Source organism: Notechis scutatus, unplaced genomic scaffold, assembly GCF_049901735.1.
Source record: "Notechis scutatus isolate UNSWTSFEM ecotype Mainland unplaced genomic scaffold, rNotScu1.2 NSCUCTG39, whole genome shotgun sequence".
Classification (NCBI taxonomy): domain Eukaryota; kingdom Metazoa; phylum Chordata; class Lepidosauria; order Squamata; family Elapidae; genus Notechis; species Notechis scutatus.
In genome coordinates, this window is record NW_028263116.1 from 143696 (window position 1) to 215784 (window position 72089).

Here is a 72089-nt window from a genome sequence, read left to right on the forward strand (position 1 = left end):
AAAATGTGATGACAGCTTGACATGGGCATGGCTTATTTTTCCATCAAGGAAGAAATGGAAGGTTTAATACTTGCTGCTCAAGAACAAGCACTACAAACTAATCAGAGGTGGGATTAAAAAAAAATTACTGCCAATTCTGTGGGCATGGCTTGGTGGGAGTAGCTTAGTGGTCATGTGACTGGGTGGGCATGGCTGGGTAGTCATGTGACTGGGGGGGCGTTACTAACTCCACATCACTCATGTCAAGTGGTGCCTTGCCTCGCCCGGCTTGCCTGGCCTCCTGAGCTCTTCTGGTCTTTGTCTATTAATCTGTCTACTACTACAGTGTCTGGTAGATTATCTAATGCCTGCCTTTCCTTCTGAATCTGGAATTCTCACAGATTCTAAGCTCTATTATTCTGTACAATCTTCTGTGGAAACGCCTTGATGACTGGCTAGAGAATTCTGGGAGTTAAAATCCATATATGTTTCAGCTGAGCGACGCTGATCTAGCCCTTGGGTTCCATCTAGTGTGGTAAATCCCTGCTACTGTAGATCTGGTGCTTAGTGCTTGTTCTTGTGCTGTTATGATCAGTGACCAGTGCTGCCTTTTATGCATACACACTTCAGGAATAATTATAAAAATGATGATTTCTCATTCATTTCCTTACTAATAGTAGAAATAAAATAATCAGCCAAAAATGTAACCTAAAGTTGGAACCCAAAATCAGATGTACACTAAATGTAGACTGATTTTTAGCTACATATCTTCCCAGCAAACAGCAAATTTTGAAGCTCCAGGTAAAGAAGATTCATTTTAGGAGGAGCAATCACAGTTTGCATGTTGGAGTTTCCAAAAGGAATGTTGGGAAATTCTGTATTTTAAAGAACATTTGAAGGAGGTGTGCAAAATAGTTCTTCTCTGCCTGAGGCTATAGAGATCTGGCACCAATCAAAATATTGTTTGTGAAGCAACTGATCAACACTGAGGGTAAGACACTAATATATGAAAATAAGAGCAAACTCCACTTCTTTCTAGTACTGATGATGTTACCTAGTTTGGTAATGAAACATCTGCATCTATGGTTCACATTGCTTTAATCACTATTTGTTAAGAAAACCACAACTGATTTATTTAATTGCACCAGACTCTAAATAAATCAGGAATAGAAAATCCTAAGCTATAGTGTAGACTCATGCTTCTCAACTTTGGCAATTTTAAGGTGCATGGATTTCAATTCCCAGAATTCTCAAGGTAGCATGTAGTTCACCCATCTTAAACTTGCCAAGACTGAAAAATGCTGATCTTCAGAGACGGATTTTTCCATTCCTCTTTTACTGGTTCTTACTTACCTAGAAGCAATCATAATGCGAAATCCTCACTTCCATCCCATTCCCTCACTAACCTGATTTCCAGCTCCATTCTCCTCCATGCAGGGCAACCAAAGAAGACTATGTGACTATCAGTTTAAAAAAGGTTCAATCAGACCTTCCAAAAAAGAAGTTGGAGCTTCTTTTTTGGAAGGACTTCATTTTTTGAAATGGGGTGGAAATGAGACTTTGCATTATAATGCCAAATCCTCACTTCTACCCCATCCAAGAGAAAAGATAATGCCATATCCTCATTTCTACCCCATTTCAAAATAATGATAATGCAAAATCCATTCCACAACACACACCAATCGCTCCCTAACTTGCTTTCCAGCACTCTTCCCCTCCATGCAGGGCAACAAAAAAAGACCATGTGACTACCAGTTCAATCAGACTTCTAAGGTCTCCAGGGTATAAAGTTCTAAGTTCTGACTGAATTGACTGATTAGTCTCCCAGCTGCTGGGGCTGCTGGTCCATTTGCAAGGACAAAGTTGAAACCGTTTCACATTTAATATGTAAATGCAGCAAAATTGCACAAACTGATTACAAAGCTAGACACGACTAAGTTGCTAAATTAATCAACTTTTCGTTATGTAAAAAATTTACCTGTATTTGAAAAATCATGGGAACATAAAGTGAAAAAAGTTATTAAAAATGAGAAGGTGAAGATCTTGTGGGACTTTCGAATATAGACAGATCGCCATTTGGAACACAACATGCCAGATATTACAGTTGTCGAAAACTGAAAAGTACAATTTATTGATATTTCAGTACCAGGAGGTGCCAGTGTCCAAGAAAAAGAACTAAAAAATAACATGAAATATCACAACCTGGCCATCGAAACTATGCAAGTATGAATGAAACATGTAACAGTGATACCCATTGTCATTGGGGCACTTGGCACCATGTTCAAGAATTTTACAAAATACATCAAGAAATTCCAGCTTCCTGCAATTTCACCAGCAGAATTGCAAAAAACTGCTATTCAGAACATCGTACATCTTTAAAAGGTATTTAGTTGATACCTGGGATGCTGGCAGCAATCCGTATCAACCATTAGCACCAGTCAACGATATTTGTGATGCATTTTTGAATGTTTAATTGACTGAATTTCATGATTAATGAATAAAGAATATTTATTTCTTTAATTTATTTAATTTATATTGCTGTCTATTCGCCCATGGTGACTCGAAGGAGCTTACACAGTGTAAAACCATATTTAAAATTTAAAAAAAAAACAATAAAATCTAACAAAAAGAATGAAATAAATGAATAAAGTACAATAGAACAAAATCTGGAAAAAAATAAAATAGATAAAAAATCATAATAATAATTGGAATTAAGCTAAAATGTAGGGGAGGCTGGTTTTTTTATATTGATGAGTGTGGCATTTTTTTTACTTCTTAAATATATTGTCTTGTTATAAAAAGCAAATATTCAGTTGTATTACAGCAGCCACATTGGCATCAATCCATTAGTAATTATAAAAAGTTAACCCTGTGATGATTTACATAATTTAAAATTTTAAAGATAAGGGGAAAATAATGTCAATGTGAACTATGGTTTCTGGAATGCTAATGAATAAAGGGTTGTTTAAATTGTACATTTAAAGCTAAATGTGGCTTGGTTGACAATTGCAAAATGGATGAACTTATTTTATAATGCAATAAATGTTTTTATCTTAAGTTCAATCCTTAACACCGAGATCTTCAATGAATTTTTATTTGTTGTTGTTTACAAAAGGCAGAGAGAAAATAAAGAAAAAGAAAAAGAAATTTATTTGTAAAAGTAAATTACTATTTGGTTTGTAATGTCCCCTTTATTTATTTTTCAAATTTTTATAACACAGCTCCTCATGTAGTGATTCTGAGCAGTGTTCATAATACAAGAGACTATATAGGAAGTCCTTGACTATGACCACAATTGAGCCCAAAATCTATGTTGTGAAGAAAGATAGTTTTAAGTGAGATTTGCCTAATTTTACAACCTTTCTTGCCACAACTGTTAAATGAATTGCTGCAGTTGTTAAGTAAGTAACTTCAGTTTTTAAGTGAATTTGGTTTTCCCATTGACTTTGCTTGTCAGAAGGTCCCAAAGATGATCACATGGCCCCAGGACACAGCATCATAAATATGAACCAGCTGCCAAGCATCCAAATTTCAATTGCATGACCATTGGGATTCTGCAATAGTCATAATGTGAAAAAACAGCCATCAGTTACTTTCTTCAGTGCCTTTGCAACTTTGAATAGTTACCAGTTCAAAAGTTACCAATGACTGTAAGTAAGGACTAGCTATATACAGTACAAATAGTTTTCAATGTACAACCACAATTTAGCCCAACAGGTCTAAATATGGAAATGCATGGTTGGATGATTCTAGGAATTGAGTCATTTGCTTGTGTAATCCCAAGCAGCCATGGTGAGCATAATGGTCACATAGGGAACATTTGGTGGAATTTTCATTATCCTTTAGAGTTTCTTTACATATAAGGCATGTGCCGGAGTCTTGTGGTTCATTGGTGGGGATTTCTTTCTCTTTGGGTTGTTGTTTGGCATTGGATTTTTTTCCTGGCATGGAAGGTTTGTTGAGATGGTACATTGATAAAATTGTTCAATCAAACAAGATATTTGGGTAATCAATATAGCCAATATCACACTAATTAATAAAATACAATAATCACGCTAGTCAAATAATTTCACCAAGCAACAATCAGCCTAATCAATTAATTACACTAAGCTATAATCACAATCAGCCTAATCAATTAATTATACTAATCGCTAATCACACTGGTCAATTAAATTCACTAAATCACTAATTTTACTAATCAATTAAATTACATAAATCACTGATCATTTACACTGATCAGTAATCACACTATTTGCACTAAACATTCTAGCCACACTAATCAATCAAACAATAAGTAAATTAATCAATTGATAAATTAATTATTTTAGAGAAATTGTTTTAGAGACATCATTATTTAATCATTGGTATAGGTCATGAGGTAGAAAAGTTATGTTTTGAGGTAATGAAGTAATCAGTGTTTAAGTATTGAAGTAATGAAATAGTATTTATTTATTTATTTAGTTCCAGTGCAAAATCATCCCAGTACAAACCATAGTAGTAATCTCTACTAATTACTCAGTGGGTCATATTATTAAAATGAGGATCAGACACAGTAAAATACAATAAAATTAGAGGAGATGAAACAGTAAAATGAAATGGGATATGGTAAAAAATACTGCAAGATATATAATGAAATGAATCCTAGAGATAAGAAAAAGTAGGCACTTAAGTGAATTAATTACTTTTAAATATAAACTCAATTTGTGGTGTATAAGATATCCTATCAACTTAACAGTTCAAGTGACTAGATATATATTTGGGTCTTGAACAAAATAGAATTATTTTTTGTTTGTTTCTTTGAAAACTAGTATGTCATTTTTGTGAAGCAATATCTCTATGTATTGAGCCCTTGATGAGCTGCCATATAATGGACAAGTGATTAGGACATCTGAAATAGTCAGGTATCTTTAACTACACATAATGACACTCTAGAAATGCTCATAGCTTAATGGAAAGAATCCATTTGTTGCAACAGAGTGAAACTATTTTTAAAATGGCTTGAACATGGTTTTAGGTGAAATCTCCTTAAACTTAAATTTATATTTGCCTCCCTGAAAGAAATTAAACAGGGAGCAGAAAGTCATTCTTTTAGCATAGACTTTCTGCCTAACCAGCTAACTAGTTATGGTAATCCAAGTAAAGGAATATGATTGCACATTAAGCAGAAAAATCACCCTTTCACTGTTGATAGCATTTATGTGCTGTAGGGCAGCGTGTAAATTTAACAAATAATATAAATAAAAATAATTAAAAGGGGGAAGGAGATATTATTTTTATAAGAATTATATAACCTATATGAATAAAAGAGGAAAACAATATGACACAGAACATTGCTTTGTAATTAGATTGCAGGTTTCTAAGAGGGAATTTATTTATAAGTGGCATATTCACAGTTCAACTTAATAATTGCATAGAAACATTTTCCTCAAATTGTTGACTTATGGACAAAAAAAGGGTTAGGGTTAACATTAAGTTAATAAGCATTTTTGTGGCAAGAGTTGAGTGATGGAATTATCAGCAAATCTTTAATGCAAATAATTAAGGAGAAGGTGTGGTTCTAGTCCTTCCAAAACCACAGCTGAATGATTTGGGGCATCTTCTCACTCTAGAAACCTTAATTAATCATCTTAGTTTAAATCATTATATTTGTATCTTTTGTCCATTTTTATCATCCCTTTGTCTCATCCCTTATGAAAAAAAAAAAGAAAATCAGTTTCTCCTGAAATCATTAATCTGAGTATGATGCCTTTCTATCTCCCCCCTAAGTTAATCAAATTAATCTTTAAAATAATATCTAATACCCAATCAGATTGTGCTTGGTACATTCTATCTAACTAATACATCCAACACAATTAAGTGCATAATTAGACAATAAATCCAAATATTAAAAAGAAATACTATAATAAAAATTTTATAATAACATCAATACCATAATTTTATTAAACTCTTTAATTAAAACAATATTCTAAACCTCTCCTATTATTAAGTTTTAAAGCCAATCATTTTTAAACATTTTAACATTTTAATCTCTTATCAACTCTTAAACCATTGCAATACTACCATCTCATCTTATGTACCTTGCAAAATCTTTTTTTAAAAAAAAAAAAATTATACTTTATCCATTATCCATAAAAAATTCCTTTTTTCCATTTAATTTCAAAACATTGTAGCTTTTCTCCACCTTTTCCCTTTTCTTTCTTCTCCCAACAAACCTTTCTACCCCCTTCTTCTAGCCTCTGCCTTACCGGCTTCCCTTCTCTGTCGCATTTCTTTTCCCCTTTGTTTACAATCATCATATTGGTTTTGCACTTTATTTTTCCCTTTCTTAAATGTTTTTTTAGATCTTAAGTCCTTAAGTCCTTTAGTTTTCTTCTTTTCTCTTCTTTTCTTTTCTTTCTCTCTTCCTTTTTTCTGGATCAAATTCTGAGATTCATTAAAGATGGCTCCTTCCTTTCTTTCTTGTTCCTCTGCTGTCTTCATCTGTTGTAATTTTTGTTGATAATTAGTAGCGCCATTTCTAAGAAAAGGAAAGCTTCTTCCACACCATCTTTACCATTTTTTTTGCTTGTTCATATTCTTTTCTTAGTTCCTCAACAGAAAGAGCCATTATAAATCTTTTCTTTTCTTTTCTCCTTCTTTCTTCTTACAACAACCAGAATATTCAAAAGAAAATAAAAAAGATAAAACAGTCCCAAAGTTATCAATCAGTCCAAACCAAGGCAGAGTTCTCACTTTCTCCTTCTGGGGTAATATCAATCAAAGAGAAAGAAAGTCCAAATCTGTTTAAAATCTTATTACAATATATTCTAGTCTTCAAATCCTTAAGGCATCTGCTCCAACAAAATCTTAGCATACAAATATTTTCTTTTTAATCCTCTCTCTTCCCACTCATCGCTTAAAACCAATTTCCACCTAAAAAATAGGTTTCTTAATATCCAGTTATTTATTCCGTAGGAAAAGAGGAAAGCTATCCTTTCAGCACCTTCAAGCAGCCGCTTTTTTTCCTCTTCTGGCAGGTATTATTCAGAAAGTCATACTTTTCAGGAATTTTATTAAATATGTCTTAGAGTCCTAGGAGCCAAGAAAAACTTTCTCCTCTCAATCACTTTCTCCACTTCCTCCTGCGCATTCTTACCCGGCTGCCAGCTTCTTTGTGGCGGCCATTACGGACCGCCGCTGCACCGTCCTGGGAAAAGGGGTTCTGCCGGCCAGGAGGGGGTCTGCAACACCCCCAGTCCCTTCTCCGGATCCCCCTACCTTCAGCTGCCCCTGCAGGTCAGCCTAGCTCCGGCCACCCGGCTGGGTCGGAGCCCCAAAAACGATTAGCGGCAGGGATCGCAGCTTATAAATCCCTGCCGCTCGCATGAAGCCGACAAACCGGAAGTTTTCCTAATTCTGTCTTTGAGACCACCATGGGTGCACTTAGTTACAGCATCTACTATGCAGTCTATGCTGTGGCACATGCTCTGAGGGCCTTGCATGCCTCCCAACTCAACAATGGTCGAAAATTTGATCAGAGGAGGCAGAAGCATTATATTCAATCAACGTGGCAGGTAAAATTTGCTAATGCAAAATAAAGGATGATCAGGTATAAAAGTACTGGCTTTAAAGGACTGGGTAGTAGACTGGAGATAGATGATGTGGTATCCCTCCCCCTCTTTTGAGAGGGAGCTGATCAATTTTGACATAGGGCCTCTTTGATCCATCTTTCAAACCAGCAGTCTTCTCTATCCAAAATGTGGACTTCGTTGTCTTCAAAATTTGTCTTTTAAATGTAGACTGTAGATATCCTCATGGGTTTACTTTCTCATGTTGTGCCATGTTTATTTATTTTATTTTATTTATTTTATTTGGTTTGTCAATTGCTTACAAGATAATAGGTATAAGTAAAAACATAGTTATTGTGATGACCCATAGTCTCTCAAAATAACCTCAAACCCAAAACATACATTAAAGTCCGGTAATGCCTTCAACTTAACTTCACTGTTTTATTAGGCACAGTTTAAAGTCACAAAAGTAAATAATGAGGCAAAAAGAAAACCAAAAAACCCCGCATTGACGAAAGTTCTGAAGCAAGCCAAGATAACTAATCATAAACTCCAGGAAAGTAACCGAGGAGAGTCCATGGGAAGAATGCCAGCAAAGATAAACCTTTTTCAAAGTAAACATTAAACTTTCACTCCAGCAATTCTAACTGTGCAGTTACAAACTTATAAACATATCTCCCTGCTGCAAGGATGGGTATCACTCCCTGCTGCACCCTGGGTATCACTGTTAGATGTTTCATTCATAATCACAACCACTATGGCCAGGTTGTGATATTTCAAGTTTTTTTATAGTTCTTTTTCTTGGATTCTGGCATCTCCTGGTACTGAAATATCAATAAATTGTACTTTTCAGTTTTCGACAACTGTAATATCTGGCATGTTGTGCTCCAAATGGCGATCTGTCTATATTCGAAAGTCCCACAAGATATTCACCTTCTCATTTTTAATAACTTTTTTCACTTTATGTTCCCATGATTTTTCAAATACAGGTAAATTGTATTTTTTACATAACGAAAAGTTGATTAATTTAGCAACTTAGTCACGTCTAGCTTTGTAATCAGTTTGTGCAATTTTGCTGCATTTACATAATAAATGTGAAACGGTTTCAACTTTGTCCTTGCAAATGGACCAGCAGCCCCAGCAGCTGGGAGACTAATCAGTCAGTTCAGTCAGAACTTAGAACTTTATTCCCTGGAGACCTTAGAAGTCTAATTGAACTGGTAGTCACATGGTCTTTTTTTGTTGCCCTAAATGGAGGAGAAGAGTGTTTTAAAGCAAGTTAGTGAGGGATTGGTGTGTGTTCTGGAATGGATTTTGCATTATCATTATTTTGAAATGGGGTAGAAATGAGGATATGGCATTATCTTTTCTCTTGGATGGGGTAGAAGTGAGGATTTTGCATTATAATGCAAAGTCTCATTTCCACCCCATTTCAAAAAATGAAGTTCTTCAAAAAAAGAAGCTCTTGCAAAAAAGAAGCTCCAACTTCTCTTTTGGAAGGTCTGATTGAACCTTTTTTAAACTGATAGTCACATAGTCTTCTTTTGTTGCCCTGCATGGAGGAGAATGGAGCTGGAAATCAGGTTAGTGAGCGAATGGGATGGGAGTGAGGATTTTCTATTATGATTGCTTCTAAGTAAGTAAGAACCAGTAAAAGAGAAATGGAAAAATCCCTCTCTGAAGATCAGCCTTTTTCAGTCTTGACAAGTTTAAGATGGGTGAACTACATGCTAACTTGAGAATTCTGGGGATTGAAGTCCATACACCTTAAAATTGCCAAAGTTGAGAAGCATGAGTTTACATTATACATTAGGATGTTCCATTCCTGATTTATTTAGAGGTTGGTGCAATTAAATAAATCAGTTGTGGTTTCCTTAACAAATAGTGATTAAAGCAATGTGAACCATAGATGCAGATGTTTCATTACCAAACTAGGTAACATCATCAGTAATAGAAGGGAGTGGAGTTTGCTCTTATTTTCAAATATTAGTGGCTTACCCTCAGTGTAAGATCAGTTTCTTCACAAACAATATTTTGATTGGTGCCAGATCTCTATAACCTCAGGCAGAGAAGAACTATTTTGCACACCTCCTTCAAATGTTCTTTAAAATACAGAATTTCCCAACATTCCTTTTGGAAACACCAACATGCAAACTGTGATTACTCCTCCTAAAATGAATCTTCTTTACCTGGAGCTTCAAAATTTGCTGTTTGCTGGGAAGATATGTAGCTAAAAATCAGTGTACTTTTAGTGTACATCTGATTTTGGGTTCCCACTTTAGGTTACATTTTTGGCTGATTATTTTATTTCTACTATTAGTAAGGAAATGAATGAGAAATCATCATTTTTATAATTATTCCTGAAGTTTGTGTGCATAAAAGGCAGCACTGATCACTGATCATAACAGCACAAGAACAGGCACTAAGCACCAGATCTATAGTAGCAGGGATTTACCACACTAGATGGAACCCAAGGGCTAGATCAGTGTCGCTCAGCTGAAAGATGTATGGATTTTAACTCCCAGAATTCTCTAGCCAATCATCAAGGAGTTTCCACAGAAGATTGTGGAGAATAATAGAGCTAAGAATCTGTGAGAGTTCCAGATTCAGAAGCATAGGCAGGCATTAGATAATCTACCAAACACTGTAGTAGTAGACTGATGAATAGACACATACCAGAAGAGCACAGGAGGCCAGGCAAGCCGGGCGAGGCAAGGCGCCTCTTGACATGAGTGATGTGGAATTAGTCACGCCCCCGTCACATGACTACCCAGACATGTCCATCCAGTCACATGACCACTAAGCCATTCCCACCAAGCCCACAGAATTGGCAGTAAATTTTTTTGAATCCCACCACTGATTAGTTTGTAGTGCTTGTTCTTGAGCAGCAAGTATTAAACCTTCCATTTTTTCCTTGATGGAAGAATAAGCCATGCCCATGTCAAGCTGTCATCACATTTTCCTTCAATGTTTTTCAAGTGCTGTCCATACAAAGCTTTGGTTTTCCATCTATTTAATCTATCTTCCAGCTGTATTTCCTTATATTCTGCCTCTGTTTCTGTTGTTTTTATAATGTTCTCTGTTTTCACAGCCTGGAGCAATTTTTCTGTACTTTGGTTCATATAATCATTCTGTTATTATTATTGTTGTTGTTGTTATTTAAACATGAAACTCAGTCAACTGAACATTTAAAAATGTATCACAAATATCACTGACTGGTTCCAATGGTTGATACAGGTTGCTGACAGCATCCTAGGTATCAAAAGAATCTTCTTAAAATGTATGTTGTTTTGAGTAGCACAATCTTTTGCAGCTTGCTGGCATTAGAGCAGGAAGCTGCAAATTCTTGATGTATTTTGCAAAATTCTTGGACATTGTACCAAGTAACCCGATGACAGTGGGTATCACTGTTACATGTTTCATCCAATAATTGCCTAGTTTCGATATCTAGGTTGTGATATTTCATAATTTTTTCCAGTTCTTTTTCATTAGAATTATGATTATACATTTTTGTCATTCTAATAAATGCAACAAAATACTTAGGCCTTCTGAAACATTTTGGGATTTGGCTTCTTGAAATTCATTGAAAGCAAGAAACAAAACACAGATATAAAACCACTATTAGACCAATATCTTTAAGGAAATTTAAGGCAGTTACATGAGGGAAGCTAAGAAGTAATTCTCCATCACAATCTTCTTCCAAACTCTTTATTCAATTCCCACAACAATATAACTGTGGATGCTATCATGCTTCAAGGGGGACTAGTATTGATTGTTTCCCAATTTCTGGACAACCATCTTATCCATAACACCAACATATGGGTCTCAACCATCCAGATTTGGAACAGTAGAAATTAGTGGGTATTTTCCTCTATTTTTTTTTTAAATTATACTTCTGAAGAATATTAGGATGGTTGGCAAGATTTTTTTTACTCAAATATATTATGAGGCTTATGGGTTCCAGGACACAAATTCAATAAGTATGAGACAACTGAATATTGTAATATTAAAAACCAATTTTTAAACTCAATTATCTTCTTGATTAGCTATTCCCATTTATTCTTATTGGAGCTCAGAATAATGATCTAATAGTTCAAAAAGAAAAGATTCATGGAAACTCTCTAGGTCCTAAAGTTAACTTGTAAATATAATCACAGCTAATGCATTGAAAGTCGCCTTCTTGTGTGACTCTACCTCAATACCTATCTACACATCCTGAAAATTATGAAAAAGTAGTTATAGAAGAGAAAAATGTCTGAATGTTAAATGAGAGTTTGCAGTCACACAGGTTCTCTGTATGTTTATTTTTCCAGTACGGTCTAACTTCCTGGTTTGTCTTATTTTCATGGGAATCTTCATGCAAAGGGAGGGTGACATGCTAAATTATCTGTCATAGTTTCACAGAGTGAGTGTAATAGGGATATATATCTGTGTCCCTATATATCAAGTAATATTACACTACTAACCAGAGCATACAAAACATTTGCTAGACCAATACTCGAATACAGTTCATCAGTCTGGAACCCACATTACATATCTGATATTAGCACAATTGAGAAAGTCCAGAAATATTTCACAAGAAGAGTTCTCCACTCCTCTACTCGTTGTAGAATACCTTATGCCACCAGACTTGAAATTCTAGAACTAGAAAACCTTGAATTACGCCGTCTTCGGTCTGATTTAAGCATGGTATATAAAATCATACATTGCAATGTCCTACCTGTCAATGAATACTTCAGCTTCAACCATAACAACACAAGAGCACACAATAGATACAAACTCAAAGTTAACCGCACCAAACTTGATTGCAGGAAATACGACTTCAGCAATAGAGTGGTCAATGTCTGGAATACTCTACCCGACTCTGTAGTTTCTTCCCCAAACCCCAAAAACTTTAACCTTAGACTGTCTACTATTGACCTCACCCCTTTCCTAAGAGGTCTGTAGGGGGCGTGCATAAAGCGCTCAACGTGCCTACCGTCCCTGTCCTATTGTTTCTCTTATTCTTCTTTTATTTTTCTTATATGTACCCATTTCATGTATTCACAACTATGTATACACTTATACTTATTATCTTGTAAACAATTGGCAAATCAAATAAATAAATAAATAAAATAAATAAAATCACCGGTAGCCAGTGTTTGCTACTGGGGGGTGCTGAACTCCTCCCACTCCCCGAACGGCTGGGGCAGTTTCCAAAGGCCAATCATCTGGCCACTCAGCCGTTCGGATGACACTTACATCAGCTCCAGTATCTAAGAGACCCGAGAAGACTTTGTTATGGATTGTAAATTGTAACACAGGCCTGGCTTGTTCTACTGTCTGATGGACAGTAAATGCCCATACATCAGCTGTTTTAACAGGTACTGGAATAGCGGTTGCTACTAATTCTCCCTTGCTAAATTTTATGGGAGTATTTCCAATTACTGCCATGGCTACTGAGGAAAAGTCGTCGGAGTCTCTCAAAAACGGAGAAGCGATGATTCCCCTTGCCATGAGGTCTCGGATGGGATAGATTATGAGGGGTGTCATGGCAGGGGGGATCGTTTTCAGGCATGTGGGGAGAAAATAAACAGTGCCTGGGATGTCAATTTCCATATCTTCGGAGGCAATTAGGTGGAAAGATATGGAGTCAGCCTTTGGAGTGGGGCTGACTGATCGCCCCTCCTCTAGTTTCCCTGTGGCTGAGAATTGTTGCTGCAACACTGATTTGCCCAGTGGTGCCCTTTCTTGCACCTGGGGCATATCGTCTTAGGCTTGGTGTTGTTTTGTGTATTGTCTCTGGTTCTGCATTGTGCCTTAAAATGGCCAGGTTTCCCACAATTGAAGCAGTTTCCGGCTTGCTTGCTGCAAAGCCATAGCCAGATGCTCCATATTGTAGGAGACAGTCCCCACGATTCTGCAAGCCTTTAGATAGTCCGAGAGGGAAACCCCCCCTCGGGCAGATAGAGGCTGCAGAATCCTTTTGCAATCCTCATTAGCATTTTCAACAGCCAGTTTTAACAGAAGCTCTCTACGGGCTTCTTCATTAGAGATTTGCCTATGAATGGCTTTCTGAAGCTCCTCTATGAACTCGGCATAAGGCTGATTTGAGCCTTGAATAATTTTTGAAAAAGATCCTATGATGCCAGAGGTAGGATCATCAACTTTGTCAAGGGCTTTGACCGCTATGATACTGACAAAGGTAAGGGTATGTTGTGGGAGTGTCGCCTGAGCTGCTAAGTCCATAAATTGACCCATACCACAAATTTGATCCGCTCTCGCGACCACACCATGATCGCGGGCAAATTTTTCAGCTTCTGACTCCCAAACAACGTACTGTGGTCCTGTCAGTATCATGCGAAAAAGATCCTTCCAATCTTGGGGTAACATGAAAAAGGAGGTGCTGAAGGTGTTAATGAAGCCTCTGACATATGGTGCCTGGATGCCGTACATGGCCACGGCTTGTTTTAAATCTCTAATTAATTTCATGGATAAAGGTTCAAGTCTAGGCACCATATTTCCGGCTCCATCCCCTACATATTCAACAGGACAGAGAGAGAGCTCCTCTAGAGTAAGAGAGCCTTCTCTGCGTCCCTGCACCATGGCTTGTGCGAATGCTCCCATGGGTGTCTGATCCCTCGCTGGATTTGAGTTAGGAGAACTCATGGGTTTAGGAGCAGTGGGGGGGGAGCTTCTAACGGGAAAGCATCCTTAGTCTTGGTTTCAGTTGTGTAAGGAGGAGGAAGATCCTCCTCAGGGGAGGGGGCCTTGCTCAGCGCTGGATTGTTAATCCAGCGCATGGATTGTTAAGCATTCCATGACTGTCCTCCACGTGGTCAGAATTTTTGGTGGAGCCCTGGGGTTGCTATGAAAATAGTCACCCAAACGTTGCCATGTGGAAACTTTCAAGGACCCTTTATCCGGAGAAGCCGGGCATTGTGTGTAAATGTAAGTCAAAAGGGTAATAAGGTCCTTCTTAGTTGGAATCAGGAGCGTTTTGCCCTGATTCCCAAGAATCACGAATTGAACTCTTCGTTAATTCTCTCTAATTCCTGCAAATGTGCTATCTGCTCTTTGGAGAATTTTCGCCCATACTCACCTGAAGGGAGGATGTCTTCTTTGCTGAAGATTCCTGGGGAGGGATCCGTGACACAGAGGCGGCGTCCATGGGTTGCAACTGGCTCGTCGGCCGGGTAAGATAGGCAGTCGAAGAGAGGACGCACCCGTTTCCTTTAGCGGATCACGTCGGGGTCACCAATTGCGGCTTTACTCCGCATATGGAAGGCTTCTCACTGGGTGGTCAAATGCATCAAGAAAGACACCAACACCAAGTTCTATCTTGGGTGAGCTGCCCGATCAGAGTTAGGGGAACTCTTTTTATTAAGAACATACAAAAGAGGTGAGCTCCATCCAATCATTATGTTACTTGCGTAGGAATGTTAGTGGATGTATAGTATCTTCCAATCACAATGCCATGGTCAATTTAAACTAGCAAACCAACGCCTGCATTTCAGTTAACTGCCCTTGTGACGTGTTAATGGCCTTGTTCCTAGTACCTGCTTTCAGCCTACGTGAGACCTGGCATGTACTGGAACTATTGAGGTTGCTCACGTGAGGCTTGGCACACAATGGAATTGGCCCATTACAGCATGTCCCTTCTATTTTTACCTTACTGTAGCCAAAAGGACATTTCCCATTACAGATGGAAAGAGGAATTGGAATTCTTTCACATGAAGAGCTTACAGGTTGGAAGTGTTTATTTTATCAGGTATATATACCCTAACTTTTCACATCCTCATCAAAACTAAGCGTCCCATTTCCCCATTTTCTTTTGTTTTAAATTTTAAAAAGAGTATACTGGAATATTGCATCCAATTTTGGTTGCCACAATATAAAAAAGATGTGGAGAGTATAGAGAGTGCAGAGAAGTGCAACAAAGATGATTAGGGATTGGAGGCTAAAATATATGAAGAACAGTTGCAAGCAGTCTTCCAATATCTTAGGGCCTTCTACAAAGAAGAGGCATTCAACCTATTCTCCAAAGCACCTGAAGGCAGGATAAGAAGAAAAGGATGGAAACTAATTAAGGAGAGAACCAATTTAGAATTAAGGAGAAATTTCCTGACAGTTACAACAATTAATGGGTGGAATGGCTTGCTCCAGAAATTCTGGATCCTCCAACACGAGACATTTTAAAGAAGAGATTGGACAACCATTTCTCTGAACTGGTGTGGGTTTCCCGAGTAAAGGGGGTTGGACTAGAATACCTCCCAAGTTATTCTGTTATTTCCCCAACCAGCATGCTGAAGTTGGGAGTTGAAATCCACACCTCATAAAACTTGTTGGATAGAAGAAACACTTGTTTAACTGTTCCTTTTTTTCTTGTTTCCATTGAATTGTGGTCAATTCTGAGAATCTGCCTGGAGAGGTTTTCTTGCAAAGTTTTTCAGAAGTGATTTGTTATTTCCTCGTTTCTAGAGTGAGAAGATGCCCAAAATCATTCAGCTGTGGTTTTGGAAGGACTAGAACCATACCTTCTCCTTTACATGTTTTCATTTACACACATAAATGAAAGGGTGATTTTTCTGCTTAATGTGCAATCATATTCCTTTACTTGGATTACCATAACTAGATAGCTGATTAGGCAGAAAGTCTATGCTAAAAGAATGACTTTCTGCTCCCTGTTTAATTTCTTTCAGGGAAGCAAATATAAATTTAAGTTTAAGGAGATTTCACCTAAAACCATGTTCAAGCCATTTTAAAAATAGTTTCACTCTGTTGCAACAAATGGATTCTTTCCATTAAGCTATGAGCATTTCTAGAGTGTCATTATGTGTAGTTAAAGATACCTGACTACCTCAGATGTCCTAATCACTTGTCCATTATATGGCAGCTCATCAAGGGCTCAATATATAGAGATATTGCTTCACAAAAATGACATACTAGTTTTCAAAGAAACAAACAAAAAATAATTCTATTTTGTTCCGGACCCAAATATATATCTAGTCACTTGAACTGTTAAGTTGATAGGATATCTTATACACCACAAATTGAGTTTATATTTAAAAGTAATTAATTCACTTAAGTGCCTACTGTTTCCAATCTCTAGGATTCATTTCGTTATATATCTTGCATTATTTTTTACCATATCCCATTTTATTTTACTGTTTTATCTTCTCTAATTTTATTGTATTTTACTGTGTCTGATCCTCATTTTAATAATATGACCCACTGAGTAATTAGTAGAGATTACTACTATGGTTTGTACTGGGATGATTTTGCACTGGAACTAAATAAATAAATAAACACTATTTCATAACTTCAATACTTAAACACTGATTACTTCATTACCTCAAAACATAACTTTTCTACCTCATGACCTATACCAATGATTAGATAATGATGCCTGTAAAACAATTTCTATAAAATAATTAATTTATCAATTGATTAATTGACTTATTGTTTGATTGATTAGTGTGGCTAGAATGTTTAGTGCAAATCAGTGTAAATGATCAGTGATTTATGTAATTTAATTGATTAGTAAAATTAGTGATTTAGTGAATTTAATTGACCAGTGTGATTAGCAATTAGTATAATTAATTGATTAGGCTGATTGTTGCTTAGTGAAATTATATGACTAGCGTGATTATTGTATTTTATTAATTAGTGTGATATTGGCTATATTGATTACCCAAATATCTTGTTTGATTGAACAATTTTATCAACGTACCATCCCAACAAACCTTTCATGCCAGGAAAAAAATCCAATGCCAAACAACAACCCAAAGAGAAAGAAATCCCCACCAATGAACCACAAGACTTCGGCACATGCCTCATATGTAAAGAAACTCTAAAGGATAATGAAAATTCCACCAAATGTTCCCTATGTGACAATTATGCTCACCATGGCTGCTTGGGATTACCCAAGCAAATGACTCAATTCCTAGAATCATCCAACCATGCATTTCCATATTTAGCCCTGTTGGGCTAAATTGTGGTTGTACATTGAAAACTATTTATTTTATTTGATTTGCCAATTGTTTACAAGATAATAAGTATAAGTGTATACATAGTTGTGAATACATGAAATGGGTACATATAAGAAAAATAAAAGAATAAGAGAAACAATAGGACAGGGACGGTAGGCACGATGGTGCGCTTATACACACCCCTACAGACCTCTTAGGAAAGGGGTGAGGTCAATAGTAGACAGTCTAAGGTTAAAGTTTTTGGGGTTTGGGAAGAGACTATAGAGTCGGGTAGAGTATTCCAGACATTGACCACTCTATTGCTGAAGTCGTATTTCCTGCAATCAAGTTTGGTGCGGTTTACTTTGAGTTTGTATCTATTGTGTGCTCTTGTGTTGTTATGGTTGAAGCTGAAGTATTCATTGACAGGTAGGACATTGCAATGTATGATTTTATATACCATGCTTAAGTCAGACCAAAGATGGCGTAATTCAAGGTTTTCTAGTTTTAGAATTTCAAGTCTGGTGGCATAAGGTATTCTACAACGAGTAGAAGAGTGGAGAACTCTTCTTGTGAAATATTTCTGGACTTTCTCAATTGTGCTAATATCAGATACGTAATGAGGGTTCCAGACTGATGAACTGTATTCAGTATTGGTCTAGCAAATGTTTTGTATGCTCTGGTTAGTAGTGTGATATTACCAGAGAAAAACTTCGTAGGATTAGGTTAACAACTCTTAATGCCTTTTTGGCTATGTAGTTGCAGTGGGCTCTAGCACTTAGATCATTAGAAGTGAGTATTCCATGGTCCTTTACAGAGCTTGGGTCATCAACAAGATCTTGACTATTCAGCTTGTATTTTATTTTCTGATTTTTTTTTGCCAATATGTAAGACAGAGCATTTATTTGTTGAGATTTGAAGTTGCCATTTGTTTGACCATTCAGATACATAGTCAAGATCTTTTTGTAAGGTAGCAGTATTGTCTGTGGTATTGAACAGCTTTACATCATCAGCGAAAAGAACGCAATTGCTCTTAATATGATCACAGAGGTCGTTTATGTAGAGTATGAAGAGAGTTGGTCCTAGAACACTGCCCTGGGGGACACCACTATTGACAGGTACTGGATTTGATAGAACGCTCCCGATTTTGACCATTTGTTGTCTGTTTGACAGGAATGCTTCTATCCAGTTATTCAGTTGTCCAGAGATACCATAGGATTTTATTTTTAGGAGTAGTTTGTCGTGTACCACTGAATCAAAGGCTTTACAGAAGTCTATGTAGATTCGTCAATTGCTTTGCCCTGGTCGAGTTGTATCGTCCATATGTTTTTGCAGTGTAAGAGTTGCAGATTACAGGATAGTTTTTTCTGAAACCAAATTGTTTATTGGAGAGTAGGTTGTTTGACTCTAAGTGGAGGATGATGGATTGGTTAATAATTGATTCCATGACTTTACAGGTGACGCAGCATAAGGAGATTGGCCTGTAATTTTCAACTAGGCTTGGGTCTCCTTTTTGAAGATGGGGATGACTGTGGCTTGTGACCATAGGTTAGGCAAGGAGCTGGTCCTGAAAGATTTTTCAAAGATTATGCTTAGAGGTTTGGCTATGGCAGTGGATAGCTTTCTTAAGAAGTAGGCACATATTCCATCGGTCCAATAGATAGAGATGGTTTTAGATTGTGTAGTGATTTTTTAGACATTGTCTTCTGTGAAATCGATATGTATTAGATCATTGTTGTTATCTGTGGTGCGGCTAGGAAATACTGGGCATGATCCATTGCTGTTTACAAATATTGAGCCGAAGAATGTGTTAAAGATGTTGGCTTTAATGGTGTCATCGTTGCAGTCTTTACCATCAGGTCCTATCAAGGGAGGGATGGACCTTGAGTCTTTAGTTTGTTGTTTACAAAATTGTAAAAAGCTCGGGTGGAATTGGTGCTTAGAAGGTTTTCCTCTTGTTTAATGTGATAATTGGTGCATTCAGTCTTTATCTGGTGGCATAAATTTTTGTATCGGTTTTTGAAATTGGCAACGTGACCAGATTTGTTTTTCCGCCAGAGTGATCTCTTTTTTGGATTGAAGTTTCCTTATTGATATGGGTAATCTGCTTTTTGTTTTGTTTTGGGAGTTGTTGTTGGTACATATTGTTTGATGACTCTTTTGACTTCAAGTAAAAATATGTTGTAATGGTCTTCAACAGTATTGCATCCAGTGAATAGAGTTTGCCAATCAAGGGATGAGAGATCGTTGTCTATAAGATCATAGTTGCCTTTTTTGAAGTTACAATAGGGGATTACATCATTGTGGTGATTTTTTTTGTGGATGTATGTTGAGACAAAAGTCGATCATATTGTGGTCACTACTGGAAAAGGGTTCTTTAGTTTGTATTCCGTAAATTAGGTTCAAACTGTTGCAGAAGATGAGATCGAGGCAGTTTTTTATTCTAGTGTTGTTGATTACTAGTTGTTCCAGTCCCAGATTTGTAATAGCATTGTAGAAGGTTGTGTGTATGATTTCAGTTGTACAATCATTTAGGGTCCAGTACTTGTATTTGTACTGTATTTGTACTGTATATTTGTACAGTATTTGTACTGTATATAGCTAGTCCTTACTTACAATCTTTGGTAACTTTTGAACTGCTAACTATTCAAAGTTACAAAGGCACTGAAGAAAGTAACTGATGGCTGTTTTTCACATTATGACTATTGCAGAATCCCAATGGTCATGCAATTGAAATTTGGATGCTTGGCAGCTGGTTCATATTTATGATGCTGTGTCCTGGGGCCATGTGATCATCTTTGGGACCTTCTGACAAGCAAAGTCAATGGGAAAACCAAATTCACTTAAAAACTGAAGTTACTTACTTAACAACTGCAGCAATTCATTTAACAGTTGTGGCAAGAAAGGTTGTAAAATTAGGCAAATCTCACTTAAAACTATCAGTTTTATTTTTTTATTAATTGCTCCTTCTTATTCAAATCAGGTCTCAGAATAATGATATAGCACTTGGGAGAAAAAATGCAGCCCAGCAATCCAGCTGCTGAAGCCAAAATGGAGAAGATCTCCACAGCAACCACATATTTTACCTTGGTGCTCAGATAGGTGGGAACAAATGACCCCCAGACACTGCAAAAGACCAACATGCTGAAGGTGATGAATTTGGCTTCGTTGAAGCTGTCAGGTAAATTCCTAGCCAAGAAGGCCACTGTGAAAGCCCCATAAAGCCAAGGACAGTATAAAACATTGTGGTTGAACCTTCATTACATTCTAGGACAATTTCTTCAACCATGGAATGCATGTCTGAATCTGGAAATGGGGGAGACATTGCCAACCACACTACACAGATGGTGAACTGAAACGTGAAGACAGATAGGACAAGAGTGTTGGCCATCCTTCTCCCCACCCATTTCCTCATTTTGGAGCCTGGCTTTGTGGCCATGAAAGTAAGAACTACTATGGTTGTTTTACCCAAAATACAAGAAAGAGCTATAGAGAAAGTGATGCCAAACGTAGTTTGTCGCAAGAGACATTTCACTCGATCAGGTTGCCCAATGAAGAGCAGAGTGCAAAGGAAGGAGAGCAGGAGAGCAATGAGAAGTGTGTAAGTGAGGTTCCTGTTGTTGGCTTTGACAATGGGAGTGTCCTGGTGTTTAATAAAGATTCCCAGGACCACAGCTGAGATGACAGAAAAGGAGACTTCAATCATTACCAAAGAAATACACAACAGCTCTTGGAAAGTTAAATAAGTTACAGTTTTTTGAAGGCAATTATCTTGTCCCTTGTTTGGATATTGATCCTCTGGACATGGGAAACAGTCATCTAAGTCTGGGGAAAAAGAATGAATAAAACTGTTTCACAGTACCATTATAGGTTTTAAGTATGCAGAATTAACAGCATACTTTATTTTCTAAGATATTAAGACTTCATTTTTGTTTTTTTGAAAATAATATACAAAATACACAAAAGTATACAACCTATCAGATAAGATTTTAGACACCATATACTTATACTTAATAAATTTATATTTATTAAATTATCCATATATTCAACATATTCCTTTGCTTACCCATTTGGTCAGCTATCTTCCCTTCTGGACACTATCTACAGTCATAGCAGCAGGATAATTTCCCTTCAATTTTTACCTTGCTGGAACCAGAAGGACATTTCTCATTACAGATGGAAAGAGGCATTGTCTGTTATAAATAAAATGAGATTTCTTTCATATGAAGAATGTATGTGTTGGAAGTGTCCATTTCATCAATTATACATACCCAAACTCTTCCCATCCTCATCAATCCTTAGTGTCCAATTTCACCATTTTCTTTTGTTTTAAATTCATTAAAATTCAATTCAATTAATTTGTTCCTCAATCTTCAGCAAGTAGAATTCCCCAGCCAGGATGGTGAAGTTTGGAATTGAAGTCCACACCTCATAAATTTGCTGAGTTTGAGAAACAAGCACATGCTGTTTTTGATCTGAAATATTCATTTTTAATATATATTTGCATTCTATTTTATCATATACCAATTTATCTTATTGCTTTGTTTTAGCTTATCTCAATTTCATTGCATTGAACTCAAAGCTCATACATTGATATGGTCAACTGACTAATCGCAAAATCCAGTACTACAATTACTGAGATGATTTTGCATTGGAGATAATCAAAGGTTATGTGCCTACCGTCCCTGTCCTATTGTTTCTCTTATTCTTCTTTTATTTTTCTTATATGTACCCATTTCATGTATTCACAACTATGTATACACTTATACTTATTATCTTGTAAACAATTGGCAAATCAAATAAATAAATAAATAAATAAATTTCAATTTTAAGTCACCCGTTTATATTTTAGCAGTTTATGTTCACATGACATATAAAAAATATTGAGGCTGCTAAATCCAAAGGTTGTTGTCATGATAGTCATTTAATGATTTATTTCTGAGGATAAATGAATACACGAGTTCTTAAAAACTGGACTCCTTGAAATCATATGGAGAAACCTCAGTTCCTTCTGTTTTGCTTACAGTCAATGGAATGCCATTTTTTTCATCAATCTACACTGTTTTTAACTGAAAAACAAATAAATAAAAAATAATTGAGAACAATTTAAATTTGAAATTTTTTTCATGCTATTGATTGACAAAGTTTTTACATTTGAAACTGTTAAATATACAGGTTGTAGATTAAATAAGATCCTTTACATATTATTTCATACATAAAGTACATATTCAGAGTTTTGTAGCATTAATTCAGCTCCAGAAAAATATATACAGATTGTTAAGCCTGGATTCCCCAACGGGTGTTAAGGAAAACAAACTAAACAGAATGTGCAGCGAAGTCAGATAGGAAGACAGGTAAATGTGTGAGATAAGTTTTTCTTGTTAACACTCAGTAAAAATACAGATACGCTTGTGCTATCAAAAATATTGTTTATTCCATTTAAGAATTATAGCATAGTCATTATAAACAGTCCATTAGTCATATACCAAATTCAGTCAAGTCTTGTCGAGGATACTCTAATTGCAAAGTCCGTGTTGAATAGCCAGTGTCAGTACACATATAATAAATCTGTCCAAAACTTATCTTCTCTCGTTGAGAAATATCTTCAAAGTAATCCAACACTTCTTCTCCTCCCCGATCCAGCAAGAATGCAGTCTTCAATAAGCCAGCCAGTAAGAGCCAGAGAGTGCCTTGCTGCTTATATAGTACTTTTACAGCTGCACCCTTAATTACATTCCTTTAGCTTAAAGTCACATACACTTTATCTGACAAACCATGATTCATCATTTTATTATCTTTACCCAAAACAGTTAGGGTAAAACAATGTTATCCCTAACACAGATGGCTGTGTTTATTTACAGCACTTATAAACATAATAAGTAGGTTTTATAAATCAGTTGTAGATTTTTCCAACATTCAGCAAACTCAGACAGAAACATATTGCAAGTCACTTCAGCAGATAAGCAAATTAGTCTCTCTTTTACTTTAGTTCAGCAGGCAAGCAGAAGAGAGAAGCAGTTCATTTCAATAGACAGATTCAGAACTCAATAGTTTCAGAGCTGCACAGCTTAACATAGAGCCATGCCTAGGCTACTTCTAGTTTCAGTTTCCATCCTAGGCTATTTCTAGTTTCAGTTTCCAAACTGGCTGATTCCCATTGGCTGATTTAGTTACCATGCCTATTCATTGGCTGATCTTGTTACCAAGCTCTATCCCAGTTCATGAATATACAACGTAAGTTATATATTTAAACTTTTTCAATATCTTCATTTTATTTTCAAACTTCATCCAATTTTGCATGCAAGATCTTTTTTATTCAGATCATTCAGATCATATTTGAAAAATAATGATAGGTTTTTTTTTAAAAAAATCTTTTCTTCATATAACAAAGCCAATAATTATATGTAAAAGGATGGACCATGAGGGGAGGTATTTCATAAAAAATATGAAATACAAATAAATAAATATTCTTTCATTTTTTTAACTGTCCAAACAAGAAGGAAATGAGAAAAACAAATCCAGATTACAAACTAAGCAATGTGGTATACACAGTACAATGCCGTGAAATATGTAGAGATTTCTTCATTGGGGAAACAAAACAACTCCTTCATAAAACATGGCACAACATGAGAAAGTAAACCCATGAAGATATCAACAGTCTGCATTTTAAAAACTAATTTTGAAGACAACGAAGTCCACATTTTGGACAATGAAGACTGCTGGTTTGAAAGAGGGATCAAAGAGACCCTATGTCAAAATTGATCAGCTCTCTCTCAACAGAGGGGGAGGGATACCAGATCATCTATCTCCAGTCTACTACACAGTCCTTTAAAGCCAGTACTTTTATACCTGATCATCCTTTATTTTGCATTAGCAAATGTTACCTGCCACGTTGATTGAATGAAATGCTTCTGCCTCCTCTGATCAAATTTTCGACCATCTTTGAGTTGTGAGGCATGCAAGGTGGTACTTGATTTCAGTTTTGTCTATATTTTGCCCAATTTTTTCTAAGAGCAGGAAGTCAGTTCCATTTTTCCACCATAGAATTGTAAAAACTAGAAACGTTTCTCAAACACATCAGAGGGCTTAGTGTTTTAATTTCTGGTTGAGATGAAATGTGAAGAACCTTGGGATTATACTGAGGAGATCTCCAAGTTTTGAATTTTTGAATCTTTTTAGTGTCCTAGAAAGTTGATTTGTCTCAATTTAACCTCCAGTGATTGAACAAGCTGATTTTCTCCCAGTTATGGAATTAAAAATGGCTAACCATGCACACTGGATTAGCATACTGACCACTAGCAACTGAAATATTTCAACAGAAAAATGGAACATAGTGTTCTGTCTCCCCTGTATCCACAGGTGAGAATCCAAAGTTCAAATATTCAAGCAAACAAAACCAGACCCAAAAGAGTTAACTACTTTTGTTTTCACAGTCCATGGCAGTCTTCCTGGAATCCATCTGGCAAGTCTGAACTGTCCATAAATCACGACGCAATAGCCATATGCAATTCTTTCACACCAAAAATACACTTTGCTTCAAGCGGGGGAGAGGCGTTAACACGCTCCTTATATATCCCCTGAAGGGGCGTGTCAGTCTCTTTAATTAATCCTTGGCTTGACGTCTCTTTTCTAATTGAGATTGACATCTCAATCTTCTCCTAGTCCTAGCATCAAGTCAGCATCAGGCAGTTTCATCATTACTTGAAGCCTCTGGCACACTTTCCTGATTAACAGTTAACACCTGCGGTGCAATCGGGGAGGGAGTTCCAGAAGAGGAAGATGCCTCCGAAACTTCCAGCAAATCAGGCTCATCTCTCAGAGCCAACTCCTCCTCCTCCCCCAGACTCCTCTCAACGTCGCTCAATAATGCAGGCTCGAATCTCAATGCCAGATCTTCTTCATCACTCAAGCCTACATCTGCTGACTGACCAGGTTCAAATCTCAGAGGCACAACACTATCCCTCACCACAGGGCCCTTCCCCCGAGTCTGACGAGCCGGATGCGGTTTCGATGGGAAGTGTTCATGGAACCTCCGGATCGGGTCCAGAGCACAAACCGTGGAAGCATCCACCCAAGAGAGAACCTCCGATCCATTCACCAGCCACCCGACAAAGTATTGAAATCTCCCCTTCAGCCAACGAGAATCCTGAATGCTGACAACCGTGTCATCAGCAGCGGTCTCATCACTGGGTACCGATGGAGAAGCTGTACCTTCAGGAGAATGGAGTGTACACGATGGGGAGTCAGGAACCAGAAGGGAACGTGGGAGACAGGATGAATGCGCATGGAGCGCGGCAGGCTGAGTCGATATGCGACGGGATTGATGACCGCCTCAATAGGGAATGGACCAATGAAGCGGTGGTCCTACTTCTTAATCACCCACAGCTAGCGAAGGCGTCGCCCGACGTGAACCATCCGCAAACCGTTTGTAGTCCTCCTTCACCCGTTCCAGTTGTTGTGCCACTAATCGGTGAACCGACTGCAACTCCTCGAGAAATTCTTGCATTTCTGGGACCGGGGAGTCCACAACTGACAACGAGAAAAAATCATGGGTGGTAGCCCACGTTCGCAATAAATGGCGTTACACGAGTAGATGTATGCTGCGAATTGTTAAAGGCAAACTCTGCCAAAGGGAGGTAAGTCACCCAATCGTTCTGTCGATGGTTGACAAAACATCTCAGATATTGGGTGAGGATGCCAATCACTTTTTCAGTCCCGCCATCAGTCCCCGGATGCTGCGCCAATGCCAAACACACCTGCACTTGTAATGCCGTCATGAGGTTCTTCCAAAACTGAGCAGTAAACTGGACACGGCGATCCGAAACCACCCTGTCCGGCAGACCATGTAAGTGGAAAACATGCTGCAGAAATAACTGGGCAGTAGTGCGGGCCAATGGCAACTTCCGACAAGGGATAAAATGAGCCATCTTGGTGAGCATGTCAACCACCACGAGTACCGTCGTATAACCCGACGACGAGGGCAAGTGCTTCAAAAAGTCCATGGAGATCACCCCCATGGTCTACCTGGAGTCGGCAGCGGTTGAAGGAGTCCAGGAGGCACACCTGACGCGACCTTTGCTTGTCGTCACGTAATACAAGAGGCGACATAAGAAAAGACGTCATGTCAGACTCGAGGCCACCAAAACGTCCGTGTGACTAGGTGAAGAGTTTTAAAGAAGCCAAAATGGCCAGCAGCAGGATTGTCATGACATTGAGTCATGATGAGGGCTCTAAGCGTCCTGGTGGGTACGTACAATAGTCCTCGATGCCGTAGCAAGCCCTCCTCTAGAGTCCATGGGGAGTCAGGTCCAATTTCCCCCATTCTTTGCTGTGACCAAGCGTCTACATGCTGCGCCTCTCTTACTCGAGCCCTCAAATCCACCGGGTCCTGAATAACAGCCAAAGATTCCGGTGGCAGGACCGTACGTGGAGGAAGAGGGTCCTCGGGACTATGGTACTGGGGTTAACAAGATAGGGCATCTGCTCTCCGATTTTGTCCACTGGGAATGTATGTGACTGAAAAGTTGAACCTAGCGAAGAACAACGACCACCGGATCTGTCCTTGGTTCAACTTCTTGGCAGTGGACAAATGTTCCAGGTTACGGTGATCCGTCCGAAACTCCACCTTGTGCCGAGCCCCCTCCAGATGATGTCGCCAGGTCTCGAACGCAGCCTTGATGGCCAGCAACTCCTTTACTCAAATGGTATAATTGGGCTCAGAAGTTGTGAGCTTCCTTGAATAATATGCGCACGGGAAAAGAGGTGCGCCATCCATTGGGGCTTGTAGCAACACCGCTCCAATAGCTACGTTGGAGGCATCTGTCTCGACCACAAATGGACAATTCGGATCAGGATGCCTCAATATAGGTTCAGCAACGAAGGCTTTCTTTAGAGCCTCAAAAGCCTGTTGCTTCGAGGCCCCCCACTGGAACGGGACCTTCTTGCGAAGGAGCTGGGTGATGGCATCCGTCAGCTTGGCAAAATCTGGGATGAAGGTCCTGTAGTAATTAGCGAACCCCAAGAGACGTTGCACGTCCTTCACTCAACGAGGGGGTTCCCAACTACACAAGTCCTCTACTTTCCTCGCAATGCCCTCGGGAGAGATGATATGCCCCAAGAACTCTATGGAAGTTTGGAAAAAGAGGCATTTATCCAGCTTCGCATAGAGTTTATGCTCCCGAAGACGTTGTAATACCTGACAGACTTGGTGAAGGTGGCTATCCCTGACCAGGAATAGATCAAAATGTCATTCAGGTACACCACCACGAACCGATCAAGCATGTCCCGTAAAATGTCATTCATTAGATGCTGGAAAACCATGGGGGCATTGGTCAACCCAAACGGCATTATGGTGTATTCAAAATGTCCGTATCGGGTGCCAAACGCCGTCTTCCACTCGTCCCCCTTGCGCATCCACACCAGGTTGTAGGCCCCTCGAAGATCGAGCTTCATGAAAATAGTGGCCTCCCGCAACCGCTCCATCAACTCTGGAATGAGCGGCAAGGGATAACTATTCCACACCGTAATGGCGTTCAACCGGCGGTAGTCACAGCACAAACGCAAATCCCCTGTCTTCTTTTTCACAAAAAGGATGGGAGCAGAAAGAGGAGACGAGGATGGTCTGATCAATCCCCAGGCCAAGTTCTTATCCAGGAAATCTCGGAGAGCAGTCAAATCGGGCTCAGACATGGAATATAGACGACCCTTGGGCAGCGGGGCATCAGGTAGAAGGTCCACGGGACATTCATAGGCTTGACTGAAAACGTCGGAGTAGTCCAAAAGCTCCGGTGGTATGGAAACAGCGGGGACGGCGATGTCCTGGCCAGCACAGATATGTCTGAGATGATCCACGCACTGGAGACTTGGGAAGGAAATGGCGTTCTGTGCCCAAGCCACCAAAGGATCGTGCAATCGTAGCCAGGACACGCCGAGAACCAAAGGGAGATGGAGGTCCGAGGTGATATAGAAGCTAATCGCCTCCTCGTGGTCTCCGATAACCAAATGCAGCGGCTGGGTAGCAAAGCGAATGGGCCCCGACCTAAGCTCACGCCCGTCAACGGTTTTCACCTTGATGGGTGGTTCTATAGCAACCAAAGGGACATCAAAGTGAGTTGCGAAGGCCTGGTCCATAAAACTAGTCGTAGCCCGTGAGTCCACCAACGCAACCACAGGAATCCCCTCCTTTCGGGACTGTAGGAAAACCTGTGTGTCCAAAAATAAATGCCGGGGAGGACCAGAGTTCACCTCAGCCACTTCGGGTGGTGGTGGGATATGTGCCTGACCTAAGGTTTCCCCGAGGTCGGGCCCACCCCGTTTCCCGATGGCCCAGGATTCGATTCTGGCACTGATCTTCGTGTCCCCCTCCGTTTACAAGAACTGGCAAAATGTCCTGGTCCCCCACAATAAAGGCACAAACCTCCCTGGAACCTTCGCGAGCGTTCCTGCGCCGTCAACCATGGGCGGAGTGCACCCAACTCCATCGGCTCCTCGGTCCTGGTCACAGTATTGTGGGATACAAAGGGCACGGGTTGTACTGGAGGTTGCGGCCTTGAGTGAGAGGGCAGGTCCGGAACTGGTTGTTTGCTCTTGCGTTGATGAAGCCGGGCGTCAATACGTAGACATTGTATGACCAACGCATCCAGGGTTAGAGCCCGCTCCGCATGCACCAGCTCATCTTGGATGTCGTCAGCCAAGCCCTCCTGAAAGGCATCCATGTGGGCTGACTCATTCCAAGTAGAGTCCATGCAGAGCAGACGAAACTCCGCAATGAATTCTTGCAAAGGACGTTTCCCCTGACGAATGTCCTTCAATCGTCTGGCCACAGTTTGGCTCTTAATGGGATTCTCAAACATGACACGTAATTGCTGCTGGAAACCCTGGTAGTCATTTAATAAAGGGCTATTTTGTACCAGCAGAGGAGTAGCCCATCTAGCAGCCGGACCTTATAAGAGGCTAATAACAAACCCCACCCTAGCCCGGTTGTCAGGAAAGTCTTCAGGCCGTAAGGACATGAATAATTGGCACTGTCCCATAAACGCCGGGAACATATCAGTCTGTCCCGAGAATTTATCCGGCACAGATACCGGGCATTTCCTAAGGGGGGGAGCTGGGGGAGCCACAGGAGTCTGTAACTGTGCAACATGATTAACCAGTTGAGTTACCTGTTGTTGTAAGACCTGGTTAAGCTGTAAAAGTTGATCAATTTGTTGTTGCTACTGCTCCACCAGTTGCTTAAGTTGTGTTTGGTCCATCTTGGTCATAAGATGGAGTATGGCTTGAAGCAAAAATATTCTGTCTCACCTGTATCCACAGGTGAGAATCCAAAGTTCAAATATTCAAGCAAACAAAACCAGACCCCAAAGAGTTAACTGCTTTTGTTTTCACAGTCCTTGGCAGTCTTCCTGGAATCCATCTGGCAAGTCTGAACTGTCCATAAATCACGACGCCACAGCCATACGCAATTCTTTCACACCAAAAATACACTTTGCTTCAAGCGGGGGAGAGGCGTTAACACGCTCCTTATATATCCCCTGAAGGGGCGTGTCAGTCTCTTTAATTAATCCTTGGCTTGACGTCTCTTTTCTAATAGAGATTGACGTCTCAATCTTCTCCTAGTCCTAGCATCAAGCCAGCATCCGGCAATTTCATCATCGCTTGAAGCCTCTGGCACACTTTCCTGATTAACAGTTAACACCTGCGGTGCAATCGGGGAGGGAGTTCCAGAAGAGGAAGACGCCTCCGAAACTTCCAGCAAATCAGGCTCATCTCTCAGAGCCAACTCCTCCTCCTTCCCCAGACTCCTCTCAACATTGCTCAATAATGCAGGCTCGAATCTCAATGCCAGATCTTCTTCATCACTCGAGCCTACATCTGCTGACTGACCAGGTTCAAACCTCGGAGGCACAACACATAGATAATACAGTATAGGTAGAAATAAGGAAAATAAGGTCTCAAAATTATAAAATGACAATGTCAACAGCATATAAGGAAAATTTGTATAAGATGTTTTACAGGTGGCACTTTCCCCCGACAAGAATAGCAAGAATGTTCAAGAACAAATCTGAAAAATGCTGGAAATGTCATCAGATACCTGGCTCATATTACCATATGTGGTGGACTTGTGAGGACGCTAAAAAATATTGGACTAAAATTCGCATGTGGTTGGAAAAAATGACAAAGAAACGTATAGATTTGAAACCGGAGTTCTTTTTATTGGGAATCTTACCAGATACATATAGTAAAGATTTGAAATATCTGATTGTAAATGTGTTAACAGCGGCTAGGATTGTATTTGCTAAAAACTGGAAGAATGAGAAAATACCATCACAGGAAGAAATTATTAAGAAAATATTGGAATGTGCTGAGATGAGTAGATTGACATTTGAAATTAGAGAGCAAGAGGATAAACAATTTTATGAAATTTGGGATCTTTTTTATGAGTGGCTAGATGACAAAATACGATAATAGAATAGTTAGAAAGTTAGATAGCAAGGAATACCTTTATTTTTTCTTTTGCCTATGTTATTTGACATTATATCTATAAAGTGATTTTAGGATAGATTTGGTATGATTATATGATTTGTAATAGAATAAACTGTTTAAAGTATTGTTATCTCATCAAGCATGAATGATTAAAAGTATAGTCAAATGATTTATTAATAGCGATATCAGGATATATAAGTTTGGATTGACAATATGAGTTGTTATGTAACATAACTGTAATTGAGACTATGAAATGAATGCACAAAACTGATGAACCAACCGACACACTGTACGTACATCAGAGAGTTGATGTTTTAATGTTTTGTTTGTTTTGTTTGTTTGTAGAAAATCAATAAAATTGTTTTAAAAAAAAATAAGAAGAGGAGGTGGAGGAGTAGTAACAGGGTGATACTTACATGTACTGATCAAGTATTTCATGAGAAGGAAGGCTTTGGAAAGTGATCTCATTTGAAAGAAAGAAGACTTGAAAAATAATTGCAGCAATGATTAAGTCTCCAGACTGATAATACTTGTGAATGACTGGAAGAGGACTACTGAGCTTGCAATTGTAAATAGGAGAAATTAACAGGGTAGGAAAAAAAGATAAAACTATGGTCCTGCTCATAACCAACTCAGTGTAATATATAGTCATTATAGACATTAAAGAGCAACTCCTATGTTACCATTCAACCAAAGCCATGGATTGTGTTAGATCTGGAGGAGTGGGCGCAATAACGGAGACAAGGCATCGGGTAGTGACTCAACTCTTTAATGATGACTTCAGAACAGAGCAAAACACTTGGGCAGCAGCAGCTCTTTTATAGAGCTGGCTGCTGCCGCAATAACCAATGGGAACGAGTTTAACCGCACTTAGTCTTTCAATTAGGGATGGCCGCTGTCAGCCGAAGGTTAGCCGAAGGCAGCCAATCATGATCGCTTACTTGTGGACCAATCAGAACTGCAGGATTACGAGCCTGCAGTTGGAGCGAAGCTCGAAGAGTTTTTAATAATGAGTTTATTTAGTTAGTTCGTAACACCCCTCCCCCCTAGGTTCCGTCTGAGGGTGGGGTGACGTATTCTCGCAAATAGGCAGGCCGTTTCACCTGCCTGTTCGATTTCCGCTGTTCTACCGGTTTCCATTCAGGTTCCGGTGGATCATTTGTAGAACCGGGTGGTGACGACGGTTCCACTGTCTCGCTGGGTGAATCAAGGCTGTTTTCTTGGTTTTCTGGGTTCTCTGGGCTTGCTTCTGGGCTTGCTTCCCTGACTGGGCTGCTATGTGGTGAGGCCATCCCCCGGCTCAGGCTTCCGTCGGGTGGTGAGTATCCCCCGGCTGGTTGTACAGTCTGCTGGGCTTCACTGATTGGGTCCTCTGTTATTTCTATTTCGGCCCCCTCGTCTTCCCTTTCCCCCAGTTGGAAAATCAGGGGTGAGAGAGAGTTAGGCGCCAAACGGGAACGAAGTTGGTCTATATGGCGCTTCCATAGTTTGCCATCATTAGTCTGCAAACGGTATGATCTGGGGCCTGTTAGCTGCGTGATGGTAGCGGGGACCCACAATGGGTCAGCCGAGAAGTTTTTCGCAAAAACTAAATTGCCTACCTTGAACGCACGACACTTGCTGCTGGAACCGCAAGGTTTTTCTGGCGTGTAGGTTGGATGTAGGCGATCGAGGTGTGAGCGAAGTTTCTGGCCCATCAAGAGTTCGGCCGGGGTTCTGTTCGTGGTGCTGTGCGGCATGATGTGTTGAAGAAGAAGCATCCTGTTTATCTTGTCGTCAATATCGCCATGTTCCATTTTGTGCAATGTTTTTTTAATGAATTGTACCATACGCTTGGCCCTGCCATTGGCCGCAGGGTGAGCTGGCGAAGTTAAGGCATGGCGGATGCCCCGGTCCGCTAGGTATTGCTCGAATGCAAGGGCAGTGAACTGGGGGCCATTATCCGAGACTAAAACATCCGGCAGTCCGTGCGTAGCAAATAGTCTATTTAACTTTTTAACGACGGCTTCTGTTGTGGTGCTTTTCCTTTTGTGGACTTCGAGCCAGTTTGAATAGGCATCCACCATTATTAGAAAGGTGTGTCCCTTGGTGGGTCCCGCAAAATCAATGTGGATGCAGGACCAGGGGCCACAAGGTGGATCCCATTCAGTTGGAGGTGCCTTCGGTGGGGCAGTGCGGATTTCCTGGCACTTGTTGCATGTGGCCACCCAGGCTTCTATTTGTTTATCGATACCTGGCCACCACGTGTAACTTCTCGCTAACGCCTTCATCCGCACGATGCCTGGATGACCGTCGTGCAATAGTTTTAGGACACTGTGTTGTAATTTTTCAGGAATGATGACTCTGTCTCCCCACAAAACGCTGTTCTATGAGAACAGCTCCGTCTGTCGGTTTTTAAATGGTGTGAAGATGTTGTCGGGTTCGTTGTCAGGCCAGCCTCGTTCCACCCAGCTGAGGACCCAAGCCAATGTGGGGTCCTTCTTTGTTTCCGCTGCGATGTCTCGTGCAGTCAGGGGTGGCGAAGGGAGAGTTTCGATCTGGAGCGCAGTAAGGGTTGGAGCTGGATCGTCTATGGCTTCCGGCAGCGGAGAACGGCTCAAAGCGTCAGCGTGGGGAATGGCTTTCCCCGGGCAATGTAGCAGTTGATAACCGTATGCGGCTAGAAACTCTGACCAATGGGTCATCCTTGGTGATAAGATGTGGGGAGTATGCTTGTCCCCCGCTAATATGCCAAGCAATGGCTTGTGGTCGGTTATTATAGTAAACGGCCGTCCATAGACATATTCATGAAAACGTTTAATAGCGGCTACAATAGCAAGAGCCTCTTTATCGAGTTGGCTATAGTTCCTTTCAGTCTTTGATAATGTTCAGGAAAAGAAAGCAATAGGTGCCTCATTACCGTTTGGTAGAACATGGCTTAAAATGGCTCCCACCCCGAACGGCGAGGCGTCACATGTGACAGTTAAAGGCAAAGTCTCGTTATATTGCATTAATACAGCGTCGGAGGTCAAGAGATCTTTTACTTGCTGGAACGCTCGTTCTTCCCGTTGTCCCCAGACCCAGGAAGCTTTCTTGTCTAGCAGACGATGTAGGGGCTCAGCTACAGTCACCTTCTGGGGCAAGAAGATATTATAAAAGTTAATGAGTCCCAGGAAGGCTTGGAGGTCTGTTTTATTCCTAGGTCTGGGGGCATTTTTTATGGCTGTTACTTTTTTTTCGGTAGGATGAATTCCCTTTTTATCAAGGAGGTACCCCAGGAATTCAACCCTCTCAGTACAAAGTTGACACTTGTCTTTCTTTACCTTTAACCCGGCATTTTTGAATTTTTGGAGAACTGCTCTGAGTCGGGTCTCCAACACGTCTCTAGTGGGGGCAGCTATCAAGACATCATCGAAATAAGGCACGACCCCTTTTTTGCCTTGCAGCAATCGCTCCATCAGGCTTTGAAAGATGCCTGGTGCTACACTCACGCTGAAGTGGAGCCTATTACATTTAAACGCACCTCTGTGCGTGACGATAGTCTGGGCCTCAGCAGTCTCTGCATCTACGAGTAGTTGCTGGTATGCCTGGGCTAGGTCCAATTTTGCAAAGATCTTTCCGCCGCCCAGGGAGTGAAGAAGATGTTGAACCACCGGTACAGGATAAGCGCTTTGCTGAAGCGCGTGGTTTAGGGTGGCTCAGTAATCCCCACAAATTCTTATCGATCCATCTGGTTTTATGGGCGTTACAATCGGGGTTTCCCAACGGGCATGATCGATTGGTTCTAACACCCCTTGGGCTATCAATTTGTCCAATTGTTCATCAATCTTTGGCTTGAGTGCGAAAGGCACTCGACGAGGCTTAAGGCATATGGGCGCAACATCGGGGCTGAGGCTAAACGATATGGGGGACCCCTTGTACTTGCCCAGCTTCTCTGTGAATACGTCCTGGAACTCCTGGACGAGGGCAGCTTCCCAGTCACTGCTCCCGGTCTGGTGAATGCCGGCTAGTTCAATCGCCAATGGAGCGAACCACTGTAAGCCCAACAAACTGGGCCGGTCTTGATCGACGATGGTAAGAGGCAGAGTTGCGGTGTGGTCTTTAAAGGAGACCTGGATGTGGTGGGACCCGGCAACGGGAATTCAGTTTCCATGGTAGTCCCTTAATATGACTTTCTGGGTGCTGAGGTCTTGACGACGGATGTCAGGGATCAGCTGTTTGAAAGTCCTCCACGAGACCATTGATAGGGATGAACCCGAGTCTACTTCCATTACGCATGGACGATTCTCAATGGCGACCCTCACTCGGATCTTCCTTGCATCCAAGGATGAGGCATGACCGATGGTGATGGTTTGATGCATCTCCTCTCATCTGGCTGACGCAGCAGGCGCTCGATTTCGGTAGTGATAGTGGTTCCATTGGTGATTCAGGTGATCCCGGTTCACGGGCGGACTGCCCGTAGCTTGGCGGGAGTTGTTCTCTCTACGGATTGGACTTGACCCCCGCTTGCTCCTGCAGACCTTGGCGATATGGCCCCTCTTTCCACAGGAGCGGCAGAGTGCGTCGAGGAATTTGCAATCAGCTCGCGGGTGATTTGCCCCACAACTGGCGCATTGACGCGAAGGTTTTTGGCTTCGCTGGTCTCGATGGTCGCACTCTGACCGGAGTCGGTTGACCTCTTCTTCCTCATTATCCGATGGGAATTCGAGGTCTTCATGGTGCGCCGTTGTTGAGTGCTTTCCTGGGAAAGGCGAAGTATCATTGGCGAGTTGACGGAGCGGTGCGTTGGTGCAGCGCATTCGAGCGGCCGACTTCCTGGTTGCCTCTGCTGCAGTATCATCAGCGATGACATCTGCAAGATCGATGTCCCCTTTGGCCATGATCTTGCTCTGTGCCGTATGGTCATCTAATCCCAGAACTATGCGGTCTCGCATAGCTTCTTCGAGGTTTGAAAAACCACAGAGTCCACTCAGGTTCCGGAGGTCAGTGATGAAGTCTCCAATGCTCTCGCCTTTCCGTTGGTCCCTCTGGTAAAATTCGTGTCTTTTGATGAGGGTTGGCACCGCGGGTGCATAATGGGCCCGAAAAATAGGAGCGAGGTTATCCCAATCCATTGAATTAACCTCTGCAGGCTTTGCAAGTGCCTTAGCCATTTTAAAAACGGCAGGCCCGCAATGGGTCAGGAAGATCGCTCGTTTCTTGCCAGGCGAAGTGTCCTTCAGGTCGTTGGTCTCCAAAAACATCTGGAACCTGTCCATATACGAGTCCCAGTCTTCGTTAGCTGGGTCAAATGGAGCGGGTGGTATGGCGCCGCTGGCCATCTTGCCGTTGTTGATGCCCTTTCAGCCACGTGCTCTGTTCAGTGCACAGCGAGTGCTCAGTTGGCTCTATTGTCTCCGAATCCCATCCTCGTCGCCAGTGTTAGATCTGGAGGAGTGGGCGCAATACGGAAACAAGGCATCGGGTAGTGACTCAACTCTTTAATAGTGACTACAGAACAGAGCAAAACACTTGGGCAGCAGCAGCTCTTTTATAGAGCTGGCTGCTGCCGCAATAACCAATGGGAACGAGCTTAACCACACTTAGTCTTTCAATTAGGGATGGCCGCTGTCAGCCAATCAGGTTAGCCGAAGGCAGCCAATCATGATCGCTTACTTGTGGACCAATCAGAACTGCAGGATTACGAGCCTGCAGTTGGAGCGAAGCTCGAAGAGTTTTTAATAATGAGTTTATTTAGTTAGTTCGTAACAGATTGGGCACTCATTTACTTTACTAAAGATAATACAATGAAGGTTATCTGGAATTAAGACAAGGATGCATCACAGAACAAACACAAATCCTTCTTTTTCTCCATGCAGGCAGTTTTTTATATTTCCGAGCAGATGTGAATGCTATGTAATGTCTTAATCTTAGGGACATAATTTTGTCAGTGTCTACTGAAATTCCCTTGAGAGATAGAGTAGAAGGGATACTGACTATACTTAATTAGTAATCAGTACTATTATTTTTTCCAAAAGTACTGTCTTTGAAGAATATCAGAAGGAAGCATGTTTACCACATCTCAGTACTCACTGCAACACTGCTATGAACCTTTGAAACTAATACACAAAGTAGAAAATGGTGCAGTGGGAGGTTATATCCATGAAGAAGAAAGCAAAATACAATTAGAAAGAAAAAGAAACATGTCTGTTGAGGTCATAGTGTTTTCTCCTTTGTTAAATACACGATCTACCTTATAAAGTGGTACTGTAACAATTACTTAAGCTTTTGAAGGATTTACTGATCCCATAATCCATAAGCCTGTGCATTTTGTTAGGTGGGACCTAGCAGGAAAGCACTTTCTGCCCTGGCGTTATCTTGGAGATCATTCTTTCTCTCAAGATGTGGCTGGCCCCAATCAAGTCATCCTTCTGGAAGGCCCTTAAAAGACCAGAAAGTCAAATGTCCTGGGGATCATATCTTAGAGGGGATCCTACTACATCATGTTATATGACAGAAAATGGTCTGTCTTGACATGACACAATATGATATTTAATTGAAGTGCACTGTCTGTTATCCTATTTTGCCATTTAGTTTCTATCTTTGTAATTTAGTATGGAATAAATCAACAAATGGAAGTTAAAATCAAATACTAATCTACTTTTACAAACAACTGCTATTTTTATCCTTTGTTCTTTTTTGTTCTTTTTTCTTTATTTTTCTTCTACCATTTGTAAAAAACAATAAGTAGCAATCTAATGGAGATTTCACTTTTTAGTATGTAGCTCAAGAAAGAAACATTTATTACACCACAAAACAATTCCATCCATTTTACAGTTATTTATTAAGGATTAGATAGCTCAAGATTTTCAGTCACCATAATACCAATTAAAAATTCAACCCCATTTATATTATTAAATCATCCATATGTTCAATGTATTCCTTTCCTTACCCATTTGGTCTGCTATTTTCCCTTCTGGACACCGTCTACAGTCATAGCAGTAGGATAATGTCCCTTCTATTTTTATCTTACTTTAGCCAAAAGGACATTTCCCATTACAGATGGAAAGAGGAATTGGAATTCTTTCACATGAAGAGCTTACAGGTTGGAAGTGTTTATTTTATCAGGTATATATACCCTAACTTTTCACATCCTCATCAAAACTAAGTGTCCCGTTTCCCCATTTTCTTTTGTTTTAAATTTTAAAAAGAGTATACTCGGAATATTGCATCCAATTTTTGTTGCCACAATATAAAAAGATGTGGAGAGTATAGAGAGAGTGCAGAGAAGTGCAACAAAGATGATTAGGGATTGGAGGCTAAAATATATGAAGAACAGTTGCAAGCAGTCTTCCAATATTTTAGGGCCTTCTCCAAAGAAGAGGCATTCAACCTATTCTCCAAAACACCTGATAATTTGCTGATAATTCCCTCACTCAACTGTTGCCAGAAAAATGCTTATTAACTTAATGTTAGCCCTAACCCTTTTTTTGTCCATAAGTCAACAATTTGGGGAAAATGTTTCGATGCAATTATTAAGTTGAACTGTGCATGATGCCACTTATAAATAAATTCCCACTTAGAAACCTGCAATCTAATCACAAAGCAGTTTTCTGTGGTCAAAATTGGGAGCGTCCTATCAAATTCTGTACCTGTCAATAGTGGTGTCCCCCAAGGCAGTGGGGGACCAACTCTCTTCATACTCTACATAAATGACCTCTGTGATCATATTAAGAGCAATTGCGTTCTTTTCGCTGATGATGTAAAGCTGTTCAATACCACAGACAATACTGCTACCCTACAAAAAGATCTTGACTATGTATCAGAATGGTCAAACAAACGGCAACTTCAAATCTCAACAAATAAATGCTCTGTCTTACATATTGGCAAAAAAAATCAGAAAATAAAATACAAGCTGAATAGTCAAGATCTTGTTGATGACCCAAGCTCTGTAAAGGGCCTTGGAATACTCACCTCTAATGATCTAAGTGCTAGAGCCCACTGCAACTACATAGCCAAAAAGGCATTAAGAGTTGTTAACCTAATCCTACGTAGCTTTTTCTCTGGTAATATCACACTACTAACCAGAGCATACAAAACATTTGCTAGACCAATACTCGAATACAGTTCATCAGTCTGGAACCCACATTACGTATCTGATATTAGCACAATTGAGAAAGTCCAGAAATATTTCACAAGAAGAGTTCTCCACTCCTCTACTTGTTGTAGAATACCTTATGCCACCAGACTTGAAATTCTAGAACTAGAAAACCTTGAATTACGCCATCTTCGGTCTGATTTAAGCATGGTATATAAAATCATACATTGCAATGTCCTACCTGTCAATGAATACTTCAGCTTCAACCATAACAACACAAGAGCACGCAATAGATACAAACTCAAAGATAACCGCACCAAACTTGATTGCAGGAAATACGACTTCAGCAATAGAGTGGTCAATGTCTGGAATACTCTACCCGACTCTGTAGTTTCTTCCCCAAACCCCAAAAACTTTAAACTTAGACTGTCTACTATTGACCTCACCCCTTTCCTAAGAGGTCTATAGGGGGCGTGCATAAGCGCACCAACGTGCCTACCGTCCCTGTCCTATTGTTTCTCTTATTCTTCTTTTATTTTTCTTATATGTACCCATTTCATGTATTCACAACTATGTATACACTTATACTTATTATCTTGTAAACAATTGGCAAATCAAATAAATAAAATAAAAATAAATATTGTTTTCCTCTTTTATTCATATAGGTTATATAATTTTTATAAAAATAATATCTCCTTCCCCCTTTTAATTATTTTTATTTATTTTATTTGTTAAATTTACACGCTGCCCTACAGCACATAAATGCTATCAACAGTGAAAGCGTGATTTTTCTGCTTAATGTGCAATCATATTCCTTTACTTGGATTACCATAACTAGTTAGCTGGTTAGGCAGAAAGTCTATGCTAAAAGATTGACTTTCTGCTCCCTGTTTAATTTCTTTCAGGGAGGCAAATATAAATTTAAGTTTAAGGAGATTTCACCAAAAACCATGTTCAAGCCATTTTAAAAATAGTTTCACTCTGTTGCAACAAATGGATTCTTTCCATTAAGCTATGAGCATTTCTAGAGTGTCATTATGTGTAGTTAAAGATACCTGACTATTTCAGATGTCCTAATCACTTGTCCATTATATCGCAGCTCATCAAGGGCTCAATACATAGAGATATTGCTTCACAAAAATGACATACTATTTTTCAAAGAAAAAAATAAAAAATAATTCTATTTTGTACAGGAGCCAAATATATATCTAGTCACTTGAACTGTTAAGTTGATAGGATATCTTATACACCACAAATTGAGTTTATATTTAAAAGTAATTAATTCACTTAAGTGCCTACTGTTTCCTATCTCTAGGATTCATTTCATTATATATCTTGCATTATTTTTTACCATATCCCATTTTATTTTACTGTTTTATCTTCTCTCATTTTATTGTATTTTACGGTGTCTGATCCTCATTTTAATAATATGACCCACTGAGTAATTAGTAGAGATTACTACTATGGTTTGTACTGGGATGATTTTGCACTGGAACTAAATAAATAAATAAATAAATACTATTTCATTACTTCAATACTTAAACACTGATTACTTCATTACCTCAAAACATAACTTTTCTACCTCATGACATATAGATAATGATGTCTCTAAAACAATTTCTATAAAATAATTAATTTATCAATTGATTAATTGACTTATTGTTTGATTGATTAGTGTGGCTAGAATGTTTAGTGCAAATCAGTGTAAATGATCAGTGATTTATGTAATTTAATTGATTAGTAAAATTAGTGATTTAGTGAATTTAATTGACCAGTGTGATTAGCGATTAGTATAATTAATTGATTAGGCTGATTGTGATTAGAGCTTAGTGTAATTGTGATTGGGCTGATTGTTCCTTAGTGAAATTATTTGACTAGCGTGATTATTGTATTTTATTAGTTAGTGTGATATTGGCTATATTGATTACCCAAATATCTTCTTTGATTGAAAAATTTTATCAATGTACCATCTCAACAAACCTTCCATGCCAGGAAAAAAATCCAATGCCAAACAACAATCCAAAGAGAAAGAAATCCCCACCAATGAACCACAAGACTCCGGCACATGCCTCATGTGTAAAGAAACTCTAAAGGATAATGAAAATTCCACCAAATGTTCCCTATGTGACAATTATGCTCACCATGGCTGCTTGGAATTACCCAAGCAAATGACTCAATTCCTAGAATCATCCAACCATGCATTTTCACATTTAGACCTGTTGGGCTAAATTGTGGTTGTGCATTGAAAACTATTTGTACTGTATATAGCTAGTCCTTACTTAAAGTCATTGGTAACTTTTGAATTTGAAACTATTCAAAGTTACAAAGGCACTGAAGAAAGTAACATGGCTGTTTTTCACATTATGACTATTGCAGAATCCCAATGGTCATGCAATTGAAATTTGGATGCTTGGCAGCTGGTTCATATTTATGATGCTGTGTCCTGGGGCCATGTGATCATCTTTGGGACCTTCTGACAAGCAAAGTCAATGGGAAAACCAAATTCACTTAAAAACTGAAGTTACTTACTTAACAACTGCAGCAATTCATTTAACAGTTGTGGCAAGAAAGTTTGTAAAATTAGGCAAATCTCACTTAAAACTATCTTGCTTCACAACGTAGATTTTGGGCTCAATTGTGGTCATAGTCAAGGACTTCCTATATAGTCTCTTGTATTATGAACACTGCTCAGAATCACTACATGAGGAGGTGTGTTATAAAAATATGATAAATAAATAAAGGGGACATTACAAACCAAATAGTAATTTACTTTTACAAATAAATTTCTTTTTCTTTTTCTTCCTTTTTCTTTATTTTCTCTCTGCCATTTGTAAACAACAATAAATAAAAATTCATTGAAGATCTCGGTGTTAAGGATTGAACTTAAGATAAAAAACATTTATTGCATTATAAAATAAGTTCATCCATTTTGCAATTGTCAACCAAGCCACATTTAGCTTTAAATGTACAATTTAAACAACCCTTTGTTCGTTAGCATTCCAAAAACCATACTTCATATTGACATTATTTTCCCCTTATCTTTAAAATTTTAAATTATGTAAATCATCCTAGGGTTAACTTTTTATAATTACTACTGGATTGATGCCAATGTGGCTGCTATAATACAACTGAATATTTGCTTTTTATAACAAGACAATATACTTAAGAAGTAAAAAAAATGCCACACTCATCAATATAAAAAAACCAGCCTCCCCTACATTTTAGCTTAATTCCACTTATGATTATGATTTTTTATCTATTTTATTTTTTTCCAGATTTTGTTCTATTGTACTTTATTAATTTATTTGATTCTTTTTGTTAGATTTTATTGTTTTTTTTTTATTTTAAATATGGTTTTACACTGTGTAAGCTGCTTCGAGTCACCATGGGTGAACAGACAGCAATATAAAATAGATAAATTAAATAAATAAACTTACTTCATTAATTAACCATGAAATTCAGTCAATTAAACATTCAAAAATGCATCACAAATACCATTGACTGTTGCTAAAGGTTGATACGGGTTGCTGCCAGCATCCCAAGTATCAACTAAGTACCTTTTAAAGACGTACGATGTTCTGAGTAGCAGTTTTTTGCAATTCCGCTGGTGATATTGCAGGAAGCTGGAATTTCTTGATGTATTTTGTAAAATTCTTGAACATGGTGCCAAGTGCCCCAATGACAATGGGTATCACTGTTACATGTTTCATTCATAATTGCATAGTTTCGATGGCCAGGTTGTGATATTTCATGTTTTTTTTTAGTTCTTTTTCTTGGACTCTGGCATCTCCTAGTACTGAAATATCAATGAATTGTACTTTTCAGTTTTCAACAACTGTAATATCTGGCATGTTGTGTTCCAAATGGCGATCTGTCTATATTCCAAAGTCCCACAAGATCTTCACCTTCTCATTTTTAATAACTTTTTTCACTTTATGTTCCCATGATTTTTCAAATACAGGCAAGTCGTATTTTTTAATAATGAAAAGTTGATTAATTTAGCAACTTAGTCGTGTCTAGCTTTGTAATCAGTTTGTGCAATTTTGCTGCATTTACATATTAAATGTGAAACGGTTTCAACTTTGTCCTTGCAAATGGACCATTAGCCCCAGCAGCTGGGAGACTAATCAGTTAGTTCAGTCAGAACTTAGGACTTTATTCCCTGGAGACGTTAGAAGTCTGATTGAACTGGTAGTCACACGATCTTTTTTTGTTCCCCTGCATGGAGGAGAAGAGTGCTGGAAAGCAAGTTAGTGAGGGATTGGTGTGTGTTCTGGAATGGATTTTGCATTATCATTATTTTTAAATGGGGTAGAAATGAGGATATGGCATTACCTTTTCTCTTGGATGGGGTAGAAGTGAAGATTTTGCATTATAATGCAAAGTCTCATTTCCACCCCATTTCAAAAAATGAAGTTCTTCAGAAAAAGAAGGTCTTCCAAAAAAGAAGCTCCAACTACTTTTTTGGAAGGTCTGATTGAACCTTTTTTAAACTGATAGTCACATAGTCTTCTTTGGTTGCCCTGCATGGAGGAGAATGGAGCTGGAAATCAGGTTAGTGAGGGAATGGGATGGAAGTGAGGATTTTGCATTATTATTGCTTATAAGTAAGTAAGAACCAGTAAAAGAGGAATGGAAAAATCCCTCTGAAGATCAGCATTTTTCAGCCTTGGCAAGTTTAAGATGGGTGAACTACATGCTACTTTGAGAATTCTGGGAATTGAAGTCCATGCACCTTAAAATTGCCAAAGTTAAGAAGCATGAGTCTACACTATAGCTTAGGATTTTCCATTCCTGATTTATTTAGAGTTTGGTGCAATGAAATAAATCAGTTGTGGTTTTCTTAACAAATAGTGATTAAAGCAATATGAACCATAGATGCAGATATTTCATTACCAAACTAGGTAACATCATCAGTACTAGAAGGGAGTGGAGTTTGCTCTTATTTTCATATATTAGTGGCTTACCCTCAGTGTTGATCAGTTGCTTCACAAACAATATTTTGATTGGTGCCAGATCGCTATAGCCTCAGGCAGAGAAGAACTATTTTGCACACCTCCTTCAAATGTTCTTTAAAATACAGAATTTCCCAACATTCCTTTTGGAAACTCCAACATGCAAACTGTGATTACTCCTCCTAAAATGAATCTTCTTTACCTGGAGCTTCAAAATTTGCTGTTTGCTGGGAAGATATGTAGCTAAAAATCAGCCTAAATTTAGTGTAATCTGATTTTGGGTTCCAACTTTAGGTTACATTTTTGGCTGATTATTTTATTTCTACTATTAGTAAGGAAATGAATGAGAAATCATTATTTTTATAATTATTCCTGAAGTGTGTGTGCATAAAAGGCAGCACTGATCACTGATCATAACAGGACAAGAACAGGCACTAAGCACCAGATCTATAGTAGCAGGGCTTTACCACACTCGATGGAACCCAAGGGCTAGATCAGTGTCGCTCAGCTGAAACATGTATGGATTTTAACTCCCAGAATTCTCTAGCCAGTCATCAAGGAGTTTCCAAAGAAGATTGTGGAGAATAATAGAGCTAAGAATCTGTGAGAGTTCCAGATTCAGAAGGACGGGCAGGCATTAGATAAACTACCAGACACTGTAGTAGTAGACAGATTAATAGAAAAAGACCAGAAGAGCTCAGGAGGCCAGGCAAGCCGGGCGAGGCAAGGCACCCCTTGAGATGAATGATGTGGAGTTAGTCACGTTCCCCCAGTCACATGACTACCCAGCCATGCCCACCCAGTCGCAATTTTTCTGTACTTTGGTTCACAAAATCATTCTGGTTGCTGTTGCTGTTGCTGTTGTAGTTGTTGCTTTTATTGTTGCTGTTATTGTTGCTGTTATTGTAATTGTTTTGTTATTGCTATTGTTTTGTTGCTGTTGCTGTTATTACTGTTACTATTGTTATTATTATTATTGTTATTATTGTTATTATTATTATTATTATTACATGAAACTCAGTCAACTGAACATTTTAAAATGTATCACAAACATCACTGATTGGCTCCAATGGTTGATACGGGTTGCTGACAGCATCCTAGGTATCAACAAGAATCTTCTTAAAATGTATGTTGTTTTGAGTAGCACAATCTTTTGCAGCTTGCTGGCATTATAGCAGGAAGCTGCAAATTCTTTTTTTTGGTAAAAGTTTTATTGATTTTAACAACAAATAAAAACACATAAAACATAACATAAGAACATCATCATTCTTCATAAATTTACAGACAGTTTATCGGTTGGTTTACCACTCCTTTTTGTGCATCCATTTCATAGTCATCATAATAATTATGTTACATAATAACTCATATTATCAATCAACAATTATATATCCTAATATCATTATTAAAAAATCATTTGACTATAATTTTACTAATTCATACTTAAGCGAGATAACTATAATTTAGTTAATTTATTTTATAACAGATCGTAAAATCATACCAAATCTATCTTAATAAAATATTCTAAAAATGTTATCAAAACCAAAAAAAATGTATATTCATTATTTCCTAGGTTTCTAAATATTCTATTATTATATTGTATTATCTAACCATTGATAAAAAAGATCCCAAACTTCATAAAATTGTTTATCTGCTTGTTCTCTAATTTCAAATGTCAATCTACTCATTTCAGCACATTCCAGTATTTTCTTAATAATTTCTTCCTCTAATGGTATTTTCTCACTCTTCCAATTTTTAGCAAATACAATCCTAGCCACTGTTAACACATTTACAATCAAATACTTTAAGTTTTTATTAAATGTATCAGGTAAGATTCCCAATAGAAAAATCTCTGGTTTCAAATCTATATGTTCTATTGTCAGCTGCAAATTCTTGATGTACTTTGCAAAATTCTACCAAAATTCTCTTGGTACCAAGTATCACTGTTACATGTTTCATCCAATAATTGTGTAGTTTCGATATCCTGGTCGTGATGTTTCATAATTTTTCCCAGTTCTTTTTCATTAGAATTATGATTATACATTTTTGTCATTCTAATAAATGCAGCAAAATACTTAGGCCTTCTGAAACATTTTGGGATGTGGCTTCTTGTAATTCATTGAAAGCAAGAAACAAAACACAGATATAAAACCACTATTAGACCAATATCTTTAAGGAAAATTTAAGGTAGTTACATGAGGGAAGCTAAGAAGTAATTCTCCATCACAATCTTCTTCCAAACACTTTATTCAATTCCCACAACAACATAACTGTGGATGCTATCATGCTTCAAGGGGGACTAGTATTGATTGTTTCCCAATTTCTGGACAACCATCTTATCCATAACACCAACATCTGGGTCTCAACCATCCAGATTTGGAACAGTAGAAATTAGTGGGTATTTTCCACTTTTTTTAAAAAAATAAAACATACTTCTGAAGAATATTAGGATGGTTGGCAAGATATTTTTACTCAAATATATTATGAGGCTTATGGGTTCCAGGACACAAATTCAATAAGTATGAGACAACTGAACATTGTAATATTAAAAACCAATTTTTAAACACAATTATCTTCTTTATTAGCTATTCCCATTTATTCTTATTGGAGCTCAGAATAATGATCTAATAGTTCAAAAAGAAAAGATTTAAAAGATAACTCTTTAGGTCCTAAAGTTAACTTGGAAATATAATCACAGCTCATGCTTTGAAAGTTGACTTCTTGTGTCACTCTTTCTCAATACCTATTACACATCCTGAAAATTATGAAAAAGTTGTTATAGAAGAGAAAAATGTCTGAATGTTAAATGAGAGTTTGCAGTCACACAGGTTCTCTGTATGTTTATTTTTCCAGTATTGTCTAACTTCCTGGTTTGTCTTATTTTCATGGGAATCTTCATGCAAAGCAAAGGTGGCATGCTAAATTATCTGTCATAGTTACACAGAGTGAGTGTAATAGGGATACATATCTATCTATCTATCTATCTATCTATCTATCTATCTATCTATCTATCTATCTATCTATCTATCCATATATCTATATCTATATCTATATCTATATATCTATATATCTATATATCTATATATCTATATATCTATCTATATCTATATCTATATCTATATCTATATCTATATCTATATCTATATCTATATCTATATCATCTATATACTTCTAAAGAATATTAGGATGGTTGGTTGGCAAGATTTTTTTTAATAAAATATTTTATGAGGCTTATGGGTTCCACAACACAAATTCAATAATTATGAGACAACTGAACATTGTAATATTAAAAACCAATTTTTAAATACAATTATCTTCTTGATTAACTATTCCCATTTATTCTTATTGGAGCTCAGAATAATGATGTAATAGTTCAAAAAGAAAAGATTCATGGAAACTCTCTAGGTCCTAAAGTTAACTTGTAAATATAATCACAGCTAATGCATTGAAAGTCGCCTTCTTGTGTGACTCTACCTCAATACCTATCTACACATCCTGAAAATTATGAAAAAGTTGTTATAGAAGAGAAAAATGTCTGAATGTTAAATGAGAGTTTGCAGTCACACAGGTTCTCTGTATGTTTATTTTTCCAGTACTGTCCAACTTCCTGGTTTGTCTTATTTTCATGGGAATCTTCATGCAAAGCAAGAGTGACATGCTAAATTATCTGTCATAGTTTTACAGAGTGAGTGTAATAGGGATATATATCTGTGTCCCTATATATCAAGGTATTGTCTTATATGTCACATTGATATGCTGATATGAGGGAATAACAGAGAATCCCCAAAGAACCCCCCCAAACCCAAACCCTTTCTATTATATGGAAAATAACCAATTTATCTTCATTCAAGATATAAATATCAGTTTTATTTTTTTATTAATTGCTCCTTTTTATTCAAATTAGGTCTCAGAATAATGATATAGCACGTGGGAGAAAAAATGCAGCCCAGCAATCCAGCTGCTGAAGCCAAAATGGAGAAGATCTCCACAGCAACCACGTATTTTCCCTTGGTGCTCAAATAGGTGGGAACAAATGACACCCAGACACTGCAAAAGACCAACATGCTGAAGGTGATGAATTTGGCTTCGTTGAAGCTGTCAGGTAAATTCCTAGCCAAGAAGGCCACTGTGAAAGTGACAGCAGTCAAGAGCCCCATAATGCCAAGGACAGTATAAAACATTGTGGTTCAACCTTCGTTACATTCCAGGACAATTTCTTCAACTGTGGAGTGCATGTCTGAATCTGGAAATGGGGGAGACATTGCCAACCACACTACACAGATGGTGAACTGAACCTTGAAGACAGATAGGACAATAGTGTTGGCCATCCTTCTCCCCACCCATTTCCTCATTTTGGAGCCTGGCTTTGTGGCCATGAAAGCAAGAACTACTATGGTTGTTTTATCCAAAATACAAGAAAGAGCTATAGAGAAAGTGATGCCAAACATAGTTTGTCGCAGGAGACATTTCACTTGATCAGGTTGCCCAATGAAGAGCAGAGTGCAAAGGAAAGAGAGCAGGAGAGTGTATAGGTGAGGTTCCTGTTGTTGGTTTTGACAATGGGACTGTCCTGGTGTTTAATGAAGATTCCCAGGACCGCAGCTGAGATGACAGAAAATGAGACTGAAATCATTACCAAAGAAATACCCAACAGCTCTTGGAAAATTAAATAAGTTACAGTTTTTTGAAGGCAATGATCTTGACCCTTTTTGGATATTGATCCTCTGGACATGGGAAACAGTCATCTAAGTCTGGGGGAAAAGAACAAATAAAACTGTTTCAGAAAACCATGATAGGTTTTAAGCATGAAGAATTAATAGCATACTTTATTTACTAAGATATCATGACTTCATATTATTTTTTTTGAAAAAAATATACAAAATGCACTAAAGTATACAACCTATCAGATAAGATTTTCAGACACCATAGTACTTATACTTAATACATTTATATTTATTAAATTATCCATATATTCAACATATTCCTTTGCTTACCCATTTGGTCTGCTATTTTCCCTTCTGGACACTGTCTACAGTCATAGTAGCAGGATAATTTCCCTTCAATTTTTACCTTGCTGGAGCCAGAAGGACATTTCTCATTACGGATGGAAAGAGGCATTGTCTGTTATAAATAAAATGAGATTTCTTTCATATGAAGAATGTATGTGTTGGAGTGTCCATTTCATCAATTATACATTCCCAAACTCTTCCCATCCTCATCAATCCTTAGTGTCCAATTTCACCATTTTCTTTTGTTTTAAATTCATTAAAATTCAATTCAATTAATTTGTACCTCAATCTTCAGCAAGTAGAAGAGGTGTGAACTTCAACTGCCAGAATTCCCCAGCCAGTATGTTGAAGTTTGGAATTGAAGTCCACACCTCATAAATTTGCTTCCAATTTGGACTCTTAAAAAAAAACTTGTTTGGAAATGTGACCCAACTGAAAACATCACACCCAGTTTCAAATTCTCCATTGGGGCCAAAAACCTGTTCTCCAGCACTGTTGTTAAAAGAGACTTGCTGCAAAAAATGGTGGAGCTGAAAGAAAAATCAAAGTAATATAAATATTAACTGGATTCCTTGAAATCATATGGAGAAACCTCAGTTCCTTCTGTTTTGCTTACAGTCAATGGAATGCCATTTTTTTTCATCAATCTACACTGTTTTTAATTGAAAAACAAATAAAAAATAATTGAGATCCATTTAAATTTGAAATTTTCTTCATGCTATTGATTGACAAAGTTTTTACATTTGAAACTGTTAAATATACAGGTTGTAGATTACATAAGTTCCTTTACATATTATTTCATACATAAAGTACATATTCAGAGTTTTGCAGCATTAATTCAGCTCCAGAAAAATAAACACAGATGTCTGTGTATATTTACAGCACTTATAAACATAATATGTAGATTTTATAAACCAGTTGTAGATTTTTCCAACATGCAGCAAACTCAGACAGAAACATATTCCAAGTAACTTCAGCAGACAAGCAAATTAGTTTCTCTTTTACTTTAGTTCAGCAGGCAAGCAGAAGAGAGAAGCAGTTCATTTCAATAGACAGATTCAGAACTCAATGGCTTCAGAGCTGCACAGCTTAACATAGAGCCATGCCTAGGCTACTTCTAGTTTCATATATTTATATATTTAAACTTTTTCAATATCTTCATTTTATTTTCAAACTTCATCCAATTTTGCATGCAAGATCTTTGTTATTCAGATCATATTTGAAAAATAATGATAGGTTTTTTTTAAAAAAAATCTTTTCTTCATATAACAAAGCCAATAATTATATGGAAAAGGATGGACCATGAGGGTAGGTATTTCATAAAAAATATGAAATACAAATAAATAAATATTCTTTCATTTTTTAACTGTCCAAACAAGAAGGAAATGAGAAAAAAAATCCAGATTACAAACTAAGCAATGTGGTATATGCAGTACAATGCCGTGAAATATGTGGAGATTTCTTCATTGGAGAAACAAAACAACTCCTTCATAAAACATTACAACATGTTTTTACTTGAAGTCAAAAGAGTCATCCAACTATATGTACCAATAACAACTCCAAAAATCAGAAAAAACAGATTACCCACAACAATAACAATAAGGAAGCTTCGATCCAAAAAGAGATAACTTTGGCGGAAAAACAAATCTGGTCATGTTTCCAACTTAAAAAGCCAATACAAAAATTGATGCCACCAAGTAAAGACTGAATGTACCAATTATTACATTAAACAAGAGGAAAACCTTCTATGCACCAATTCCACCCATACTTTCTACAATTTTGTAAACAACAAACTAAAAGACTCAAGGTCCATCCCACCCCTGAAAGGACCTAATGGTAAAGACTGCAATGATGACACTATTAAAGCGAACCTCTTTAACACATTGTTTGGCTCAGTATTTGTAAACAGCAATGGATCATGCCCAGTATTTCCCAGTCGAACTACAGATAACTACAATGATCTAATACATATTGATTTTACAGAAGACAATGTTGAAAAAGCACTGCGCAATCTAAAACCATCCCTATCTATTGGACCAGACGGAATAAGTGCCTACTTCTTAAAAAAGCTATCTACTGCCATAGCCGAACCTCTAAGCATAATCTTTGAAAAATCTTTCAGGATGAGCTCCTTGCCAAAACAGGAAATTACATAAGAAAATAATTGAACTGGATTATGCTAATATCTGTCTGATGGGAGATTTTAATGGAATAATAAATGACAAATGGGACTATAAAACACAAAAAACAGCAAAGAAAGCTAGAAAGACATTGCCAAAATCCTTCTTTCGAATGGTAGATGAGATAAACTTAAAAGATGCATGGAGAGAGAGAAATGTGGAAAATAAACAATATACCTTTTATTCAAATAGACATGCATCATGGTCTAGAATAGATATGATATGGATGTCAACAGAATTGCTTTCTAACACACAAGACATTGAAATAGAAGCAAGTACCTGGGCAGATCACAATCCAATAACACTTGTATGGAAATTACAAAAAAGGAGATCTAGATGGATTTTAAATAATACGATATTAAAGGAAAAAGACTTTAAACAGAAAATTGAGAGAGAATTGACTTTTTTCTTTAAAGAAAACACAAAAGAGGATACATCATTACAGAACTTCTGGGACACGATGAAGGCTTTTACAAGAGGCTTGATAATGGATGATACAAGAAAAAGAAATATAAAACAGAAAAAAACCTTTAAAATATTGGAAGATGACTACAAGAAGTTGGAAAAAGAACTACAGAAATTTCCACAAAAAAGGACATTAAAATTAAAATGGACATAACTAAACATAAAATGGGGCTAATGGAAAAAGAAAAAATAGCACAAAAAATTAAAAATGCTAAGCAGAACTATTTTGAAGATGCAAACAAACTAGGCAGATGGCTAGCATATAAATTGAGAAAGGAAAGAGACTCAAGAAGGACAAATCAACTGTTAAATGAATAAGGATATGTATGCTATGGAAATGCAGAGAAGAAAAAACATTATTCAAGATTATTATGGAAAACTCTACCATCAAGAGAATGTTCAGGAAGAAAGAATTCAAAAATATTTACAGGAAGCAAATTTGCCTCAGATACCTAAAGATATTGAAATAACGTTAGAAAGTAACATAACAATGATGGAATTAACAGAAGCTTTAAAAAAGCAAAACATTGGGAAAGCACCAGGTCCGGACAGTTTGCCAGATGACCTGGTATTTATATTAGAGGATCCATTGGAGTCAGCACCTAAACTGATAGAAAACATAGAAGAGTATGGGAAAGTAGCAGGAAAATAAATAAAGATAAAACAAAGATTTTAGCAAAGAACGTGTTAGTAAGACGAAAGAAAGAATTGGAGGATGTTTTGGGGATCCAGGTCACAAATAAGGTTAAGTATTTAGGGATACACATAACACCAAGATGTAGCACACGTAAGGAGGATAATTATCTTAAACTTAAACAACAGATTGTGACAGACTGGATAAAATGGGAAAATTTACAATTATCACTGATTGGGAGAATATCTACAATTAAGATGAATGTATTGCCTAGAATCTTATATTTATTCCAGACAATTCCAATCAGATTAGGAAAGAAATTTTTGAAGATTTAAAGAAAATAGTGCTAAAATACATTTGGCAGGGAAGAAAATGAGAATAAAACTTAAATTGCTACAAGATGCAAGAATAAGAGGGACTTCCGGTTTGTCGGCTTCACGAGTGGCAGGAATTCGCGATACTGCGCGATCCCTGCTGCGCTAGCCGTTTTTGGTGCTCCGATCCGGATGGGTTCGGAGCTAAGGCTACCCTGCAGGGGTAGCTGAAGATAGGGGGGATCTGGAGAGGGGTTTGGGGGTGTTGCAGACCCCCTCCCCAGCCGGCAGAACCCCCTTTTCCCAAGACGGTGCAGCGGCGGTCTGCAATGGCTGCCACAAAGAAGCCGGCAACTGGGTAAGAATGCGCAGGAGGAAGAGGAGAAAGCCTTTGAGAGTGAAAGTTTTCTTGGTTGTCCCAGGACTCTAAGACACATTTAATACAATTCCTGGAAATTACGGCTTTTTGAATGATTCTTTCCACAAGAGAAAATAAGCGGCAATTTTGAGGTGCTGAAAGGAAAGTTTACTCTCCTTCCCTACGGAATCAATAAGTGGATACTGAGAAACCTGTCTTTTTCAGGCAAAAACTAGCTTTATGTGATAAGTGGGAAGAGAGAGGACAAAAAAAAATATTTATATGTTAAGATTTGTTGGAGGAGATGCCTTAAGGATTTGAAGACTGAAATATAATTCCAATAAGGCTTTAAGATACAGATTTGGACTTTCTTTTTTTTTTGATTGATACTACCCCAGGAAGAGAAAGGGAGAACTTTGTCTTGGTTTGGATTGATTGAGGACTTTGGGATTGTTCTATTTTTTAAAAAAAATATCTTGGTTGGTGCAAGAAGAAAGAGGGGAAAAGAAAAAAGAAAAGAAAAGATTTATAATGGCTTTTTGTGCTGAGGAACTGAGAAAAGAATATGAGCAAACAAAAACAGATGGCAAAGATGGTGTGGAGGAAGCCTTCCTTTTTTTAGAAATGGCGCTTGCTAACTATCAACAATCACTACAACAGATGGAGGCAGCAGAAGAGAAAGAGGAAGAAGAAGAGGCCATCTTTAATGAATTTCAAAGTTTAACTAAGAAAGAAGGAAGGAAGAAAGGAAGGAAAATGAAGGACTTAAGATTTAAAAAAACACTCAAGAAAGAGAAAAATAAGGTGCAAAATCAATATAATGATAGTAAACAAAGGAAAAAAGGAATACAACAGAGAAGGGAAGTCAGCAAGGCAGAGGCTAGGAGAAGGGGGGATAGGAAGGTCTGTGGGGGAAGAAAGAAAGGGAAAAGGTGGAGAAAAGCCACAAAGTTTTGAAATCAGATGGGAAAAGAGGAATCTTTTTTAGGGATAAAGGGTAAAGTACAATTTCTTTAAAAAAGATTTTGCAAGGTACATAAGATGGTATTGTAGCATTTGTATTAGAAATAGAAAATTAGAATGGTTTAAGAGTTAATAAGAGATTAAAATGTTGAAATGTTTAGTAATGATTGATTTTAAAATTTAATAAAATATTAAAGGGAATGTTTAGAATATTGAATTTTAAATAAAGAGTTTAATATGACTATGGTATTGATGTTATAATAAAATTATTATAGTAGCATTTGTTTTTGGAAAAGGCAATGGGAATGTTATAAGATTCAATGTTTAGATTTACTATTTAACTATGTATTTAATCATTTTGGATTTATTATTTTTCTTTTATTAAAAAAATTAGTAGATAGAATGTACCAAGCAGAATCAGATTGGGCATTAGGTGTTGTTTTAAATGTTAATCTAATTAATTCAGGGGGAAGATAGAAAGGCATCATACTCTGATTAGTGATTTCAGGAGAAATTCTTTCTTTTTATTATAAGGAATGAGATAGAGGGATATGGACAAAAGATACAAATATAATGACTCAAATTAAGATGGATTAAATAAGATAGAATTAAGAAGAGTGAAATGTGTGGAGAAGCTAATATGGAAGATATAGAATCGTAAATAAAATAGGTAATGATATGTAAGATGAGCATGAATATAATTGGAGTCCATGTAGAGAGAGGTACCTGGGGCCAAGTTACTTTCCTAAAAGATTTTTTATATGTTTGTGTGTTGTGTGTTTATGTTTCTGGGAGAATTAATGAAACCTTGCAGAAATACAGAATGAGAATAATGGTAACCAAGTCAGAAAGAAATAGATGAAATAATAATAGTGAAATTGAATGAGAATAAAGAGAAGTAAAGAGAAATTGGATAAGAGGTATTTGTATGCTCATATGGAAATGGTTTAAAATAGAATTATATTGTATAAAATAAGGTTTTATTTGACTTGTAAAATTTATAATGGAAAAAGGTTTAAGTATGTAATGGTTAATGATGATTTGTTTGTCTTTAAAACTAATAAAATTTGTTTTAAAAAAAAGATGCAAGAATAAGAGGAGGATTCGCTTTGCCCAATTGGGAATTATACTACCAAGCGACGAGTTTGATGTGGGTAAAGGAGTGGATAACACTAAAGAATACCAGACGTTTGAATTTAGAAGGACATGACTTGCTGTTAGTGGGGCATACCTTCCTCTGGTATAAGGGAACTAAAACACAGGGGTATTTTAGAACCCATTATATTTGAAAAGCATTGTTTCTAAACTGGGAGAAGATATTAATATTATTATAAAAATATTAATATTATTTAAAAATTCCACTATGGATATCTGCTATTGAAGCTTTTTTCCTATCCAATAATTTATAAAAAGGAACAAACAGTTAGATATGGTGAAATATTGAATGAAAAGGGTGAACTTAAATCTATGCAAGCATTGGAAGAACAAGGTGTAAAAATGAATTGGTTTTCATATTTGCAAATACAATCTAGATTTGATAAAGATGTTAAAACAGAAGGTATCTATGATAAGTTGACTGATTTAGATAAAATTTTGACAGGTATTGATGAAAAAGTAATCAAAAAACTCTATGGACATTTGCTAGAGTTTAAATTAGAGGAAGAACAAGTAAAAGTAACAATGATTGTGTGGGGAAAAAAATTTGGATATGGGATTGACTTAGATAAATGGCAAAAATTGTGGTCTCAAAATTATAAAATGACAATGTCAACTGCATATAAAGAAAATTTGTATAAGATGTTTTACAGGTGGCACTTACCCCCGACAAGAATTGCGAGGATGTTCAAGAATAAATTGGATAAATGTTGTAAATGTCATTAGATACTTGGTTCATATTACCATATATGGTGGACATGCTCGGATAGAAAAAAATATTGGACTATATCCACACATGGTTGGAAAAAATGACAAAACAACACATAGATTTTAAACCTGAGATATTTTTATTGGGAATTATACCGGAAATATATTGTAAAGAATTGAAATATTTGATTGTAAATGTTTTAAAAGTAGCTAGAATTGTATTTTCTAAGAATTGGAAAAATGAAAAAAATACCTATGCAGGAGGAAATTACTAAGAAAATCATGGACTGTGCCAAAATGAGTAAATTGACATTTGAAATTAGAGAACAAGGGGATAAACAATTTTATATGATATGGGATTTATTTTATCAATGGTTAGATAAAAAGACATGATAAAGAAATAGATTAGTAAGCCTTACAATAAAAGTTAATAGATTGATATAGAATACAATATAAAATATATAACAATTGGATGAACGTATGATTAAATCATAATTAAAATTAGAATATCTCGTATAAAATGATGGAAAAATAGCTTAGTCAAATGAATGTTTAATAATTGATATTACATAAGCACAAGCTAGATTGATAAGGTGAGAATTTGTATAACTTGTGAGTAATGGTAAGAAAAGGATAGCACAAAAGATTGTACCCAAATGACACACTGTATGTATATAATTGAAAGAGGGTTTTATGTATTTTTTTTGTATGTTTGTTGTAAAAAATAAAAACTTTTTTTTAAAAAAATGATCTAATACATATTGATTTTACAGTAGACAATATTGAAAAAGCACTACGCAATCTAAAACCATCTCTGTCTATTGGACCGGAAGGAATATGTGCCTACTTCTTAATAAAGCTATCCACTGACATAGCCGAACCTCTAAGCATAATCTTTGAAAAATCTTTAAGGACCAGCTCCTTGCCAAATCTATGGTCACAAGCCACAGTCATCCTCATCTTCAAAAAGGGAGACCCCAGCCTAGTTGAAAATTACAGACCAATCTCTTTATGCTGCGTCACCTGTAAAGTCATGGAATCAATTACTAACTAATACATTATCTTCCACTTAGAGGCAAACAACCTACTCTCTAATAAACAATTTGGTTTAAATAAAAAACTATCCTGTAATCTGCAACTATTACACTGCAAAAACATATGGACTACACAACTCAGATCAAAGCAATAGATGTAATCTACATGGACTTCTGTAAAGCCGTTGATTCAGTGGTACATGACAAACTACTCCTCAAACTAAAATCTTATGGTATCTCTGGACACCTGCATAACTGGATAGAAGCATTCCTGTCAAACAGACAACAAATGGTCAAAATTGGTAGCGTCCTATCAAATTCTGTACCTGTCAACAGTGGTGTCCCCCAAGGCAGTGTTCTAGGACCAACTCTCTTCATACTTTACATAAATGACCTCTGTGATCATATTAAGAGTAACTGTGTTCTCTTTGCTGATGATGTAAAGCAATTGAGCACCACAGACAATACTGCTACCCTTCAAAAAGATCTTGACTATGTTAGGATGGTGAATCAAATGGCAACTTCAAATCTCAACAAATAAATGCTCTGTCTTACATATTGGCGAAAACAACAACAACCAGAAAATTAAATACACGCTGAATAGCCAAGACCTTGTTGATCATCCAAACTCTGTCAAGGATTTTGGAGTACTCATCTCTATCATCTCTAATGATACCCAAAAAGGCATTAAGAGTTGTTAACCTAATCTTACATAGCTTTTTCTCTGGTAATATCACACTACTAACTAGAGCATACAAAACATTCGCTAGACCAATACTCGAATACAGCTCATCAGTCCGGAAAACACATAACATATTTGATATTAGCACAGTTGAGAAAGTCCAGAAATATTTCACAAGAAGAGTTCTCCACTCCTCTACTCATTGCAGAATACCTTATGCCACCAGACTTGAAATTCTAGACCTAGTCAACCTAGAACTACGTTGCCTTCAGTCTGATCAAAGTATAGTACATAAAATTATATATTGTAATGTCCTACCAGCTTCAACCATAACAATACAAGAGCACACAACAGATACAAACTCAAGGTAAAACGCACCAAACTTGATTGCAGGAAATACGACTTCAGCAACAGAGTAGTCAATGTCTGGAATACTCTACCTGACTCTGTGGTTTCTTCCCCAAACCCCAAAAACTTTAATCTTAGACTTTCTACAATTGACCTCACTCCTTTCCTAAGAGGTCTGTAGGGGGCGTGCATAAGCGCACCAACATGCCTACCGTCCCTGTCCTATTGTTTCTTTTATTTTTCTTATATGTTTCCATGTTTTCATAACTGTCATGCCCCTGGTGGAGACTGACTCTGAGGAAGAGGAGGAACAGCCAACAGGGAGTGGGAGTGTGGCTCCAGAGGTGGTGGAGGAGGTTGGGGAAGGGCAGAGGCCGGCTGAACAGTCAGAGGAGGATGCAGGCCCATCCCCTATCCATCCTAGGTCATGCAGGGAGGAGAGGATCAGGGAAAAGCGAGGTCTAGTCAGGAGGCGATTACCATGATCCTCCTCGTGGCTTGCCGCTGGGAGCTATATTTATAAGTTTGTAATTGCACAGTTAGAATTGCTGGAGTGAAAGTTTAATGTTCACCTTGAAAGAGGTTTATCTTTGCTGGCATTCTTCCCATGGACTCTCCTCGGTTACTTTCCTGGAGTTTATGATTAGTTATCTTGGCTTGCTTCATAACTTTCATCAATGCGGGGATTTTTGGTTTTCCTTTTGCCTCATTATTTACTTTTGTGACTTTAAACCATGCCTAATAAAACAGTGAAGTTAAGTTGAAGGCATTACCGGACTTTAATGTATGTTTTGGGTTTGGGTTATTTTGAGAGACTACAGGTCATCACATTTTGATTCCAGCCACCCCTTCAACTTATTTTTGCTTTTTCTGGGGTGACCATGGATCAGCTCAGAGCAGAGATTGCCCAGTTAAGCCAGCAAGTGGCTCTTTTGAGTGCACAGGTGGCACAAATGCAAGTGGCCTGGCCACACCGAAAATGCCCAGTGGTAGTGCTAGATAAATTTGATGGTTCGCTGGCCCAATTTCCAGCATTTTTTGGACAGTGCCAGCTGTACATGAGCCTTCAGCCTGAGGACTTTCCCACTGTCCAGGATAAGGTTGGGTTTTTGATTAGTTTGTTGTCAGTCTCTGCAGCATTTTGGGCGATGCCTCTGCTGACCCAGCCCAACCAGGTGTTGGACAATTACGCCGAGTTTTGCCGTCAGTTTCAGGCCATGTTTGAGGACCCTGTTCGAAGCCAAACAGCAAACAGACATTTGAGAGAGTTGAAGCAGGGACGTGGCTCACTCATGGGTTATATTGCTAGTTTTCGGGTGGTTGCTCAGGGTGTACAATGGAATGAGGCAGCACTATTAGAGCAGTTCCAAGAGGGTTTTTCGTTGGAGCTCCTGGATGAGTTGGCGTGCACTGAATGCCCTCGCACCCTTCAGGAGCTCATGCATCTGTGTCTTCGTATCGATGTTAGACTTCAACAGCGACGGGTGTGATGATGGACAGAGACCGTATCTGTTTCCAGCAAGACGGCACCCTTGGTGGAAGTGCCTTTGAAAGAACCCATGCAGTTGGGGCTGGCCGCCCTCGCCTGACTCAAGTATAAAAGGAGAGACATTGTCGTGATGGTTTATGCCTCTATTGTGGCAATCGAGTGCCATTTTGCGGTCAAGTGTCCTCTTAAGACATCCACAGCAGCGACACCTGTGGTGGCGGGAAACAAGCATCGCTCGGCCTATGGGGTTCTGTAGGTCAGGGTGTAAAGTCCTTAAGCCTGCCATCTTCACCAACCTTGCCATTTTCGCCACCTTTGACATCTCCACCACAATTGTTAATGGTGAAGCATCTTGTGCTGAAAGCAAGTATGCTCCTGCCTGGTGTGGGAGCAGTGGAGATCCATGCCTTGGTCAACTCAGGGGCCACAGCCAATTTCATGGAATGCTCATTTTGTAGAGCAGTGGTTCATTCCTCAACAACAGGTGTCCCCGCCAGGAATGGTAGAGCCGATTGAGAGTTGGCCTTTTTGTTCAGGACCTGTGGTTGCTGCAACAAAACCCCTTTGCATGAGTATTGGGCAGCATGTGGAGGAAACCATGTTCTATGTTACCGCAGTGCCACATTTTCCAGCGATGCTGGGTTTGAAGTGGTTACAGGCCCATGATCCACAGATTGTCGGGTCATCTGGAGCTGTGCAGTTCCTTCATAGGAAGTGCACCAACTATTGCTTGTGCTCCTGTGCAGGAAGTGTGGCTACGCCTGTGGACCTGGATCTACCTGCGGAGTTTTGCTGATGTGATTGGGGAGAAGGAGGCGGATCAATTGCCTCTGCATCGGGCATATGACTGTCCAATCGACTTGCTGCCCGATGCAAAATTGCCGATGGGTCGGATATATTCCCTGTTGGAACCGGAGTTGGCTGCATTGTGGGATTTTATTGAGAAGAACCTCCAGAAAGGGTTTATCCGGCCTTCTACCTCTCCATTGGCTGCACCGATGCTTTTTGTAAAAAAGAAATCAGGGGAGCTACGTTTGTGTTGTGATTACCACAAGTTGATTGCAATAACAGTGACAAATCGGTACCTCCTTCCCCTCATTCCTGAACTGATTGAGCGGCTTCATCAAGCTAACATCTTTTCGAAGTTGGACTTGCGTGGGGCCTACAATCTGGATCACATTCGTGCAGGGGACAAGTGGAAAATGGTTTTCCGGATGAGGTATGTTCAAAATGAGGATATGGCATTATCTTTTCTCTTGGATGGGGTAGAAGTGAGGATTTTGCATTATAATGCAAAGTCTCATTTCCACCCCATTTCGAAAAATGAAGTTCTTCAAAAAAAGAAGCTCCAAATTTTTTGGAAGGTCTGATTGAACCTTTTTTAAACTGATAGTCACATAGTCTTCTTTGGTTGCCCTGCATGGAGGAGAATGGAGCTGGAAATCAGGTTAGTGAGAGAATGGGTTGGAAGTGAGGATTTTGCATTATGATTGCTTATAAGTAAGTAAGAACCAGTAAAAGAGGAATGGAAAAATCCCTCTCTGAAGATCAGTATTTTTCTGTCTTGGAAAGTTTAAGATGGGTGAACTACATGCTACCTTGAGAATTCTGGGAATTGAAGTCCATGCACCTTAAAATTGCCAAAGTTGAGAAGCATGAGTTGTGGTTTCCTTAACAAATAGTGATTAAAGCAATATGAAGCATAAATGCAGATGTGTCATTACGAAACTAGGTAACATCATCAATACTAGAAGGGAGTGGAGTTTGCTCTTATTTTCACATATTAGTGGCTTACCCTCAGTGCTGATAAGTTGCTTCACAAACAATATTTTGATTGGTGCCAGATCTCTATAGCCTCAGGCAGAGAAGAACTATTTTGCACACCTCCTTCAAATTTTCTTTAAAATACAGAATTTCCCAATATTCCTTTTGGAAACTCCAACATGCAAACTGTGATTACTCCTCCTAAAATGAATCTTCTTTACCCGTAGCTTCAAAATTTGCTGTTTGTTGGGAAGATATGTACCTAAAAATCAGTCTACATTTAGTGTACATCTGATTTTGGGTTCCAACTTTAGGTTAATTTTTGGCTGATTATTTTATTTCTACTATTAGTAAGGAAATGAATGAGAAATCATCATTTTTATAATTATTCCTGAAGTGTGTGTGCATAAAAGGCAGCACTGATCACTGATCATAACAGCACAAGAAGAGTCACTAAGCACCAGATCTATAGTAGCAGGGATTTACCACACAAGATGGAACCCAAGGGCTAGAACAGTGTTGTTCAGCTGAAAGATGTATGGATTTTAACTCCCAGAATTCTCTAGCCAGTCGTCAAGGAGTTTCCACAGAAGAATGTGGAGAATAATAGAGCTAAGAATCTGTGAGAGTTCCAGATTCAGAAGGACAGGCAGGCATCAGATAATCTACCAGACACTGTAGTAGTAGGCAGATTAATAGACAAAGACCAGAAGAGCTCAGGAGGCCAGGCAAGCCGGGAGAGGCAAGGCACCCCTTGACATGAGTGATGTGGAGTTAGTCACACCCCCTAGTCACATGACTACCCAGCCATGCCCACCCAGTCACATGACCACTAAGCCACGCCCACCAAGTCATGCCCACAGAATTGGCAGTAAATTTTTTTGAATCCCACCACTGATTAGTTTGTAGTGCTTGTTCTTGAGCAGCAAGTATTAAACCTTCCATTTCTTCCTTGATGGAAGAATAAGCCATGCCATTGTCAAGCTGTCATCACATTTTCCTTCAATGTTTTTCAAGTGCTGTCCATGCAAAGCTTTGGTTTTCCATCTATTTAATCTATCTTCCAGCTGTGTTTCCTTATATTCTACCTTTGTTTCTGTTGTTTTTATAATGTTCTCTGTTTTCACAGCCTGGAGCAATTTTTCTGTACTTTGGTTCACATAATCATTCTGTAATTGTTGTTGTTATTGTTATTTATACATGAAACTCAGTCAACTGAACATTTAAAAATGTATCACAAATATCACTGACTGGCTCCAATGGTTGATACAGGTTGCTGACAGTGTCCTAGGTATCAACAAGAATTCTCTTAAAATGTATGTTGTTTTGAGTAGCACAATCTTTTGCAGCTTGCTGGCATTAGAGCAGGAAGCTGCAAATTCTTGATGTATTTTACAAAATTCTTGGACATTGTACCAAGTACCCTGATGACAATGGGTATCACTGTTACATGTTTTATCCAATAATTACATAGTTTCGATATCCAGGTCGTGATATTTCATAATTTTTCCCAGTTCTTTTTCATTAGAATTATGATTATACATTTTTGTCATTCTAATAAATGCAGCAAAATACTTTGGCCTTCTGAAACATTTTGGGATTTGTCTTCTTGAAATTCATTGAAAGCAAGAAACAAAACACAGTTATAAAACCACTATTAGACCAATATCTTTAAGGAAAATTTAAGGCAGTTACATGAGGGAAGCTAAGAAGTAATTCTCCATCACAATCTTCTTCCAAACTCTTTATTCAATTCCCACAACAACATAACTGTGGATGCTATCATGCTTCAAGGGGGACTGTGGTAATATAATCTATTGATCATTTTATCATTTTCTGTAAGGCCTTTGAAATACTAGCAGTAAGTCTAGGGAGATGTGGGCATTCTTGGTGGGGGTAGGAGTACCTTCGCTCATGAGTGTCTCATCCTGTTTGATTCTGCAAGTTTAGAAGGAATAGGAAAATGGGTGAAAGTTCAAGGTACACAGTTGTGCTTTCTCATGGGACTTTCCAAACTTTCCCATGAGACTTTCCGTGGCTGTATGATCTCATCCTAGCAAGGTAACATCTGGGACTTTCCAAGATTGTGTGTTCTCATGCTGGTGAAGTAATCTCCTGTTGAGGTCATTGTTTTCTGAATATGCAGACTGTATTTTTGCTTGTGTTTTTTCTCAATAAATACTGCTACCTGAGTTCACTCAGGGCTGGCATTTTCTCAGACATTTCCCTGTGTCTCATTTCGAATGTCAGTCCAGCATAAATGGTGACCCCGACGTGATAGCTTGGAAGGCTATACGTTTCCCGCATCCTATACTCATCGTCGCGGACGCCGACTGGGCCCTCATCTTCTTCGCTGGACAAAGATAGATTCTTTTCGTGAGTATGGGGGAGATCTCTCGAAGGCTCAGAAAGAGCACATCAGGGAATTGAGAGGGATCATTGGGAATAGTTTTGGGTTTGGAATTGGCAGTAGGGGTTGTGCTGTAGGAAAGAAAGAAATTGAGGACTTACTACAGTATGTTTGGAAAAATATTAAGTCATATCCGGAGGGAGGTAGTATTAAAGTAGAGTCCTGGAAAAAGATAGGGAAATTTTTGCACGAGGAACCTCGTGCCCCTTCTTCAATTTTGTTAACCTGGAGGGTGATTATGGATGCGTTAGCTACTTATGAACAACCGCTCCTAGCACCCCCTGAAGAAGGTTTGCCACTTTACCATGCGGTACGTTTGTTGCCGCCGACGGCACCTCCAGATAAATCTGGGGGACTGTCTGGCGCTAGAAATACTTTGTCAGAGGATAAGAGTTTACCTTTAAGGGTTCAGGTGGATGCAGTTACTGCAGCTATTCAAGAAGCAAAGAATAGAGGGGAACTATCAGGAGATGATTTGGTGGAGTTTGGAGTAGAAGTTCAACTTAATCCAGTGGAAATTGTCATGGATGCTGCGTTGAATCCGCAGCGGGAGTGGAAGCCTTTACCTCTCAGGATTTTGAGGGAAGTTAAGCAAGCAGCAAAAGAATATGGTGTTAGATCGCCATATACTCAGGCATTGTTAGAAGCAGTTGGTTATGGAAATAAAATGATTCCGGCTGACTGGAAAGCTCTGTTGAATATGATTTTAACTCCAGCTCAATATTTGGTGTTAGATCAGAAATGGAGACAGCTGGCAGTCCAGAGGGGAACAGCAAATGTTACCCCAGATCAGCTTTACGGAGCTGGTAATTTTACAACAGTGGAACAACAGAGAGATGGTATGCCTGAGGAAGGGTTCGTTCTTCTCCCACAATTAATTTTTCAAGCCATAGGGCTCTCCCTGATGGCGAAGGTGGTGAAAAGACCTTTACTAACATCAAACAAGGGAACAATGAATCCTATGAAAATTTCATTAGCAGACTGAAATTGGCTATTGAAAGACAAATTGATAATCAATTCGCCCAGAAAGAGTTGCTTTTAAAGTTAGCAGTAGAACAAGCTAACACAGATTGCAGAAAGATTTTAAATCCACTTGTAGCAAGTGGAGAGCGAGAAATCGCGGATTTGATTAATGCATGTAGGAAGGTTGGGAGTCAGTCTTTTAACATGGAAACTTTAGCTTTGGCTTTACAAACAGGACATGCTCAAAAGGGGAATTGTTTCAATTGTGGGAAGCCTGGACATTTTAAAGCGCAATGTCGGGCTCCTGGAGGGGGTCAAAGTCAGCAGAATAAGAGATCAATGGGACAGGGTGTTCGTCCTAAATCAGTGTGCCCAAAATGTAAGAAAGGATACCATTGGGCATATCAGATGCTCCTACAGTTTTTACTGATGGAGGGAAAGTTTTTGGTGCTTGTGTTTGGAAAGATAAATCTGGAATTTGGCATACAAAAGTGACTTCAGAGCAGAAGTCTGCCCAGCAGGCAGAACTTGCTGCTGTAGTTTTGGCTTTTCAAAATTTTCACAATCAGGATTTTAATTTAATAGTGGATTCATTGTATGTGTATAATTTGTTACCCTTTGTAGCAGGTTCTTATTTGTCTCCTGGAATATCACCTGATATTTTAAGATTGCTTTTGCTGTTACAAGGATGTTTGGAGCAGCGTGTGAATGTGTGTATGCCACGCTCAAGACCATGTTGACTAAATTAAATAAAAAAGGAGGGAAGCTCCTGGGGCTTCCGGCGATTCAAGATCAATTAAATCTAGCTTTATATACTTTAAATTTTTTAAATTTGTCTGGTAACCCCCCTGCGAGCGCGGCCAGCAGGCATTTTTCTTCTCCTTCTACAGATGCGGTGAGACCTCGGGTGTTGGTGCGGTTCCTTCCGGATCCGGCATGGGTTCCTGCTGAGCTGATAACGTGGGGACGTGGTTATGCAGCAGTTGAACATCTTGGTCAAATTCGTTGGGTTCCTGGTCGGTGTGTTCGACCTGATCATTCGCAGGCACCCGTGAAGGAAGTTTCGGAGGAGCAGGATGGCGTATCTGTGGTTCCTGATCCTGCTGATTCTGCCTAATCTGTCCTGGGCTGCTCGGGTGCGGAGAGAGCAGCGACAGAATGTTCAGCGTGCCGGAGATTTGGGCGATGATTTGTGGACAGATAATAATTACATTAAAGATTTGCGCAACTGCCAAAAACTTGAACATCACCAATTGTTGGTTGTGTATGCACCTTCCTGGGAGAGTGGGAGAAGGACTAACATTGCATGGAGTGCCTTTTGAGGAAAAAGATTTAATAAAGAATGCAACCTGGAGAAAACAGTTGTCTTGTGCTACAACAGAGCAATTCCAGATGTTCAAAAAGAAAAAATGCACACATTATAATCGGAATGTGACGGCTAAGGTCAAGGTGTCTTTAAAGGGAAGGGCGTATGTATGCTTCACCCGAAATGACTCTGGAGGAACTTTCCTAGGGAATTGGTCCAGGTGTAATGTCACTTTTCAAATGCCAACCATCTGTTATAATAGCAGTGTGCAGAATTATACCTGTCTCCCTCAGTTCAATTCTCCTCAGTGCTATATGTGTCAATATCTTGAGAAGATGAAGAATGGTTCTGAGGTAGCCCGGGGGGAGCCTTGGGCTATGGGGAATGATGTGTGGTTCCTATGTGGGGAGTATGGGTATCGGGAGGTTCCTGGGAATTGGTCTGGGATATGCACATTGGGGTATGTCATACCTGTAATTTATAAACTGGATCAGTTGCCGGAAGGCAGAATCCGCAACAAGCGTGAGCTGGAATCAGGTCTAACCAGGGGAGGTAATCTATGGACACAAATTTCTCGAGGTCTTATCCCACCTTTGGGAATTGCTATGAACTATAGGGATATTCATATTTTAAATAATTTTACTGTTGCTATGTTTAATGATACTATAAAGAATATTAAGATGATTAATGTAGAAATGTCTGAAATTCGTAAAGTTACTTTGCAAAATCGATATGCTTTAGATATTATGTTAGCTGCCCAAGGAGGAGTTTGTGCTTTAATTCATTCGCATTGCTGTGTTTTTATACATAATTATGAGCCAAACATTACAAAGACTGTTCAGGACATGGAAGATCGTATTGCTCAGCATCAATCTGGAGCCGATGGGTTTAATGCATCATTCTGGGACAGTCTGTGGTCCTGGCTTCCTGATGGATCATGGTTTCGCTCCTTATTGCAAGGGGTTGTTATTATTATTGCTATATGTATCTTATTATGTTGTTTTATTCAATGTATTCCTAATCTATTACAAATGTGTACCTCAGTCTTCCGGCATGTGGGATCAGGTCATGAGGGAACTGTGTACTATGCCACTAAAACACCCCCTATCTTTGAATAAATAAAAAAGGAGGGAATGTGGTAATATAATCTATTGATCATTTTATCATTTTCTGTAAGGCCTTTGAAATACTAGCAGTAAGTCTAGGGAGATGTGGGCATTCTTGGTGGGGGTAGGAGTACCTTCGCTCATGAGTGTCTCATCCTGTTTGATTCTGCAAGTTTAGAAGGAATAGGAAAATGGGTGAAAGTTCAAGGTACACAGTTGTGCTTTCTCATGGGACTTTCCAAACTTTCCCATGAGACTTTCCGTGGCTGTATGATCTCATCCTAGCAAGGTAACATCTGGGACTTTCCAAGATTGTGTGTTCTCATGCTGGTGAAGTAATCTCCTGTTGAGGTCATTGTTTTCTGAATATGCAGACTGTATTTTTGCTTGTGTTTTTTCTCAATAAATACTGCTACCTGAGTTCACTCAGGGCTGGCATTTTCTCAGACATTTCCCTGTGTCTCATTTCGAATGTCAGTCCACCATAGGGGACTAGTATTGATTGTTTCCCAATTTCAGGACAACCATCTTATCCATAACACCAACATCTGGGTCTCAACCATCCAGATTTGGAACAGTAGAAATTAGTGGGTATTTTCCTCTATTTTTTTTTTTAAAAAACATACTTCTGAGGAATATTAGGATGGTTGGCAAGACTTTTTTTTACTCAAATATATTATGAGGCTTATGGGTTCCAGGACACAAATTCAATAAGTATGAGACAACTGAACATTGTAATATTAAAAACCAATTTTTAAACACAATTATCTTCTTGATTAGCTATTCCCATTTATTCTTATTGGAGCTCAGAATAATGATCTAATAGTTCAAAAAGAAAAGATTCATGTGAACTCTTTAGGTCCTAAAGTTAACTTGGAAATATAATCACAGCTCATGCTTTGAAAGTCGACTTCTTGTGTGACTCTACACATCCTGAAAATTATGAAAAAGTTGTTATAGAAGAGAAAAATGTCTGAATGTTAAATGAGAGTTTGCAGTCACACAGGTTCCCTGTATGTTTATTTTCCCAGTACTGTCTAACTTCCTGGTTTGTCTTATTTTCATGGGAATCTTCATGCAAAGCAAAGGTGACATCCTAAATTATCTGTCATAGTTTCACGGAGTGAGTGTAATAGGGATATATATCAGTGTCCCTATATATCAAGGTATTGTCTTATATGTCACATTGATGTTTTACCCAAAATACAAGAAAGAGCTATAGAGAAAGTGATGCCAAACGTAGTTTGTCGCAAGAGACATTTCACTTGATCAGATTGCCCAATGAAGAGCAGAGTGCAAAGGAAGGAGAGCAGGAGAGCAATGAGAAGTGTGTAGGTGAGGCTCCTGTTGTTGGTTTTGACAATGGGAGTGTTCTGGTGTTTAATGAAGATTCCCAGGACCGCAGCTGAGATGACAGAAAAGGAGACTGCAATCATTACCAAAGAAATACCCAACAGCTCTTGGAAAGTTAAGTAAGTTACAGTTTTTTGAAGGCAATTATCTTGACCCTTCTTTGGATATTGATCCTCTGGACATGGGAAACAGTCATCTAAATCTGGGGAAAAAGAACGAATAAAACTGTTTCAGAGAACCATGATAGTTTTTAAGCATGAAGAATTAATAGCATACTTTATTTACTAAGATATCATGACTTCATATAATTTTTTTTGAAAATAATATACAAAATGCACTAAAGTATACAACCTATCAGATAAGATTTTCAGACACCATAATACATACTTAATACATTTATATTTATTACATTATCCATATATTCAATATATTCCTTTGCTTACCCATTTGGTCAGCTATCTTCCCTTTTGGACACTGTCTACAGTCATAGCAGCAGGATAATTTCCCTTCAATTTTTACCTTGCTGGAGCCAGAAGGACATTTCTCATTACAGATGGAAAGAGGCATTGTCTGTTATAAATAAAATGAGATTTCTTTCATATGAAGAATGTATGTGTTGGGAGTGTCCATTTCATCAATTATACATACCCAAACTCTTCCCATCCTCATCATTCCTTAGTGTCCAATTTCACCATTTTCTTTTGTTTTAAATTCATTAAAATTCAATTCAATTCAATTATTGAGCATTTCTTGGTTCTGTCTAGGATTTATAAAAAATGGTTGTCTTTTATATTTTATTATTTCCTTTTTTGTTTATTCTTTATATTTTTCTATTCTGTTTATTTTCAATATTCTTGCTGAAAAAAAACCATAAAAAGGTAAAAGAAAAAGAGATTTGGGTTTGGGTTAATGGGATTAAAACATTACTTATTATTGGGGGGAGGAGCTGACGTCGCGATGATACGGCATGCAATCTCGGATGTCTGAGATTGCAGCCGATATCTTTGCCTCTGGACGGTCCCAACGGACCTAAACCATCCCAAAGAGATGGTGATAGTGAAGGGCACATCCTGTAGATCCCAGGGATACCGCAAAGTCCCTGGTTGATCCAGGAGAAGCCCTTCTTGCCGGCGGCAGAGAAGCAGCCATTAAAGCTGCTGAAGTTGGGACAGCTCCGATCGGAAGAGACTGGAAAGAGAAAGTGTGTCGGTTTGGTGAGAAATTGTTTTTAACCATTATTCTAAGACTTAAAGGGACACCCTAAGGAAAATAAAAAATCTGTAAAAGTGTTGACAGAACGGAATAAGCGGCGGTTTTTAAACGGAAATGTCAAAGTAAGGCTTGGCTTTTTATTTTTATTATTTTATTACTGGACTTCTATTGCGATTTAGCATTCGCTAACTAGACTGGCTTTTTTTTATTTACATTTATTTTTTCTTCTCTTTTTTGACTTTGCAACATTTTAGGCTAGAGGCTCCCTTTAGTTACTTTTCTTTTTATATATATACTTTTGCTTTTTTTTTTTTTAACTTCTATTATGTTTTGTCTGGGAAAGGAGGGGGAAAGTGAGAGTGAAATAACTTTGTAACACTGCCAACTAGAAGCTTGAAAATATCTTAGATGAAGCTGGGAAAGCTGAGAAAGAAAGACCAGAGACTCCCTTTAAAGGACATTGCAACATGATAAGATAGAGGGAAGAGCATGAGAGAGTGTTATTGCAGGTGTTCTTCTGGATTTCTATCAACAATTGAAGCTTGGTTTTGAAGTCTGTGGAGAAGAGAGTTATAATAAGAGCCTTGGATGATTAAATAAAGTGCAGTGTTTTTTTTTGGTTTTTTTTTAAGTTGTGCTACCCCTCCTTACCAGCTTTACTGTACTCTTTAAAAAAAAAAAACTTTATTTTTGTAATATTTCCATTTTTGCTTTTTATTTTAAAGGGAAAGCCTCAAAAAAATTTTTTTTCTTTTTTACCCCTTCTTCTCTGGGATTTTTTGCTTTTTCCATCCATACTTTTGGTTCTTTTTTTTTCATTTTTTTTATTTTTGAGACCTTTTAATTGGATTAAGGTGGTGAAGAACCTGGAGAATTTTTTTTATTTTCTCTCTCTTTTTCTTTTTCTTTTTTTTTAAAAAATTGTTTCTTCCTTTCCTTTTTACTTAACTATTGATTGGATTAAGGCTCAGAAGAACCTGAAGAAATTTTCTCTCCTTTTTTTTTTTTATTACTATTGGGCTTTTTTCCTTCTACCATTTTTATTTTTCATCTTGGATTATAATTGGCTACTTCATAATTGGATTAAGGTTCAGAAGAACCTGAAGATCTTCAATTGTTTAAAATGAGTAGGAAATTTATAGCTTCTGGCTCCTCAACTTCTACTTCCGCCTCCCCACTTGGAGGACAACGTTCAATCCAGACAATGTTAAAGCAAGACAAAGAACAAGAAAAAGTGACCTTACAGATGATTATGCAAGGAATCCAAGAACTTAAAACAAAATCAGACACTATTGAAAAGAGAATAGAGAAAACTGATGAAAAAGTGGAGAATATTCAGCAAATGATGGTGAAGTATGATGAGAGATTCCAAAAAATCGAAGAAGATAAACAAAGAGACAAAAAGATTGGAGACATTGATACCAATCTTCAACAAGATAAAAGTGGGATGCTGAGATGGGAGATGGGCAGATCAGAATTTTATCTCAGATTTCAAAACATAGAGGAAGAAAAAGGACAAAATCTAGCTGAGATAATGATAGAAATATTGGCTGAAGCTTTGGAAATAACAGAAGAGAAGATGATGGATGGAGTAGATGAAGTATATCGAGTTTTTACAAGATACGCAATGAGAAATAACCTACCAAGAGAAGTTCATATCAGATTTACAAAAAAAGCCATTAAAACACAAATATTGCAAGTGGCAAGAGAGAAAACGCTGAAATACAAGGGCAAGGAGATTGTGGTTTTAAAACAAATACCCAGAAAAGTGAGAGAGATAAGAAGAGAATACTGATTCTTAACTAAAATGTTACTGAAAAAAGAGGTGAATTATAGATGGCTAATTCCAGAAGGATTAATGTTTATATGGCAAGAACAGAGACACAGAATTGATTCAATTGAGAAAGCAGAATTATTCTATGCAGAATTTTTTGGAAGGAGAGAGGAAGAGGCAGAAAAAGAGGTCTCATTAATTGAATTCCAAGAGGACCAAATGGAGACTGAAAAAGAAGAAGGCGCAGTAGGTGGACAGGTGGAAACTAAAGAACAACGTGAACCAAGATCTATGAGAGCTACCAAACCTAACTACAAAGCATAATCATGGAAGAGAAAAAACTGATTGCAATGAATATAAATGGACTTAATTCGGCTGCTAAAATAAGGAAATTTTTTCATAAATTAGAGAAATTAAAATTTGATATAATTTGTCTACAAGAAGTACATATTAAAAAACAATATGAACAATTGTTGGTCCAGCCAAAATTAGGGAAAATATTTACTTCTTTGACTCAATGTAAGAAAAGAGGAGTGGCTTTATATATTAAAGAGACCATCTCAGCAAAATTGATTCATACTGATGAAGATGGAAGAGTATTAATGGTGGAAATAATGGACAATAATATGAAAACACTCCTGATTGCAATTTATGCTCCGAATGATAAACAAGAAAAATTCTATAAAAAATGACATATGAAAATAATTGAACTGGACTATGTTAATATAGTTATGATGGGAGATTTCAATGGAATTGTAGACAACAAATTGGATTATACAGCAACAACAACAAAGCAAAACAGAAAGACTCTCCCTAAATCCTTTTTTAAAATGACAGATGAAATAAACTTAAAAGATATATGGAGAGAAAGAAATGCTAAAACCAAACAATACACT